This window comes from Quercus robur, chromosome 4 (genome assembly GCF_932294415.1).
Source record: "Quercus robur chromosome 4, dhQueRobu3.1, whole genome shotgun sequence".
Taxonomy (NCBI): domain Eukaryota; kingdom Viridiplantae; phylum Streptophyta; class Magnoliopsida; order Fagales; family Fagaceae; genus Quercus; species Quercus robur.
The window spans coordinates 39,837,193-39,909,281 of record NC_065537.1 but is presented as its reverse complement, the minus strand read 5'-3'; the positions used below and the strand labels follow the sequence as shown (position 1 = coordinate 39,909,281).

Below are 72,089 nucleotides of genomic sequence, written 5' to 3'. Positions count from 1 at the left end.
TCATCAGCTAGGGGGCGTCCTTAACCCTATGTCTAGTCCTTGGCTATTTGCTCAATGGGGCTTGGATATTGAAGGGCCTTTTCCTAATGCAGCAGGAAATAGGAGATAGCTTTTGGTCAGCACTGACTACTTCACCAAGTTGGTTGAAATGGAGCCACTAGCAAATATTAGGGACGTGGATGCTAGGAGGTTTGTGTGGAAGAATATTGTCACTCGATTTGAGATCCCTCATACCCTCAACTCAAACAATGAGCTTCAATTTGGTAGCAAAGCTTTCAGAAGGTACTGTTGTGATATGGGTATTAGAAATAGATACTCAACTCCGGCTTATCCATAAGGGAATGGACAGGCCAGGGCTATCAATAAAGTCATAGTGAATGGACTCAAGAAGAGGTTGGATGATGCCAAGGGTAAATGGGCGGAAGAGCTGTCACATGTTCTTTGGACATATCAGACTACTCCTCGTAGGTCCACAAGGGAAACCACCTTTTCAATGACTTATGGAGTCGAGGTTGTGATTCCTTTAGAGACTGGATTCCTAACGCTGGGGACAAGCTTATTCACTCCAGACAACAATGATAACTTACTAGAAAAGAGCCTGGATTTAACTGAGGAACGGAGAGAAAGTGTCATTGTTCAATCAACATATTATCAGCCATTGTTCAATCAGCATATTATCAGCAAAAACTCAAACAGGGGTATGACTCAAGCGCGAAGTCAAGACCGTTAGCCCCTAGGGACTTAGTATTAAGAAAGGTTGTGGGTTCTACAAAAAACCTAGTATAGGGAAAGTTAGGACCCAATTGGGAAGGGTCATACCGTATCACCTCGGTAGCTGGTATAGGTGCATACTTCCTAAAAGACCTGGAAAAAAATATTGTACCACGCCCCTGGAATGTAAATTACCTACAAAGGTATTATTATTAATGAAAGGCAATTCTGTCATGTTTTTGTTAAAGTTATGTGTCATGTTGGTCACTTATTTGAATATTAAATAGAACCTTAGTCATGCCTGGTTCCTCGGACCACATACCTTGGGTAAATTAATATTCTTGGTTACTTATTTGAATATTAAACAGAACCTTGGTTATGTTTGGTTCCTCGGATCACATACCTTGGGTAAATTAATGTTCTTGATTACTGGATTAAGTATTAAACAAAACCATGGCCATGCTTAGCCCTTTGGACCACAGGCCATGGGTAAATTAATATTTCTTGAGCAAATATCCATGTGTTAAATAGAGGCTCAGCTATACCTGGTCCCTCAGACCACATGCCTTGAGTAAAATAACACTTCGCAATTTCACCAGGGATGGGACCTCATCATATGCATCATCATGAGAAAATGAGGACTCATCCTGGGTTTTGGTTAAAGGATTTTGAAGGTACATTCATAAGGTACTCTTAAAATGAGAGACCTCAAACACCCCTTTTTTCTATTAAGTGTTTTTCTTGTCTCTGAGGACTTAGACATTCCTATTGATTATACAATTTTTAGTACCAACACATAGTTATTTTTCTCACTATTTACATGGGCTTAATTTATTTGAATTAACAACAATTCATTACTATTAGCTTTTGTTAAAGTATGGGTGTTCACCCTTAGAAGCATCATCAATTTAACCTTTTAGCAAAGGACAAAACAGTAACTATAGCTAATCAGAGATAAATATTGCAAGAAAAACAAAGGTTCAAAAAGTGAAAGTTAATGTCTTTTCATTGAACAAAAGAAAAGATACATCATAAATAATGGCAAACTGACACAACAAAAAAGAAGTACAAAAAAAAAAAAAAAAAAAAAAAAAAGAGAGAAAAATCCTAAGCTAAGCCTTGGCTGGTGGAGGGTCTTCTTTGCTGGCTAGTTGGGAGATAGGAGGATCAGCGGCCTTGCCTGAGCTGGCCTTCTTCTCTTGGGCCACGGCTTGAGGCTTGACCAGCTTAGACCCCTTTGTCTTGGGAGCAACTTCCTTGCCTTGGTTAACCTCTAGGCCCTTAGCCTCTGGCAGAGCTTTAACTTCCTTGCCCTTGGCCACTTCCACCCCCTAGCCTTGGTCACTAGCATTGCCAGACCCTTTGGAGGTCTCAAGAGGGGGAAGAAAGGCCTGGGTGCTTGGAAGCTGCTCAGGGGCAGTTATTGCAGGGGCCACATCTACTTCGAGGCCCAGAAGTGCTGCAGGAGCTTCTCGGAGGTCTGATGGGTAATAAATGTTTTTAGCCCTCCTCCACTCCGAGGCAACAGGAACTCCAGCTAGGTTCAGTGCCTTAGTCAACACCTTTTGGCAGTAGTCCCTACACACTTTAGCCAACTCTTCGGTTAGGCGAGCCTCAGTCTCTTGCACTTCAAGGTCATAGAACTTCTACTCCAAAGCGTCCGCAGTTGCCTTAATTGCTCGAGCAACTTCCTTGGCCTTCTCCAGCTCTGCCTTCAGATCCACGACCTCTTGTCTGGCCGTGGCCAGCTCTATCTCAGCATAGTGGAGCTTCTTACATTGCTCCTCAACTTGATCTTGAGTGTTCTTAAGGCCAACCTTGGCGCTCTTCCTCCCCCGCTCCTCAACAACCAACTTCATACCAAGCTCCTTATTCTTTTGCTCTGCTACGTCTAAAGCTTTGTTGGTCTTTGCGTGAAGATTGTCCACAAGCCTAGCCTCATTTTTGGCATCTTTCACCCACTCCTCAGCCATAAACACCTCTTGGATGGCCTACACAAAAACGATAAAGGAATGCTTTGTCAAATAAGAAAAGACAACCTAGCATGAAGTCATTAAGGTGCATCAAGAAACTTACCAAGGCTAAGTCTGTCTTCAGGGACAAGAAGAGATCCTGCTGCCTCACGTTCCTTAAAGCAACCATGTCCTTCAGCAGCAGGAGGGGCTGCTCCAAAGCGTTGGCAAGGTAGTGGGCGTTCCCTCTCTAGAACTCCCTGATGGTGGAGTTCCATGGTATGACTGCCCTGTCCAACTCTAGTTGAAGGTTGCACGTCGAATTCAAAGGGCACACCTCAGCCACGTGTCGATCCTCATTACTCTTGACCAAGGAAGCCCTCCTCTTTCCCTTGGCTGTCTTTGGGAGCTTTAGAGGAACCTCCTCATTGTAGTGGACCAACTCCCATTCCCCGACCACCTCAATGTCCTTTTTCCTCTTTTTCATATTGGCAGGCGCAAAGGGGTTAATTGAAGGAGGAGGAGCAGGAGAAAGTTGAGACCCCGAGGCATCTTTGGGCACCGACTCTTTGGCCCTGCCTACAAGGAGTTCACGGAGACCATTCTTCCTCTCCAACGACATTTCTTTTTCTTCTTCTTCCTCTGAGCCATTAGCTATACGAATAACGATGAATTTGGAAGTACAAATGCTTGAAGATCTGTCAAGCTCATCTTCCGAATTTGAGACCTGAATCATAGGCTCTCCCTACTCCTTTCTCCCTTCCTCGAGCTGAAATTGGTCTATCTCCACCTCGAGTGACAGGCGCGAGGAAGCTATCTCTTCTCTCGGAACTGCTTCTTCATGAGGAAAACGATGGGAGGGCAGCTCGACTTGCACAGTGCCTTTTTGGGCTAGGAATCTGGGAACTAAAACGTCAATCCAAGCTAATCAAGGATCACCCACTCTAATCGCGTTGCCCACGTCTTGAAACTTATCAGATAGGGTGCGAAGTCGAGGATAAGGTGGATAGCTCTCAGTTGTCTGTCCTCACTCACAAACATCTCGGATCTTAGCACCTTGTTAAGATTTGGAACGTTGACAAAGTTGAGATTGGGAGCCACGTATCTTTTATTTGCGGAAAACAGCTGAGAAGTAAAACCACAGTTAGAAAAACGAGTCATCAGTCAGAACCATAGTTAGAAAAATGAGTTATCAGTCAGAACAAAACAAAACACTAAAGGAATGAAGAAAGAAGCAAACTACAAAACTAATTCCCTTGTTAGAGGACCTAAACCTAGGGTACCTTACCTGGTGCTCCCTCCTGGGTTAGGCAGTGAAGATCGTCATGCCATTCACCCGAGACAATTAAAAAGTCATCTATCATGCCCTTGTTGGATTTAGGGAGACACGAGATGAGCTTGACGTTAGAAGACCTAAACTTAAGATAATAGGCAGAGTTTGCAAGCAGATGACACTCGTACATCCAGACAACATCGTGCCAGGTGAGGCCCAATCCCATTTTCTCGTTAAGAGCATCTACACTACCTAAGACTCTAAACAGGTTGGGCGCGCATTGGTGAGGGCAGATCCCATGGGCGATTAACTAGTCCCTGGTCACTTTACCCATGGGGAGCTTTATTCCCCCTTCTATGAAGGCAATCATGGGAATAACAACCTCCCCCTCCTTTCTGAGGGCATGCCACTCATCCTGAGGGCAATACCGCAAGGAGACACCTTAGGGAATGTGATATAGGGCCCTAAACCCCTCCATACTTGCGGAGGAATCTATTAAATAAGCAAACCTACCCATCTAAGTAGAGTAAGGAGAAAGGAAGGAAATTTTTGTGAAGAAAGAAACAGAAAACAGAAGGTCGAGGAGACTGGCCGAGGAGAAGAGAACTTAATAATAAAGGAACTTACAAAAATAATGGCAAGGGTCACTTCAAGAGCTTTTTGAAAGTTTGAAGATTTGGAAAGTGGGAGAAATGAATCCCTTAGGTGCCTTATATAGGAGGCGGAGTTAGGTGGGAGTTATCTCGCCCAAATTTCAAGGAAAAATACCAACCGTAGGATCTCCATCTCAACGTAGGACATGGGGGACAAGGCGCCGCATGGAGCATTTAATGAGATGTTACGGACTCTAAAGCGCTAAGAACGGTTATAGGGCATGCGAAGTGACGTTCTCATGTGGGAAAAACAAAGATGCATGTGGAGCCAATCACCCAAGATCAAAACCCCATTTTTCTCCTCGAATAAGAGGGAGAGAGGCTATTGTGGAATATTGAAATTTAATAAGGTAATAATGCACGTGTCAAACCCAAGGCCGAGAAGGCCAATACAGTTTTGAGGAGTCCATACGCTCGGATGGTAAAGCCAGAGAGGCGAACCATGGCCACGTTAATGGCACATTACCAGAGGGGGTTACACTGTAGAGGAAGAGCTTCAGGGAGGGGGTTAGCCCTGACGTGATTGGAGGGATGGTAGTTGCCACCAGATTTAATGCACCCCACCAAACCCCCTGGCCGCATTTGTGTGGAGAAGACCTTTGAACAGTGTTGTCTTGTTTGCTGCAACTCATAGAAGACTTAGGAGGGCATTTGATGGGACAAGCACTTGAGTAGTGACCTGCATAATAAAAAAATGGAGGGCCAAGATCAGCCAAAAGAAGATATATAATGTGAGAGATCCTCTAAGGAGACAGAGGAGGTTCATCTGAGAATCAGTAGAAAAAACACTATAGCACAAAGAATTGAAATTGTAATCTAGTCTAAGAAGAATATATTTAAGAACTACTCTCCTCGGACTTTGCCGAGGAAGGATTTCTTCACATAAAACCTATTTTTCTTTGTTTTATTTCAATCTTTAATCCATTGTGGGTGTTTTCCAACTCATTGAAACCTTGTTTTCAGGCCACTCTCTAAAAATTCTTTGTATTGGGCTCTTTGGGTTTTACTCCTGTTACCTTGTGGGCTTAGGATCCAAAACTTGCCCCTACACATAGGATAAAGATAAAATAAATTTTTAAAAAAGGAATTTTATTTGACTTTGGATAAGGTCATTGAGAGGGGAGGGGGGGGGGGGGGGGGTTAAAATTAGAAAGTGTGCATGGTGGGCTAATTTCGGCCAATCCTACTTTAAGCAATAAAAAACGTGGATTCAATCGGAAAATTCTTAGATATTTTCGAAGTACAATGAAATGATGCTCATTCCTTTCACATTTATAATGGACCACACCATGAATTTGAGAGAAGGGAATGTCATTCTCCTTGCTCTGGGAGTACCTAAAAATTACTCGAATCAATCATAGAGGTAGAGCTTTGTTGATTCTAAAAAAAAATTAAAAATAAAAATATCATAGAGCTTAATTTGTACTAGAAAATATTAAAAACTAGTCTCTAACCCGTGTGATGCACGGGAAAGCTGCTAAAAATAAGATCACAATTAGAATCATTTGCAAATTAGACTACAAAATAGGGTAAAAGAATCAATTGCATGTTACGAACTGTCCAGCTTTTTATTGTTATCAAAATCACTTTCATGTTTGAATTTGGTCTTAATGGATCAAGTGCAAATCCTTCATCTTGATATTCCAGTATCAGGATAGATGATATGTTTTTGATAGGTAAGAATTAAGATAAATAAAAATTACACATATCCACATAACTCCAAAAAATAAAAATAAATAATCATTTATTGAAGAACCTCAAAAATGTAAATTTTGCCAAACAAAACATCACATATAATGCATAAGCACATGTCTACGTAGCTTTTGAATCATCCAAGTGCAGCAACATTAGAAGCAACCTTTAGGCTTCTGCCCTTTTTCAAGTGGATCCTAAACAAAGTCCTTTTTTCCTTCTCAATTCTTTTCATCATTCTACAACATAAAAATCACAATTAACACGTCTACATCTCATAAAATCCATAAGCCTTTTTCCTTTTTTTTAGAAAAATTTTCCTTCACTCTCCTTAGTTTGACTACAAAAGTTAAAAATTATAATTTAAAACTAAAAAGTCAAAGTTTATTTCTTTATAGTGTTTCACATAGAGTAGATACAAAACCAAGCTTTTAATAAGAGTTCAAGTTAATTTCAAAACATAAACAGGTCGAGTTCAATATGATGAAGCAAGAACCTTTGAGAATGAAACTATACATACTTCAAATAATTGGAAACTTGTCAAAGCATAATCTTAGTCATAATTAGAAAGACTTTTATCATAAATGAACTCTAAAGTCTAAACTACCAAATAAATTGAGTGACATCATATTAGGCTGATAGACTATCATATGTTAATTTTGTTTTACTTAAAAAACATTCCATTGACAAACTGAAAGAACTCAAATAAAACTTTCATCAACAAATTCAGAACTATTGATTCAAAACCTAACGATAATCATTGATGTTGACTTCTAAAAGTTCTACAAAATGACAATGTTACAATAGCAAAAAAACAAACAATGTCACCAAGATACCTGAAAAAATGATATACAAAATGCTAAGCACACTACCAAAGTAATAAAATATAAAGGTAACAGTAATACCTTGCAAATAATCTGTTTGTTTCTTTAAAGCTCCTATAATTCTTGAATAGGAATGGATTTATAAAAAAAAAATTATATTACTCATTGAAATTTCTTAAAAAGACACAAATGGATTATCCACTATATAAAAAAATCATTAATGTGAGCATATATCATATACATTTAAAAAAAAAAAACTGAAAATCTTCAAGACAAATTAAGCTAGAGTCATATTTATTTCAATTTTTTTTGGGCCAGTGTTAGATTGCTAACCTTGCTATAAAAGATAGATGAAAAAAAAATTGAAGTCATATGGACTTACCCCTCCATGTGCAAGAGCAATGGCCGTGATAGTTGCAATTGACCACATATATGAGACAAATAACTTTTCATTAAGCAATACCCATCAAGGTTTGTAGCAAGAAAGAAGTACTCAACTTAGAGATAAATAGCAGTATAGAAACCCCACTCACTTTGCCTTGAAATAATATTTCATTAAGACCAAGCCATATGTAACTGATAGTAACACCAAAGGCCAGGTGAACATAAAATATACTAAACAAATGAGGGTTCCTTGTTCATGAAAATTGTTCCTTAAAGCTTCTAATTCAAACAAACATTTGGCACTAAAGAACAATACTTTTTACTAGCCAAATTACTTTTGACTACCTAATTAAAGTATGTGAATAAAATACACAAAAGAGAAAATAAATGAAACACGTTTATTTTGCTTTCTAATGACTTACAATCAGAAAATAAAATTGTTGGAAGCAAACCACACGTAAATAGGGAAAATATAAAGAACATAAGAAAAACTATACTTAACATAGAATTGCACATTTCCATCATAATGCAAATCACCTTAATGAATTGTTTATCAAATCCATTATTTCACTATGTTCAAAGTAAAGACATATATAGTCTCTAAAACATAAAATAGCTCAAATTGTGACAAATCCATTATTTTTTCTTTGTTTTTGTTTTTGTTTTTTTCTTTTTTGGTTCTAAATTGATGAATCAGAGAGAATATGGTATTATTTGAGTTCAATAGGTTCAATTATAGGCTTCTAAATATTTTCAAGTTATTTTGGATTTGAATTGTAACATGGAACCAATAAAGTAGGGAGTATTGGATTATGTAGTAGACTCTAGCTTCATTATTTTCCTCCAATTTTCATGATATTATGCAAATTCTAAAGTAATTTTAAGGTACAGGATTTAGAGAACTTTGCTTCATATTACATGAATGATATTATAGGTAGGTTATATGGAAATTTCAAAGTAAATTTAGCATTTGATGGATTAAACCTTCATTGAAACAAATCTGCTTGCAGTTAGTCTTAAATGAGAAATTTCAAGATGATATTTTTCTTCCTTATTTTTGGATTTTGGTAGCAAAATTTGACTTTATCTGGATTTTATTGGTTAATAAACATTCTTTCATTTAAAGAAGAGATTTAATATCAATTCATGTGTGTATGCATGTATTTTTCACAATACTATTCTACATACCCATAAAAATTAGATAAAGAAGTAATAAAAACAATGGTAAACTTGAGATGAAATAATAATTAAACTAAACATAAAACCAATCTTGATCATAACCCAGAAACTTAAATTAATTCCAAACACAAACAAATGACTCACAAAAACATCAAGGGCATGCCAAGGATGCTCGTTTAATAAAAGGACAGGAAATATCATTACTGTCCCAAAAGATGAGCATCAAGTATAGTATAAACCTTAACTTGCATTATTCATTCAAGCCATCACCTTTTTTTGGGTGCAAAACTCCTTACACAAAACACAACAAAGGGGGAAATAAAGAATTGCTAACTCTGACTTACTGCATCTTGCTCACTCAATTTAGCAACAGATTCTGGCATCATTCCTATAGCCAAAAGCTCAGCTGGAATTCACGGTTAAGTAAAACATCTAGTAACAGCCCAAATAAATCTTATCCATAAAACATAAAACTAAAATTGACCTTGGTATGTTATCAATCTAAAGAATCAAACCCATATAAGCCATTCAGACAATCAAATCCAACACAGTGGTTACTTTCATACTTTAAAAATAATCACTTTTCCACTATGTGACCTCTGAACTCACAAACTTGATGCAATTTTCAATCTACACATATAAAAATTCAATCTAAAATCCCAGATGGATTTTCTTGCAGCCAATAATTGAAATTGATAAAACCCACTATGAGCTCCAAACCTATCAATCTAAACTAATCATTCAAAAGAAACACTCCCAAACGAAACCCTAAATCATATTTAACAACAAAAAATGAAACCCTAAATCATATTTAACAACAAAAAACGAAGCCCTAAATTATAGAACAAAATAAAAAACTTATCAGTAATGTTTGCGGAGAGAATCTGGTCTGATGGTAAAGTCTCAAAATCAAAAACTTTTTGCCACTAAAGGAGTAGGAGGTTGGCGCCCGTGGACTATAGTTTAGGGGTTTGAGAATTGAGAGAGGCAGAGAGAATGGAAGAGGCAAAGAACCAAAAATGAAACCCTAAATCATATTTAACAGCCAAAATTATAGAACAAAATAAAAAACTTATAGGTAATGTTTGCGGAGAGAATCTGGTTTGATGGTAAAGTCTCAAGATCAAAAACTTTCAGCCACTAAAGGAGTGGGAGGCTGGCGCCCGTGGGCTAGGGTTTAGGGGTTTTAGAATTGAGAGAGGCAGAGAGAATTGAAGAGGCAAAGAGGAGAAGGTAGAGCATATATATCAGGTTTGGGTTTTAGAAAACCCCTTGCATTTATGTTTTTTTTTTTTTTGGGTTTATGTTTTTTTTTTTTTTTTAATATTGTGATAACGTGGAAAATTGTGGGAGTTTCAGAGGTTTTAATTATATATATATACTAGTATTATGCCCGTGCGATGCACGGTTTAATCAAGAGTCATTGTAAACTATTGAAAATAAAAAATAATGATTTTATATTAATTAAAATTAAATAGATAATAAAAATAAACTAATCTTTTACTCTATTTTTTTTTTTATAAATGAAGTAACCTTTAACATTTTTTTTTTTAGAATACTTTGTATTTTAATACACACACAAGAGGAGAGGGGAGAGGTGCATATCCAAATGAATGCATATTGTGTAAGATTAAGTTTTTATTAAAAAAATCATATATTAGTCCAAAATTAATTGAATGGAATATGGTAGATAACTATGCAACTAATAAAAAAGGAGATATTCTCAAAAAAGAAAAAAAGAAAAAAAAAAAAAAAAGGAGATGCTTGAAAAATATAAAAGAGAGTTTGCATAATTAAAACTCAATTGCATTTTTACATGAAAAACCTTGAATTCAATAATTAAAAAAAAATTAATTAAAGCATATTTAAGTGGCAACCTCAATGTAATAGTTAAGAAATGCAATCATAAATTTGTATGATCTCAAAAATATACTGAATATATATTTAACTAAATTTTTTTGTTTTATATTAAATTATATATGATATAAAAGTTGAGCAATCATAGCTCTTCCATGTGTCATACCTGTCAATAACATTTCTAGCTCCTTGATTGTCTGTGAAAGTGACGGTCTGTTCATCTAGTAGATGAAATGATAATTGTTCAACTGCTGGAGTTCGATAATGTATGTCAAATTGGTAAATTCTCCAACATGCTTCACACGTAGAAATATATCAACAATCTAAGTAACTCTTGATTTCATCAACATCAATGATTTATTTCTTTCCAGATATTTCATTTGTTGTTTCGTTTTCTTGTACCAACACTGTAGCTCTACTAGAGCCTTTGTTAATATACTTGATGAGATATTTTAATTGCTTTAGATTGATTGCACTACTTAGCATTTATATGAGCTTGATATTGTATCAATTAATTGATATTGTGAGGAACAACATAACTGTTGTCAAGCTTGACATCTTTTTGTATAAATCTTCCATCATCTCTTCTTCTATAAATTGGATATCCATTATCATCAATTGTCATCTCGTTGTAGTGAATGTGATGAATAGATCAGGATTACCTGCCCATCTACGTATCGCCATGGCATCTTGATAGTTTTGTATCATATATCTTGGTCCACCTGTAAAAGTTGCAGGGAGAACTATTCTTTTACCAAGTGATTTATGACTTGTGTCACCTCTAACAACAGCATCACGCACGTTCTTGTACAAATCTGTTCTTAATTGTGGCTGTTTTTTGCGTATAAGCCTAAGTCTTTCTTCTTCAATATCTGTATATGCATCAACTATGAATTGTTGGAAGAGTCGACCACCATAGAGAATTGTTTTGTCCAAATCCAAATCTTAAACGAATAGGAACAAAATCCAAATCTTGAAAAATCTGTCTCTTGCCATGCGAAAAACCTCTGTAAGCTTGTTGTGCTCATCAAACATTTTCCTTCGTCCTTCAATAATTCTTGGATCAATCTTCTCAAATTTTTTTACGCTTACTATATGATTTTTTTTTTTTTTTTTTGGTTTATAGAGATACACTTACTTTATGATAACAATTAATTGGAGATAAGAATGAATTATAAATTATAGGATTCTTTTCAAAAAAATTTACGCTTACTATATGATTTTCTTTTTTTTTAGAGATACACTTACTTTATGATAACAATAAATTAGAGATAAGAATGAATTAGAATCCTGATTAATCTAATATTCATTTGGTGAAATCACGTGGCATAACTACTGCGTCTAAATCCAACTTTTATTATATATAATACTAGTCGGAAACCCGTGCAACGCATGGGAACTTACCTATTTATAATAGACTAAAATAATTTTATAAAATTTTAAATTGATTATGAAACTATACTATTGCGTGAATTGCTCATATCTTTTTGAGTTACAATTTGATGAATAAGCCAAATTTAGATATTGAAAAAAAAATAACTAAAAAGTTCTGATGTTAAAACGTTCGAAAGGGGAAAAAAAAATCAGAAAATTTACTAACACTGCCTAGAAATTATTGAAACAAAACAAAATATATATGACTACCAAATAGAGAAATATAAGAGAAAGATAGGTTACCTTCAAGAGAATAATCCATAGTTATAACAGTTGAAATTTGCTAAACTGTTTCAAATATTGCAAAAAATTGAACCCAAAAATTTAGATGGTCAAACTTTCAAAAGACAATAAAATTAAAAATCAAAACATTTAGAACCTACAAATTATAAAAAAAAAAAAAAAAAAAGTCATTATTGCGAGACAATTTCAGTAAGGATGGAAAGCTTTTCTAAGTTTTTTTTTATCCAATTCTTCCTAATTGATGAAAAATTTGGTTCAAACATTGTCGAACACTTTGAAGGTGCAAATAATATAGGCTTCCAACATAATCTTTAATTAATAAACAAAGAAGCATGACACCATAAGAGAAAACATAAGATAACATATAGTGCATATACCCTACTCCACAGCTGTGAGAAAATATCCACACAAAAGGAATTGAAAACTTGTACATACGTCTCCATAAGGTAAAGCTTAAGGTTATAGAATCTAAAATAATATAGAATATAGCATCTTTGAACCACACAAAAAGTTAGCAAACTTACTACAATACTTGTCTATATATATATATTATATATTGTAAAGTACTACTCCATACAAAACAAAAGCAAAAAAAACTAATTCACAAAAAAGAGAAAAAGCAATAGCAAGCGTACCAAAGAAATTGAAGCTTAGGGTTTTCTCTCTTAGTGGAGACGGACAGAGGAGATTGCTTTAGGGTTTTCAAAGATTTTGTCTTATATATATATATATATATAAAAGAGACTCCTGTTAGGACTCTCTCACTATTTACTTTTAAAAATTAAAATTTTTTTAAATTAAAATGATGATGTGGAAAATTGTGAGAGTTTCAAAGGTTTCGGTTTTATATATATATATATATATATATAGATGATAAACGTGTACCTAAATGCCACCATGGTCATCATCATGTACCAGGCTTCCTCTCTCTATTTGGAAATCAAAACAAGAAAAAAAGAAAAAAGAATATACACTAATAATCCATTCATCCCTAAGCAAAAACTCCCATTATAAAGACAGTGCACGTACAACACCATTTATTGGAATCCAACCCTAATCTAATTGTGAGGGATTCCATTTAAGAGACTATCGAGTACCCTCAATTATCTCGATAGCTTCCCAATGCACAATACAAAACTACTTCTTTGCTCCTTACACCACAATTTCTGTGTCTCCCTCAACCAAAAAACTAGATTATATTTGACACAATAGGAGGGGGGAGGCTACTGGGACCTAATCCTTGTCTCCCTAACATTGGTTCCACCATCGTAATGCTATTAGAGATGCTATTGGAGTTTGGAGAAACAAAAAGAGGGATTGCTGAAATTTCTTAATCAATGCTTCTGGATCATTCTATCCCAATTTGATTTGTACCCCATTTCTTAATTTCCACAATGAGCCGGTTGTTATAGAAGCTAGTAGCAAACGCTATAACCCACATATATTGTCAGAAAAATGTTTATGAAATCTTTTCGTAAGATCACTATTTGTAAACTATCTTGTTTCTCGTAGGCAGAGCCCTGTTGCTTGTGTATTAAGAAATCCTTTCCAAGATTAATAATAGGGGTCAGTGGTATGGGGTTTCAAATTTCAACTAACTTTCAAAAATGAATTTGGCAATGTATGTTTCAAAATGATCAAAAAGCCACGCTTCCAACATTAGTGTCTACATCATGACCGGCAACATGCGCACATGTTTCCTCAATTTAATATAATATCTAATATGATATATAGTTACAAAAGTCTCTACTGATGCTCTGCTATTTGTCAAATTTGCAACACCTACTATTACTAGGACAAACTATGCCACATAATTAATTTGATAATTATTTAAAATACAAATAACATATAAAATTAGTATAAATAGAAAAATTGACTAAAATAGTCCAATTAAATGTATTTTTCATATAATAATTTTCACAAGGTAAATAAGAAGTATCAAATCCTAAGCAAACATAGATATTGAGTTTCTCAATTCCTGAAAGTATAAACTATGATTGCAAGTTACACATTATTTCTTACAACAAACACACACACACACACACACACACATATATATATATATATATATCATATATATTTTTATAACTTGACCAATCTATCAATCTTTATCCCAATATTCTAGCTCAAGCCCAATACAAATGATCCATACATCTATCCATAAATAAATTGCTAGAAATTGGATTGGATTTGATCCAACCCATAACCCATGGCCCATGGATTGTCCACATGGGTTATTAAATAAGTGAGTTTAAATTAAAACTAATTGATCTTGTTATGACTTGTCAAGATTATTAGTAGAGTAATTTATTTAGTGGTTGAGTATTTTTAGGGATCACTCATCTAATAGTGGGTGGATTTCTACTAGTATTTAAAATACTCTTATAACAGTCAAATAACTAATTATCTGAGAATACTGAGAACATACATACAGTTTTGTGAGTGCACTCTCAAATAAACTCTCTCTCTTTAGGGACACCATCTACAGTGCCCTAGAATTTGGAGCATGGAATATATAGGGAGACTCTAGTAGCCTTTCTAGTGACTTGAATGTGTTCCTAAAGGTGAAGAGATTGTGAGGGCAAGTTTGTAAAGCAAGCAAATAGCACAATCTTGCAAGTAGGTGATCCTTTCTCCAAAGGTATGTGCCCATAGGGCTCATCTAATTTATTCAACATTGGTATCAAAGTTGATTTTGCTTATTTTCACACTTGAATGATACCATGATCTCTGAAAAATTTTATATGCATGCTAAAATTAAAAAATTTTAAGTATTTTAAACTTTCAAATATGTATTTTTTTTAAGACATGTTATGGCATGTAGAGAGAGGAATAAAAAACTCTAATTTTTGGAAGTTCGTATGGAGTCTAAAAATTGCAAGCCAATTTTGACTAAAGAAAACTCATCTTTTGTCAAATTTTTTTAGGGATAATTACCCTTTACTTCCTTGAAGTTTGGGAAAATAACACCTTGCCCCAAACTTGAAGTGAAAAAACACCTCACCTCCCCCCCCCCCCCCCCCAAAACATCCAATTGACAACACTTTGTTAAATTAATATTAAAAATGTTGTGTACTAACCCTCTATTTGCATAAGTGCAGGCTTCCAAAATGATCTTATTTCATAATTAAAAAGAATTGTTTTAAAATTTTTAATTAAAGCCTATTTTAAAATATTTAGTGTGAATTTTTTCTTTTCTTTTTTCAATGGGCTATGGAGATATTTACCGTTGCAAGTTTAATTCTTTATTTATTTATTGGTTGTGTTCCCAAACTTTCTCCTTACATACATTGTAAATTATGTTTGTTTAGAAGACATCATAAATTATGTTAAAGACATGTTTTAAGTATAAATTATATATGTGAATGTAGTGGTGGAGCTAGAAAATTTTTTTAGGGTGCGCCAAGATAAATATATATTAAATTCAAAGAATAATACACACACACATACACACACATATGTGTGTGCGTGTGTGTGCGCGCGCGTGCGCATTTATACTTGATGTAAAATACTTTGTAAAATGTAAGAAAATAACATTTTTTTTTATTATAAAGAAAATAACATATGTTAAACCATGTTACAAACATATAACATTAATCAAGTTTAATGTACCAAATAATGTGTTAAATTAAATGAACCTATAATATGATAATAATTAAATAATTAAATAAAACCCAAAAATATAATGTATTACTAGAAAATAATAACCTATAACATGTTTTTTTTAAAAGACAATGCTAGTAACATTTTTTTTTCTCTCTTTTTAATTTCATTTATAAGTTTTCAAGATACATTTTATTTCTATAATCACAAGCATATCAAGCAAACACATTGATTTATGTATTTGTTGTTTTGTTAGGAATGAGATGTAAGAATGGTAGATAGAGTTCTTGGATACATTAAGCTCAATATATTACATCAATTCTGCACATCTAGCTTTGATTTCATCATTTCTTGAAATTTTGGGTATTCTGCTTTGCTCCTCAGTAAGAGATAACATAAGTAAAAAGTGGACAATTCAAGTTGGTAAAATAATTTATATAACATGATAGCTCATCATCCTAGTTGAGACCTAGGAATCATTATTTATGGGAAGGTTCTTAAATGGCATTGGCATTGGGGTAAAAACAAAATATCCCAAAACCTTAAAATGACAAAAGGAACCATGAAATCTCTAAAATAACCAAAATATACATAAATCTCTAAAATGACCAAAATACCCTTAAATACTTCAAAATGACCAAAAATACCCATAAAACCTCTAAAATGATTATAAAAAAAAAATACCCATGAAACCTCTAAAATGACCAAAATACCTTGAGTGTAATTTTTTCATTTTAGATATTTGGTCGTTTTAGAGGTTTTGGGGTATTTTGGTCGTTTTAGAGGTTTTGGGACATTTTGGACATTTTAGAGGTTTTAGGGGTATTTTGTCAATTTTAGATATTTTGAGTGTATTTTGGTTGTTTTTATGGGTTTCGAGGTATTTTTGGTCATATGGAGTGTATTTTAATTATAAGAAAAATTCAAAACACTTTAATTAAAAAAATTAAAAGCAATAAATTTTAATTATGAAATAAGATAATTTTGGAAACCTGCCCTTAAGCAAATGGTAGGTTAGTACACAACATTTTGAATATTAATTTAACAAAGTTTGATCAATTAGATGTCAGGGGGAAAATTGTTTTTTCCCATCAAGTTTTGGGTAGAGTGTCATTTCCACAAACTTTAAGTGTCACACCTTGATCTAGGATGGATCGACATGCTAATATCAAGTCTGATATTAATACGAACCAACTACAAAAAGTATAATTTAATTTAATTTAATTTCATTATTATTATTAATTTATGAATTTATTTATTTTTATAATCTTAGTCGAACTAATAGGTCAACAAATTATACTTCGCTGCTGTGTTGATTTCTGCTTGGAAATTTCTTAACATTATAAAACATACTCCTTATCAACTCAAAATATACAGATAAGCTTGTTTGCCTATAGGAAGTGATTATAATCAAAGCATCTTTAACTTGTTTATACAAAACCATAATATCATATGGATAAAATCATCCTAATATAGCGGAATACTATTTATACATATACATCACTTTTGCTATACACACACACACAAAATAGTAGGGAGACTATATAAAACTAGTTATATGTACAAAAATACTGCTTCTCCATGTTGAGGCTCTTAGGGTTGCACTAAAGAACTTCCTGCAAAACCAAGCAATCAATTTGCTTAGGTAAGGGAGGTATGACATGAAGATTTAATAGTATGCATGGATGTATGATAAACAAAATATTTCCATGTGGATATGACTTGCTTATAAATAGTTAATGCTAAAAGGATTTCATGAGCTTTTTGAATATATAAATATTATATTGATGAACATAGTATCTGATAAACTGCAAGGCACAATTTACTGCTTAAATCTGAACATATAGCATGATTCCATTATATATAAACATAACATGTTCCCTAATCTGTTCTGAAGAAAAACATACTCATTATGTTGCATAATATAGCAAAAGTATATGGAACATGTAACTGTACTTTATCTTTGAAATTTGGCTTCTCGTGACCTAATGGTTGCCACTCTTCAAAGATCCGAAGATCCTCTTGTGGCATTACTACTTACCAGTCTTTCGAGACCCTTTGATCCCCTCATGGCCTAGGTTACCATGTCTTTAGGGAATACAGCCCCTAGTGGCCTAAAATGTTGCCAGTCTTTAGGGAAAAGAACCCCTCGAGGCTTAAGGTTGCCAGTTTACAAGGACCACTATCCCCTCATGGCACTATGGTGTCAATCTTCAAGGCCATTGCACTCAAAACATTTTCTTTATTTTTAAAATAAATCATGCATTTATCTTTAAATCTCCCTCTTGCCTTACTAGGCTTAGAGTTCATAGCATATCCACAGCTAGTTTCTAAAAAACTGTCATAATTAAAATCTTGCTAAGTCTATTTCTGAGCATAATATTCTTTTGTAAAAGAGTATCAATTCTAATTTTAGTAAAAGCATTGATAAAACATACATACATATACTATACTGAAAACATGAACTATTGATTTTCATGGCATATCCCTTACCTCGATCAGCAGTTGTGTACCAAGAGTCTCAAGCAATGAATGGACCTTCCCTATGCTTTCCTGCTCCTAGAAATAAATAATAAGAGCTAATTAACACTTAACTTAAAAGTCTTAGCTTTTCATTTAACTCCGAGTTAACTAGCTGTTCTTAGCCCTTACTAAACCCCACACAATATGTTCCAAGCATCCCAAATGCATATAGAACATCCAAAGTGCAATACAATCAATTATACATCTACTTCCTAACAATTACATTTGCACATGACTATTAAGAAAACTAGAATTTTAAAACTTTACCCACTTAATTTAGAAACTTTAAACATACTCATATATTCACTTATGTATACAAAGCACATTGGCCACTTTCATGTTCAACATAGTAATTTAAACTATCGATTTCATATATCCTAAAGGAGAATTCCCTCAAATTAGAAGGTGAATACAAGTGAATTTGGTAACTAAGGGAATATAGCCATAATAGTTCCTATTCTCATGTACAAATGCAATATAAATTATTCATATGGACCAACTTCTTAAGGAACTAAGGTATATAGGAAGAAAGTACTAAATTTTGTTTCTTTCTTTTAGAGCCTACCAAAACTATTTGACATTCCTTAATATTCATATACCATGCTACAGCCTTATGTGCAATCCTAACATTATCAACTCAAGCAATATGTGCCATGCAATACCAAGGAAATAAACCAATCATTGTTATGATTAGTATGAAATCCACACAAGGTCCATCCTTACAAAGCAAATTAATCTTCGCACATATAACTTAAACAAAGCTCATCAACTCAACCCTAATTTAAAAAAAATACATAACTGAAAATCTATTGTGAACCCTAAGAATTTTAAGGTTGGAAGCAAATAATCCTACTATTTTCTTACCGAAACTTAAATTCTTGGAAGGGCTTGAGCTAAATCACCTTACCTTGAAGATTTTTTGGTGAGTAATCAAGGAAAATAGAGGAATTTCTCCTTTGATATTGCTGGAACCGAAGTCTGAGAGCTTGTGTTTCTAGTTCTTCCTTAATAGGAATGAGAGCAAAATGATGTGAAAATTTTGCTAGGAGATTAGTGGGGTGGGGTTAGGTGGTTATTAATGGCATTGCTATATGTCTCACATGCATGGCAAGCAAGGTAAGTGTCCTAACAAGATTGGTCCAAGTATTGGTCTTTGGGTTTTAGAGGATAACATGTGTCGAATTTCAATTGGTTGCATGTATAGGTCAAATTACCACTATATCCTCCTCTTGACTACCTATTTACAACCTTAACCATGTTATAATATATCAAGCATCACACCTAATTACTATATACCTATATTAATGTATTTTACTATGTTACCACATACATATAAATATATATAACATAGGTATTACATTATTGTAACTTATATACCATACCATTAATTAAGCATCTTGTCTTCTAACTTGACTTTTAAACTAACTTACTTAGGATTAAATAGTTACTAAGCATATATCACTCATGCTAAATTAATTTAATATCCTAATTGGTGCAGGACACCACATTAAGGAAGGGGAGTGCAATTACCCCAAGATTCAATGATGCATAATATAAACAAAAAACATAAACAATATTACGAACACAAACATAACAATAAACATAAAAATAAACATTTGAAATTCTAAAAGTATAAAGTGAAAGGGCAGACTATTCCAAGATAGAGAGATGGAGTCGTCACTTGGTTTTGTGTAAGTTGAGAACCATTTGACCATCATATGCAAAGGAACTAGTTTAAACTATGTCTGGAGTTATGGTATGTTCCCATGAAGGTGTTAGGTACCCAAGATTGTCTCGCCACATGGTTAACCTTTACCTGTATTGTTAGATTCTGTATTAGTAAATTCATTATTAAACCAACTACCATATTAACTAAAAAAATAAAATAAAAAGAGAGTAAGGAATGTGATCATCAATTACTTGAATGCTTGCTTGATACCATGTGATGTTACTACCTTGATATACTACCTGCCCTTAGATAAATGATTGAGAATGCCATGATAAATGAATGCTAGGCTTTTGGGATAATATGTCATGTTGTGTGTTTAGATGAATGTTTGTGTGTGTGTGTGTGAGAGAGAGAGAGAGAGAGAGAGAGAGGGAGTTTAAAATAACCTATTATAAGATCCTTTGATGGGATTAAGATTTGGAACACAATGAGAGGAGACCGACCTACGGGTTAGGTGGGGTTGGGTGCCTAATACCTTTCCATCCCTATACCTAAATTCTGGACACATGCTCTGTTAAATATCAGTCCTTCTACAATGGTGCTATATATATGGTTCCTAAACCTAATTTAGGTGGTGACTCCATTTTTACCCTCCACCTAGTCCATCCTAGGCTAAGGCGTACTTCCCATGAGGAATACACTCGTCGTAGGCACTTGTGCTGATATCATGGAAGCCTGAAGAAAGCACACAATACTCTCTTTGATGGAATAGAAACCAAACTAAAGTTCAAATTCATAAGAGGTTCCTTGAATCCACAAGATGATAGGGTTCTGGAATCCATAAGAGAAATAAATAGACAAAGTCTATATTTTTATTAATTTCAAAAAATGAATTACCTTTGGAGTCTACAATGTGTTTAAATAGTTGAAAAAAAAACCTAGGATGGCTAGAAAACCTAAGGCGGTTAGGAAACCCTAAGATGGCTACGAAAGCATATAAAATCCTAATTTGACTAAACAACATTAAAAATACATAAAACAAGGAAATAAATACGCTAAACCTAAAATAATAAAAATTATATAAAAATACCAAAAATAATAAATTATAATAATTAAATAGTAAATTGTGTCCCACATCAAACCCCTACACTTGAAACAAAATCGTCCTCGAGTTGATAGTCGAAATTTGAAATCTTCTACTGCAAATAAACAAATACTTTGAATGCTTTAATAACTTGATCTGATTTTGAAACTTGAATTGTTCATAAAGTGTAGAATAAAATCTCTTTTCATCTACCTTTAATTTATTTGCAACATCAATCAACAAAGGGTTGATAATAAAATTATAATTTTCTACTCCAAGAAAATCAACATATTGTATGGTCATCTTCAAAAAATCATCTGAAACCTGGGGATTGTGAGTTGTGGACTCGTCCTCATATTTGACCTCAATTGGATCTTTTGCAATATTCTCGATAATTACCTTATCTTGATTTCTGTCATTATCCACAATCAACTCAACCTTCTTTATTTATATCTCTTCATCAAATTTTTTGACAAGTGATATCTTCAAGCTTCAATTTAACAACTTGTTGCAATTCTTGATCTTTTTTAACCACTTCAAAATTTTCTTTAGAAACTGGCTGCTTCTTGTCAACTTTCAAACTCGTCTTTTCTTGATACATAGACTTCGCTATGATAAATTTGGTTTTGTGGTTGACCTTTCATGTTTTGGACATATTGCTTTTCATATGAATATATAAATTTATAATCAATACTTGTGTAATCTAGTATATCATAATAGTCATTAGGAAACCATAAATCAATTAATACCCTTTTCATTCTTTTCCAAGAGTCAATTAGATGCTTACCTCGATGCTTTCAGTCAATTTGAATGTCTTCCGACCATTCCTCTACTTCATTGTCCAATTTACTAGATTCAAGCTATACTTTTTTTTCATCACAAATTTTCCAAAAATTAAAATACTCTTCCAAATTAATAAAATCCATCAAAATGGATTTTTCTTGTAGTTAGTGTGTCTATGAATATATTGATCATTGTTGTTGTGAGATAATTTCCTAGCAATAAGAGTAACAATTCCTTGTAGGATTTCGCCCACAATTTGCTGTCTCTCTTCACGAAATTGGTGGAACTCAGCTTTAGTGTGAACTACGTCTTCAACTTTGCTGTTGTGGTTGTGGTGGTTACTGTCATATCAATTAACTATCAGATCAGGGTAAGTCAAGACTCACACTACGTCTTCAACTTTGCTGTTGTGGTTGTGGTGGTTACTGTCATATCAATTGAGGAGTTGGAATTTTGTCCCTTAAGCAAGTCACAAATTGCGTATAAGAAGTTTGCTCTTCTTTTGCCACATGTCCATATCCATGCAAATATCTTGCGGGAGCAAAGCTCTTCAATTAGCCACAATAACCGAGGAGTGCTTTACCCAATTATAATGTAATTCCAAAAATACGTGAAAATTAAAGTAGATTTAATATGGAATTAAGCCAACAAAAATATGAAAATAAAATCATTATTGAATCATATCATGTGATAATGAATTCAATTACAATATGGTTTCAGACTGATTTTTGGTCATTTTTAGGTTTCTAGACTATTTTGGTCAATTTTTAGGCTTCGGGGTTATTTTGGTCATTTTTTAGGTTTCGAGGTTATTTTTGTCATTTTTAAGGTTTTGGGGGTATTTTGGTCATTTTTTAGGTTTTGGGGTTATTTTGGTCATTTTTTAGGCTTTGGGGTTATTTTGGCTAATTTTTTAGGTTTTAGAGGAATTTTGGTAATTTTTAGGTTTCCGGGGTATTTTGGTAATTTTTTGGATTTCAGGGGTATTTTGGTAATTTTTAGGTTTCAGGGATATTTTGGTAATTTTTTGGGTTTCGAGGGTATTTTGGTAATTTTTGGGTTTCAGGGGATATTTTGGTCATTTTTTGGGGTTTCGGGGGGTATTTTGGTCATTTTTAGGTTTTGGGGGTATTTGGGTCATTTTTTTTGGGTTTCGAGGGTATTTTGGTCATTTTGTAGATTTTGGGGTTATTTTTGTAATTTATAGGTTTTGTGGGTATTTTGGCAATTTTTAGGATTTGGGGGATATTTTGGTCATTTTTTGGGTTTTGGGGGTATTTTGGTCATTTTGTAGGTTTTGGGGTTATTTTGGTAATTTTTAGGTTTTGAGAGTATTTTGGTCTTTTTTTAGGTTTAAGGGGGTATTTTGGTCTTTTTCTTTATAGGTTTTAGGGGTATTTTGGTCATTTTTAAGTTTAGGTGTTATTTTGGTCATTTTTTAAGTTGAAGGGGTATTTTGGTAATTTTAGTGGTTTTGGGGCATTTTAGAGTTGGGTGATTTGTAGAAATAATAGTTGGATCATAATTGGGTCGAATTGGATACACAATTAAAACTCAATAAACATTAATGTTAATTGGGTTTAATTGAGTTAATACCCATTTAACCTAATTAATAATTGAGTGGGTTTGGGTCTCATTTAAGTGGGCGGGTTTGGGTGGTCAAATAGGTTTAGATTGATTTTGCCACTCCTAGTTCCAGTTAATTCAATTGATAAAATTTCTTATACTTGAATAAAAAATCAGATAAAAAAAAAATGAAAATAATAGTGATACCGATAGTGATATTTGAAATTTGAATATTTCATAGCTAAAAATCCAAAGCCTAGTGCTACCTGTCGTCTTCGCAAACGGAAGAGGCTAGAGAAGTAGGCGACACGGAATGAGCACTGTTTGGGTCGGTGGCGGGTAATCAAAATTACTTTATCTCAACCAAAAGAAAAAAGAAAAAAGAAAGAAGAAAAAACAAATTGCAAGAAGAAGAAGAAATAATGGAGGATCTGTATGCCTTAGACTTCGATGGAGTTCTCTGCGATAGCTGCGGAGAGAGCTCTCTCTCTGCTGTCAAGGTCCAGAGCTCTCTCTCTCTCATAAATTCTTTGTTTATTTTCTGAGAAATCAGATAATTTTGACCATGTACTTTTTTTTAGTTACTTATGTTTTTTTTTTTTTTTTTTGAATGCTTGTAGGCTGCTAGAGTTAGATGGCCTGCTTTATTTGACGGCGTGGATTCAACCACGGAGGATTGGATTGTTGATCAAATGTATAAAGTGAGTGAGCTCCTTTGCTTTTATTGTTTTTTTTTTGTACTTTTAATTTATATCCATGCATTATTTAGCTGGAAAAATAAAAATAAAAGAAACTTTAAATTATCTAATTCTACTAGAATTTGAGTTTTTATTTATTTATTTATTTTTATTATTTTTTTAAGTGGGTGTTTCGGTTTTAAAGAATAAATAAAGTTAATTCTTTGATTCCACAATTGGGTCAGTCCCAAACTTATGAACTGCTTCAATTGAAACTCTTCTTTGTCTTTTTAGTTTTATTCATTTATGTTATTTTGGACAGTAACAAAGTAGTTAAAAAAAAAAAAATCAAGAAAATCATTGATAAAACTTTGTATTTCACCCAGGTAATTAGCTTTGATGTCTGGCAATCATTTTCTTACTTTAAACAAAGATTTCTATCTCTATCCTCTTTGTTCAGTGATTGCCAAATTGATTTCCTGAACAATTCCTAGGTGAGACCCAGAGTTTAATCAATGGTTTTCTGTTTTTCTCTGCTACACTATCACTTTGAATAAAGAAAATGAATACTTCCTCACACATGTTTTGACAGTTAACTATGTGTTGTGGAAGTTTTTATCATCAATTTTAAGAAGCTTTTTATCAGTGCTTCACATCATGGTCTTGTATATAAGTGCTCAATTGGCATACTTTGAAGAATAGGACATACTCATCAATTTGTGTTTGTAATTATGGAAACTTCTTTAATAACAAGAGGCTAGTACTATTAATTTTTATTTTTTATTTTTTGAAATGGAAAAGATGAAAAATCCAATAATTGTGATGTCCAAATTGAGTCATGTCTTATACCATGGCAGGTGCGACCTGTAGTGGAAACTGGATATGAAAACCTCTTACTTGTGAGGTTATTATTGGAGATGAGAATACCTTCCATCCAGAAGTCCACGGTGAGTATATATCCACTCAATTCTGACATGAATTATTCATTGCATATGGAAACTCATGTTATCATTTCCGATTTATTATTGATTACATTAGCGCCAGTCTGCAAATATCTTAGACTGGGTATGATGATCATGCTTCTATCTGCTAGGTTGCAGAGGGACTCACAGTTGAGGGTATATTGGAGAACTGGTCAAAGTTAAAACCTGTTATTATGGAAGAATGGGCTGAGAATAGAGATGATCTAGTAGATCTTTTCGGAAAGGTCAGGGATGAATGGATGGAGAAGGACTTGGCAACTTGGGTTAGTGCAAATAGGTAAGAGATGCGATCAATCATGTAACACATGATGCACAAAAAGTAAAGCAATAGAGATATGGTACCTTTTATATGATATTAAGTAAACATAAATTCAATTTATAGCGCCGCCCCCCCCCCCCCCCCCCCCCCCCCGCCCCAATTTTTTTGAAGACTTTATAGGAGCTGTTTAAACTTTTTGAAAAAAGTTGTGGAGATATTGTACAAGGAGGCAATTCTTTTTAGAAATGAGGCATACTGACTATACTTGAATATACGCATCTGTTGGATCATAGGCATTTTTTGACAGAGCTTTCCAAGTTTGTGTTTTGAACCATTTTGGCTTTTATGCTAGTGGTGTTGGCATGCTTTATGAGGTTATTGGAAGTTGCATTCAGGGGATAATCTACAACTTTAGCAATGTCTTTTAAAGAAATGAAGCATACTGATTATGGTTGGAAATGTATGCAAGTTGGATAATTGGCATCTCTTCTATGAGTTTATTGAGATAAGTTTTCCTTTTTGTAGTTTATTTATTTTATTTTTAATAATGCAGAAAATGAATACTAATGAAATATCATTATATGCATGCAAGTTTATGCTGGCTTTTGTTATATCAAATTAGATCATTTCATGTAACTATGTTTGGCTACTAGTATATGATAGTGATGCCAAGTGCAGTTAAGTGTGTTGGGGGTGTGAGTAGTACTAGGATGGGTGACCTACTGGGAAGTCCTCATGTCGCACCCCTTTCTTTCTTTCTTCATTCTGCAGCTAAGGGGAAGATTTTTACATTGGATAATTTGAAAAGGAGGAATATTTGTGTTGTGAGGAATCTGTGAATCACATTTCACCTATGCGACTAGCTTATGTTCTTTTGTATTATGCTTGTTTGGTGTTTCTTGGGTGATGCCAAAACTAGTGGGGGAGTTGCTGGAATGTTGGAAAGGGTTTCAGGTGTCGTTGAGCTGTGGTTATATGGGGGGCTATCCCACTATGTCTCATGTGGACTGTTTGGAGAGAGCAAAATCATCGCATTTTTCAGGGTTAGGAACATTCCATTCTGGACATGAAACGATTTTTCTTGCAATCTTTGTATGATTGGATGTTCATGATGAGTGGTCTTTCCTTTTCCTTGTTGGTTGAATTTTTGGATTTGTGCTTGTTTTGCTGATTTTACTAGACTGTCGTAATATACTTCCTGTGTACTCAGAGGCTAGCATGTAAAACTGTTTCTGTTTTAGTAAATTTCATCCTTACATAGAAGTGAAGCCATGACAAGCTGAGCCTAGCATACGCTTGCTAAATTTTAGAAAGTGGATTAGAACTGTAAAGCCTAATGGAGTTCTAGTAGTCTGCACCAAATTTTCATATTATAAACCATGTCACATAAATATTTACTACTCTTGGCAAAAGAGATCCCCAAAATTGATCTTTTGATGCGTTTCTCCAGATTATATCCAGGTGTTCCTGATGCATTGAAATTTGCAAGCTCAAGGTTGTATATAGTGACCACAAAACAGGTATGGTATATTTCTTTTTCTTCCTTTCTTTATTTATTTTTTGATAAGGGAGACACTACTTTTGGCATTAGAGCCATTCCAATGCCTCATATTTCTGTTTGGATTGACCTTCCTATTTGTCAAGACATAAACTTGCAAGTTTCATTCTTAGAAAATGCAAAAATTTTTTTCATGTGTCATCTACCACTCTCTCTTTCCTATTTCAGAGCCGATTTGCAGATGCTTTACTGCAAGAGCTTGCAGGAGTGACAATACCGCCTGAAAGAATATATGGCCTTGGAACTGGGTTAGTAAGAGTTTTCTTTCTATGGCTTAGGAAATTGTTTGTATTTCTTTGACGCTTGGACAGGTTTTTATGTCCTTTTTTGATTTCATCTTTTTCCCTTCCCTGGTATACTAAATACTCTTTCCAGTCCCAAGGTAGAAGTGCTGAAGCAGCTTCAAAAGAAACCAGAGCACCAAGGACTGAGACTGCAGTAAGATATTTTGCTGCTTAAATGGTCTGTTAAATAAAACACATGAAATGCAGTTTTCGATTGTAATAATTATATTGCTTATATACTTGAGCACCTCATTGCTATTTGTCTGCAAATGTTCAACTGATCTGAAATCAATCCCACTCTATTTTAACCAGCTTTGTGGAAGATCGACTTGCAACCTTAAAGAATGTCATTAAGGAGCCTGAACTAGATGGGTGGAATTTATATCTAGGTACTCTCTCTCTCCTGTGATCAGTATCCCATGAATGGTTTCTATATTGTGAATTATTTTGGTAAAATTGTTGGGGGGGTTAAAATGCTAAGCTGGATTACCTGGAGCAGGGGATTGGGGGTACAACACTCAGAAAGAGAGAGAGGAAGCGGCTACCATTCCAAGGATTCATCTTCTTGAGCTCTCTGACTTCAGCAAGAAGCTGAAATAGCTGTCTCTCACTATATTGTGTCCTATTGAATTATTGATTATCAATTTCACATAGATGAATGAAAATCTTACTGTATCACTCAAGGTATGCAACAAATAAATTCAGAAATTCTCTCCTTTCTATCTTGAGGAACTGTTGGTTAGAGCTATTTGAATCCACAATAAAGGAACTTTGATTAGAGAGGTTAGCAGGATTTATGTACTAAAGGTTAGTGGATTTTATTCAGCCAAAAAAAGGGGGGCGGGGGGGTGGGGGAATGTTAGTGGATTTTGGTTCTGGTCATTCAACTGATTCATGGTCCTATGAGGGAATTGTAATATGAAGTCACCAATGTCATGTAGCATGCATGCCATGTAATAAGCTAATATATATATATATATATATATATATATAGGTATAGGCAAAGTTGAGAGAAAATCCAATTATGTTCTAAATTGGATTCCAATTGTTGTCTAATTTTGTGCCATGTATCCTATGTAAGTTTTTAAAATTTTTGTTCTAGAAGAGTTAATGAGGTGCAAAAGACGAAGATTCTAATATAAATAAATCATAAAAAGCCCAATAAAAAAAAAAAATTTGAAAGAGTAAACTCGTGTACATATACAAAAGAAATTAAAAAATAAAAAATAAAAGAGAGTATAATTTGGATCCATATATATGTATAATTGTACCGTGCATATGTACGGGTTATTTTCTTTTATTTTATTTTTTTGGTGTAGGCAAGTTTCAAATCCAAAAATTTTATTTGATGATAAAAAACTTTACTGGTTAAACTAAATTTAATTTACCCAATACCACATAATTCATATACGCATTTAGTTATTTAGTAAAAAAAGAAAAGAAAATATACCCATTTTGTTTTTATCACACGAAGCGTTTGGACATTCTTTTTTTTTTTTTTTGATAAATAATGTAAGAGTATTATTAATAATAAAAAATTGCCAAACCGAGTATATTGGGGATGTACCATGGGGGCACAAATCAAGAAACAAAAGAACAACGGTCAAGAAAAATAGAAAAGGAAGAACAAAAAAAATGAGGAAAAATCACACTCCATTCAAAGAGAGTACGTAAGAAAAAGGATTTAATCTCCAGCAAAGAGCGTTTACAACCCTCAAAGCTTCTAGCATTCCTTTCACGCCAAATGCACCAAATCAAGCAGTGAGGCACTAATTTCCAAACATCAATGTGACTATGTCGTGCAAACTTTCCTTGCTAAGCCTTAAACAACTCAAGAACAGTATGAGGCATAACCCATTGAATACCAAACAAGCAGAAAACCAAAGACCACAACTCCCAAGCTATGGAACAATGAAGTAGAAGATGATCCACCGACTCCCCACACCTCGTACACATATAGCACCAGTCAAGCACTATCACTTGCCTTTTACGAAAGTTATCTGTTGTTAAGATCTTACCTAAGGAAGCAGACCAAGAAAAGAAAGCTACCCTTGGTGGAACCTTCGATTGCCATATCATTTTCCATGGAAAGGAAACAAGATTAGGAGGATAGAAGGAACTATAATAACTTCTAACCTCAAAACCTCTATTCCTTGTAGGCTTCCAACAAACTTTATCTAGGCCAAACCCCCGCACTGACGAAGAATATACGAACTCCATAAACCGATCAAAGGCTTCTTCTTCCCAATCTTGTGGTGGACGACGAAATTGCACATTCCAGTGAAATCTCCCAGCTGACCAACCCATAACTTCAGCCACTGAGGAATCCTCTGACCTACTAAGAAAGTAAAGCTCCAGAAAGGCCTCTTGGAGGGTACAATCCCCACACCACACATGCTTCCAAAATTTCACTCTAGTACCGTCCCCTACATCATAAACAAGAAGTTTAAAGAAGTTCAACCAGCCACTTCTAATGTATCTCCACAAGTTGATCCCATAAGGACTTGTCACTTGCTTCGTACACCAACCACCCCAAATGTTCCCATATTTAGCCTCTATAACCCTCCTCCATAAAGCATTAGTCTCCGAGCCATACCTCCACAACCATTTACCTAGTAAAGCAGAATTAAAGGTACCCAACTGTCTAATACCCAACCCCCCAACCTGCAAAGGCCTACAAACCTTGGCCCAATTAAGTAAATGAATTTTAGGTTCACCTCCAATCCCATTCCACAAAAAATATCTCTGTAATTTCTCCATACGTTTAGCCACCTTACTTGGTAAAGGAAGAAGGGAAAAAAAGTATGTAGGTAAAGAAGATAGTGAGTTTTTAATGAGTGTCACCTTACCCCCTTTAGATAAATACATTCTCTTCCAACCTGCTAATTTCCTCTCCATTCTCTCTAGGATAGGATTCCAAACAGATAAGTCCTTAAATTTTGCACCTAATGGAAGGCCCAAATATTTCAAGGGTAGAGAAGATTGCCCACACCCCAACAGACCCACCAAAAAGTACCAACTTGGATTTCCCCAAATTAATATGAAGCCTTGACACCTCCTCCAATCTAGCAAGAATCACCCTCAAATTAGCAATCTGAGAAGGTTTAGCATCACAAAAAATCAGAGTGTCATCTGCAAATAAAAGGTGAGACACCATCACTGATTGACCAGCCGTACTACCCATAGAAAAGCCTGAGAATTCCCTAGCGGAGGCAGCCATATCCAACATACGACTTAATGCCTCCATCACAATATCAAACAACAATGGAGATAAAGGATCCCCTTGCCGAAGCCCCCTAGAACTTTCAAAGAAATCAGTTGGGCTACCGTTGATCAGGATGGAAAACTTTATAGTTGAAATGCAATACCTTATCCATTTTCTCCATTTCTCTGAGAAACCACAGCACTACAACATATACATCAAAAAATCCCAACTCACATGATCATACGCCTTCTCCACATCCAATTTACATAGCACACTCGGAACTCCTGACTTCAATCTACTATCAATACATTCAGAAGCAATCAAGATGGAATCCAAAATCTGTCTACCCTTCACAAAAGCATTTTGTAAATCCGAAATAAGCACATGGGCCACCCTACGAAGCCGATTAGCCAACACCTTAGAAATAATCTTATAAATCCCACCAACTAAGCTGATAGGCTGAAAATCCTTGACCTCCATAGCATCCACTTTCTTAAGAATAAGGGCAAGGAACGAAGCATTAAGACTTTTCTCCAACACCGCCTGAGTATGGAAATTGTGGAATACAACCATCATTTCAGATTTCAAAACACCCCAACAAGATTGGAAAAATGCCATGGAAAAGCCATTCGGACCAGGTGCCTTATCACCATTACACTCATGGATCACCTCAAACACCTCTTCTTCCTCAAAAGGCCTATCTAGCCAACTTGCATCTTCCACCGAGATGCTAGAAAAATCCACATCATCTAAGACAAGTTTGTGAGCCACCTCCTCAAAGTAAAGTTGCCTATAAAACTGAGAGATACAGTCTGCTATAGCAGCTGGGTCCGAAGACAGCACCCACCCACCATAAGCCTATCAATAGAATTAACCCTCTTGTGAGAGTTAGCTATATGGTGGAAAAATTTAGTATTCCAGTCTCCTTCCCTAACACAAAGAACTCTAGATTTCTGCCTCCAACATATTTCTTCCAACAAAGTTTCTTTTCCTAACTCATCATGAATTCTTCCCATTTCCCCCCTTTCCTCTGCTGATAATCCCCGACTCTTCTCCATGTTCTCTAGAACACTAAGATCCTTCCACAATTTTTTAATCCGAGCTTCAACATGACCAAACACCTCCACATTTCATTTTTTCAAATCATTTTTAAGGAGCTTTAATTTATTGGCCAGAATAAAACTCGGTGCACCATGAACCTGGTAGGAATCCTACCAAGACCGAACCCTATCCACAAAACCTTCATCCTTAAGCCACATATTCTCAAATCTAAATGGCATACACCCTCTCTGAGAAGAGCCACCCTCAAGGACAATTGGGAAATGATCTGAGCACAACCTAGACATCCGTCTTTGTGAAACTATTGGAAACTTATCCTCCCAATCTGCAGAGAACAAAAACCTATCCAGCCTAGTCTTTGAGGCAACTTCTCTATCATTTGACCAAGTAAAAGTACCCCCTTGCAATGGCAAATCAATTAGACCCTGCTTCGAAATAAAATTGGAAAACTCCCGCATAGCAGTAGTGAAAGAATTAGACCCCAATCGTTTGGAAGGGAACCAAACCACGTTAAAGTCACCACCCACATGGAACGCTCCACCATCTATTCAAGCCACAAAGTTCTTCCCATAAAAACCTCCTGTCTCGGAGTAGATTAGGACCATAAACACCAGTAAACGCCCAAACAAACTGATCTGACACACTTGTAAACTTACAAGAAACCGAAAATCTCCCTACTGCTTCCTCCATTTTATTCACTACCCGAGTATCCCACATCACTAACACCCCACCAGAAGCTCCACAACTACCTAAATAAGACCAATCAACATGTTGGCCACCCCACAAACTACGAATCACCGCTCTATTAATTAGCCCCATTTTGGTTTCTTGAAGACAATTCACATCTGGCCCTCATTTCCTAATCAGATTTCTCACCCTGTGCCTGTTATCCTGCTCATTCAACCCCCTAACATTGCAAGAAATAATCTTCACATTCATTGATAAGGCACAACAGCCCACTCAGAACTTGCACTCCTTGCTTTATTTGGATTATACTCAACATTCAAAGAAGACAACAAATTTTTCAACTCCCACTGACCTTTCTGACTTGACTTGACCAACTTCGTCTGTTCACCCACCACAAGTTTCTGTTTATCTTTCTTTCTAGCCTTTATGGCTAATAACAATCCCGTAATCTGCTCCTCAAAACCTTCCAACGAAGTGCCCACAGATTTCTTAAAAGCCTTTATCCTATTAGTTACCCATTGTGATAGTTGACAATTATCCACACTGTCCTTACACCCAATCTCCTTCACTTGACTGGACACCAACTCCAACGGACCTTCAGTGACCAAAGGTACCACAACTAATAGCTCATCACCTCTCTCACAACACCTCAACCTTTCATCAAATTCCCACATCTCATTCTCTGTCCCGGGAACCACAGACAAAGACTCTACGAGCCCAACATCCTCATCTGTCCAACTAAACCTCTGCCCTGCATTAGTAATAGACACATTACTTGGTACACACTCACCTCCAAACTAGAGCAGACTGACATACAATCTGGAGATCAATACAAAGACAATGGGATCACTAATTGCCTACCATCACGCAATTGTAGCATCCATTCTTTGGAATTTCCCCAAGACTTATCCAAGTCTCCAACCAACTCCCTAATAGTTGGGCTCGGTAGATTAACTCCCTCAAACTCAAAATCATCCCTAATAGCATCCATTTCAAATTGTTGTTTTACTATGCTGATTAACATGTCTTGTGTGATATGAAGCCAATCTTGAGTAAATTACCATCGATTTTTGTCATCAAATATATTTAATTCATAATTCTATTTCATAACATTGGATCAAATAAAAATAATTATCTTCAAACGGAAACTGAGTATGAAATTATAATCTTTAAAATTATTTTAAAATCTCTTCGGCCTTTAAAGCTTCAAAAATTCAGACAAGAAAGTCCAAATCTGCAATGACACTTGTATTTGGATTATGAAAACACTTTTTTGATATCTTTACCGTCTAAAAAGCTCCATATTTTTCCCCTACACAATCTACTATTGTATATAACAGTAAGATATCAATTTCAATAGCCGAGGATTCTGGCCTTTTGCCCCTTTTGGGCAAAATATTTGGCATTATGCCCCTGTTTCGAAACTATATAGGGGCTTGCCCCTGTTTCGATACTCGATTACCGTATAATCGAGTTACTTAAATAACTCACCTATTATGAAGCCGAATTCTGGGCAGGTTCCTGCCACACTGGTAGTCTAGCCTAGCTTTTGAGCAATAAAATATTTCCACATTACTGTTTGTAACTCAGCAATGGGGAAACCGAGTTACAGTGAACCCGATCAATTGAAAATCGAGTTATTAATGTTACTATGCTCTGGTATAATCGAGTTATTCTGCTATTCTGACGCCATTTCACATTAGTTATTTGCACTTGAAGTTGAACCCGAAGAGTGGGAAATCGAGTTATTAATGCTATATCTGCTTCTCATGCAATTCTCCTCATCATTTTCAAATATTCTCCTCATTTTAAGAATTTTCTGTCAGAAGTTGGTGTTATCTCTCTATCATCTCAGGTGAGAAACTTATTTTCTTCTTTGAAATACATAGAGAATTTTATTGTGTAGGTAAACGTAGTTGTAGATATTATAAAAGTTTATCAACCATAATGTATGTTTTTGTTAGAGAAAAATTTTCATTTAATAGGTTCTATTACTTGTGCTTTGGTATTTTCTTGAATGAGTGTTATGTGAGTAGATTAGGGTTATATTAGTTGTTTGGTGTTGTTTGATGTTACAAAAAATGTACAATAAGCTATAGAAACGGTGATGAGTGTTATGTGTGTACATTGGGTTATATTAGGTCTTTGCTGGTGTAAATTTCATTGACAAAAAATGAAAATCTTTAGATTTGCTAAAACTAATAAATAGTTAATCTTTAGATTTGCAAAAGTTGAATGTACATACTCATCATTGGTCAGACATTAAGAACAACATTTTGTATTGCACACAACGTGTAGACATTAACAATAACGTCTAATGTTTATGTTCAAATTTGAGTGTTAGTATTTCATTTTTAGCATGTAATAGTACACAAATTTATGAATGTCTTTGTCGTGTACCATCTTATGCAGCATTACATTATTTACCAACAGTTGATGCACACTGTTAACTTGATTATTTGATGTTATTGTATTCAGTGTCAATGTCTGGTTCTGACAACCCACAACTCTATAGGCCTCACGATGTGTTCATTGCTATGGGTTGTTGCTGGGTATTGGAAGATGAGTTTAGCTATCCAATTAATCCAAATCTGTGAAATAGTGCTTACGTTCACAATGCCATGAGACAAGAGTGGGCTTGGTTATTTCGTGAACAGCAAATGTTTTATGATGAGTTGGTTGGTTTTAAGTTACCAGTGCCTCGGCAACTCGCATCGCAGATGCCCAGAGACACGATCGACGAACTTCGTAAAGTATTGAACCACATAAGAGAAGAAAATAATCGAATAAGATACGTCTTAATCGATATCGGACCCAAGTCGAGATTCGAGAGTCAGTGGAGGGAGGGTGGTACGAGCATGCACAATTCATGCAATCAGTTCTTGTTGATCCTATTTATCAGTCAGACGTGGAGATGTCAGATGAAGAGTAATCGTATCGTGGTGTAATTAGACTTTGTTGTTTAACTATTTTGCTTAACTATGTTTTAAATGTATGTGTGTCACTGTTGTTGCATTTGTACTATGTAAATCTTATTATTGATTGTGAGGAGCATGCACGTTATTCGTAATCTAGTTTATTCCCACAGAAAGCATAAAAGTTAAATATTCCCACACATGATGTTTTTCAATAAGCATCTACAACATAACACAGAAAACTTAAAATAACTTACATGATGTCACCAATATGCATGCATTGCATATTGAACACTAACGCTACTAACATTATTAACTTAACCCTAGACATAACACACATACCATATAGGCATTCACTCTGACAGGTAGTCCTTGTAGTTGAGGACATTGTTACGTTCCATCGGAGTGAGTTGCCTGTTCATTGCGGTGGCCAACTCTTTTGCTAGCTGTAGCATGTGATACCTAGACCTACAGAGTATCATCAGATTATTCTCTTTTATTTTTCATTTTTTATTTTTATTTTTGTCACTGCACGCTCATATTGGTGCATGTTTTGCTGTGACAGTGTGAGCGAGACACGGTCGACAAGAGGCGCTCCGAGTTGCACGAGATCATCGTGCAGAGCGTTGGACTCGTTCACGCGAAAGTCCCACTCCCGCCATTGTCCAGCATAGTATTCCCTCTTGTCGGAATCTCTCTCCCTCCTATAGTTATCTGGAAAACAAGGTAGCATCCAATTGCGCATTGACATTGGAAAATGTGACTTCTAATCGGTATGTGTAGATGTTTTGCAAGGGTAGATGTATATGAGACTTCGGTATGTGTAGATGTTTTGCAAGGGTAGATGTAAATGGGACTGAGACATTATATAGGAGTTTTGCAAGGGCAAGTATTCACGTGGATGTGACTATATGTAAGGGTAAGTATTCATGTGAATAAAGATGATATGACTCGACATTGTATTGTTCAGTGAGGTGTTGAGGAGCACAAGCAAAACTACGAACATGACTTGGCTATACAGTGACACCTGTTGGTGCATGTGGTTCGCTGAGGCAACTATTTGATATTGCTATAGCTTGTGCTACAGTAGAAGGCTGGTGATGTGTACTGCAAAGGAGGTTGTGTGTTTATTCACGTGTAGAGTATTCAACATTCCTATGCTTCATCTGACATGACTTGACGAGACAGTGCTGAGCTGTGTTAAATGTTTCATAAACTTTTCAGGGATGCTCTACATCTTTGAAAACGGTGCATTGCAAAAGGATGCATATTTGTGTATTGATGTGCGTGTAGGTGATATGACTGGATAGGGTTCACGTGAATATTATTCAGCATTCTTGTGCCTCATCTGACATGACTTGACGAGACAGTGCCGAGCTATGTTAAATGTATCATAAACTTTTCAGGAATGCTCTGCATCCTTGAAAATGGTGCATTGCAAAAAGGATGCATATATGTGTATTGATGTGTGTGTAGGTGATATGACTGGATAGGGTCCACATGAAGACTATTTAGCATTCCTATGCTTCATCTGACATGACTTAACGAGATAGTGCCGAGCTGTGTTAAATGTATTATAAACTTTTTAGGGATGCTTTGCATCCTTGAAAATGGTGCATTGCAAAAGGATACATATCTGTGTATTGACGTGCGTGTAGGTGATATGACTGGACAGGGTTCGACAGTGCGAAGCACTATTGAGCAGCACATGCAGCATTGCAAAGTGTATAAGTAGAAATGGTGGACAGCTCACCCCCAAAATTAATGCATAAACTTTGAAGGGATGCTCTATATTTTCACGTGAGTGTGGATGGGTAGTTGTGGTCAGGGTTCAACAGTACTGAGCTATTCATCATAGCTACACTCACTACTCCCTATGGTGGTATTTGGCAAGTGGGATTGAAGAAAGCTGATAATAACATTTGGTTTTGTAATGGTTGGTAGGATTTCGTTGAATACCATTCTATCTGTTATGGTTATTTTTTAGTCTTCAGATATGAAGGAAATTCAAGCTTCCATGTTCTTATATTTGATAAGACTACCACTAAGATTCAATATCCACCCAACAAGAACTGTAAATTGGAAGATCATCAGATAGAAATAATAGACTTAGATGAAGATGATACAAACATATCCCTTAGCTGATTTGCCTACAAAACATGAAGTCAGACAAAAGTTTGTTACGAAAAAACTTTCTTGTACATATAGAGGAAGAGCGAATGAGTGGTTAGCCTAGTTTGGATGAGTCTGTATGTAATGTATCTATATAAAGTAGTACACTAGCAAAACTAAGATACACGGATACGGGTATATGATACAACGACTCATGGTGTCATATATATGAATTATTCGTATTATTGAATCATATGTGTGGTTGGTATGTGTGGTTTGGATGAGTTTGTATGTATTGAATCTATTAAATTTTCCTACAAGTAATGTGCAATAAATCTAAGTTGGGTGATGAGTGTTATGTGGGTAACATTTCAAATTACACAGAGAGAATATTGAAAACATCAACATATCTAAGCAGAGGACATTGTCCAACCAAGCACAAGAATCATATGTAGCAACAAAAAACAACAGGGAAAGAATGAGCAAGTGATTCATATACACTTAGCCAATCCATTGACAACATTGCAACATACTGATATAGCAATGTAATACATTACTAGTTTCATGTCACGCATGGTGGAAGGGAGTATTATCTTAAACAAATGTGAGTGTTTACACCTCGACGGTGATGGTCCCAGTTGGGCCCCACTCTACTCCGGCAAGTCCTTGCTTTAGGAGCCATATGGTTTTTCTGTGAAAGAGTGGTTGGTGTGTGGGGTTTGGATGAGTCTGTATTTTCAGAATGTATGAAATTTTCAGTTTAAATTTTCATATGTAGTAACAAAGAACAGCAGGTAAAAAATGAGAAACTGATTTCATTTAAATTTAGCCAAAACTAATGAACAGTTAATCTTTAGATTTGCAAAAGTTGAACGTACATAATCATCATTTGTTAGACATTAAGAACAACATTTTGTATTGCATAGAATGTGTAGTCATTAACAACAACGTCTAATGTTCGTAGGTAGAAATTTCTGGAAGTCATCATTGCTTGAATTTGAGAAGTCTGAAATATCTCTTTCATCATCTAACGCAGTAATTTCATTAATAGACTTCATGGCTCACTCTTGCGCCTTCCCCTTTAGATGCTTCCTAGCTTTTTGGATTGCGTGAAAATGGTCTAGTCGCCTTTGCATTTGATTGTTCTCTTGTTCAAGAAGAGCAAGTATGTTGGCAAGTTCATCTCTAGGTAACTTGACTGAGCGTGCCTTAGGAACTCGTAACCTGTGCCATCGACAATACACCTCCAACTCACATCTCTTCTCATATAGGGTTGACCATGGTGGTTTTGCTACGGTGAACTCTATTGCGGTGGCATCTATACTTAGTTTTGTGGGTTTGCCGACCATGATGTGCTCGACGCTTCCAAGACTCTCGTACGTGTATATTGGCATATTAACGAAATCTCTCTTCTTTTCGACCCATTTCCCTCCATAGTGGTCTGTGTATGTCTGTAGTTGTTGATTTGCTGGAACTTCTTATGATCCACATGTTGAAGTAGATCCAAACTTGTTTCGCATTTTACGATTTGACATTGAGTCGTTGCGACTCATAGCTTACTCAATCTATGAAGTTAGTGGGGGTAGAAAGAAGATCATTATTGTGGTGCATTTATAACCTCATTTCATGGTCCAAGCATTACAATAGAAACTTATTAGGGCTTGTCATGTCAATGCTGGCTAGAAAAACACTATATGAACAGGGTCATAAATGTTACCAATGTCATGTGTCTAGATTCATGTGGGGACCACACCAATTTAAATATGAAATTAGTGTCTAATTTTCTCCATCTGTCTAAATTTAACTGGGATCAGTTGTAATTACGATCACTTTCATATAGAAGTTAGGTGAAAGTTAGCTGTGCTCCTTTTTATTTTTATTTTTTTCCCCACACCCGCGTATTTTCAGGTTCACCTCCCCTTCTACAATAATCAAAACCCAAGATCATTCCTCTCCTACTCAGCTAACGGTGCATGGTCCCAGTTACCACACCAATTCAGCCACCTTAACATGCAGCTCCCCTCTTCTTCAATGAATGCTATTTATCTATCTTATATAGGAAGAGGTTCTCCATCTATTCTGATTTTACTTTTCTTTACAAGTTTAATGGTCCTGGTTTATGCTCTGCAAAACAAATTCCAACCATTCCTAAGGTTTGATTACTCCTTTCTTTCATCTGCCTATACTTTCTTTCCTTTTTGTCAAAAAAATTTTATTGTCTAATTATATAATTTTATTGTTTTCCTATGATTGATGTTGCATGTTTATTTTCCGTTTCATAACAAGTTGCAAGGAAACTGACAATTTTAATGGTCATGGTTTATGCTTCCTAAGGTTTAATTACTTCTTTCTTTCATCTGCCTATACTTTTGTTCATTTTTGTGAAAAAATTATATTGTTCAATTGTATAATTTTTTTTGTTTTCCTATCACTGACGTTGCATGTTTATTTTCTGTTTCATAGGAAGTTGCAAGGAAACTCCGAATTTTACTGCTCCTGGTTTATGCTATGCAAAACGAATTCCAACCATTCCTAAGGTTTGATTACTCATTTCTTTCATCTGCCTATGCTTTCCTTCCTTTTGGTGAAGAATGTTTATTCTTTAATTATATGATTTTTTTCTTTCCTATGACTTATGTTGTATGTTTATTTTCTGTTTCAGAACAAGTTGTGAGGAAACTAGGGAATTGTTTGAATTGAAATTGAGAGTTCTGATAATGCATTAATATTTCCATGATATATTTCAAAAAACTTGTTTATATTGCACACACAGGGCTGTCTCCCCATGCTTTAGAAATTGAATTTTGAAACAGATTTGGTTCTACTTCTTCTTCTTCCCTTGATTGCGTAATAGTATATTCTGTTTTATGTGTGTACATTTTTGGTAACTTATATGATAAAGGGTCTTTAAACAGCTTATTGTCTTAACAAAGGTCATCATCTATGTTTTTACAGTTTATGTCCTTATTTGATGTGCTTTTTTCCCCCACAGGAGATTGTCATAAAATTGGAAAACTCTGTTGCCAATGAACTAGGCTTTTTAACTACTTATTTCCTTACCAAAGGTCAATTATTTTTTATTGTTTATGTTGTTATTATTATTGGTCAATTATTCCTATGCCTCATCTGACAAGTAGTTAGCTGTGATTTTCCATAGTACCTGCTTATTTTGTTAACAAATGTCAATTTTTTCCCCTGTTTATATTGTGATTGCAGTATGGTTAGTATTTAACCCTGATAATGTATAAATAATTGCTTATTTTCTTGGAAAAGGTTAGCTACTTTTTTACTGATAGTATTGTTATTATTACTGGTAAATTATATGACTTCTTGTTAATATGCTTTTCGTTAGAGCTTTTAACATTTTTGTTTTTTATGGTATTCACAAACTACCAGAACTTTGTATTTTCCCAGCTAATAAATTTTCAAGTAATTAACAAATATGGTGAGTGGTTAGCGGTAATGTTGTGTTAGTGGTTCGATAATTATGGAACAAGTATATTATTTGAGATAGTTATGGATGAAGCACGAGCTAGAAGGTCAAAAAGGCGTTTGATTTAAAAAAAAAAAAAAAAGAGGCATCCAAACTCAAGTAGAGATGTGTTGTAGAAGTGAAGTGGATCCTGGCAATCTATTTGATGTTTGTATTTCGTATGGTCCTGGTACCTTTGCCCTTCAATGTAAAACCATCAATGGAAATCTATTTGAGGTACCTAGAGAAGTATGGTTTTGGTATTTATACCTTTGAATGTCATGATAAAAATGGTGCTACTAAGAGATTGAAGTCGGGAAAAACTGTGGGAATTATCAACAAACAATTAGTGAAGGCTCCTATTATTATTTTGGTAATGTGGAAAATACGCTGGTGCTGTCTCAATTGAATGATGAAATCCTCCAAAGATGTGACAAAGAAGTTATAGTTGACAGCTTATTAGATGTTCCTGTGGATGTGATGGTAGAAGAGGTGACAACTTATTTTATTCCAAATAGTGTGAATACTATCTTTGGGAGCACTTCACATGAATCCAATACTATATCAGGTTAGCCTTTTGTTATACTAATAATGTGCAATGGCAGTTTGGAATCTATCTTTGCACTACTAATCATGGTAAATTCTGCAGATGATCTTCGCAATGAGCACTTAATCCATGTGATAAACCCTATCGAAGTTGTTGGTGATCTTCGCAATGAGCACTTTATCTATTTAATTGTAGAGCTAAACAAGTTGGTTCCAATAGCTACCAATTATATATTTGACATTCTAACTAAAACATGATTTTGTTCTAGATTCTTTACATTTAAATAAAGCTTGCTAAAGAAGTTATTTATGCTCTTTTTCAAAATTACTTCCTCTCATTAGTTGGTAATTAGTTTAGTTGTGCTCACTGTTGGTTCTGTACCCTTTTCTTTTAACTGGCCTCCTTCTTATGCCACATCTCTTGATTGATAGATTTATTGATAGATTTAGTTGTGCTCACTGTTTTCTGAATTACTGTTTTCTCGAGTATCTCATATAGGTTTTCAATGCATGATGTGTAAATCATTGTAGGCAAATATTTCAGGTTGCAACTGTTGTTGGGGGAAATATCACCTCACAAGTAAGACCAAAAAACCCTTTCAAAGTGACACAATTTAGAAAACTGCTCGTGGGGAAACTTCTTTCTATTTTGTTATTCTCCAATTATTTGCAAAAACAATTATCTGTCCCGTAAAAGAAAAAGATTTTGATTTTCATATTTCCATGGACCAAAACTTTTTCAGTTTAACTCCATCTATTTTAATATCAAATTGCTCAAGAAGAGTTAATATTAGTATATATTCTAAAATGTTCACCATAAAAGAGTTTCTAGAAAATTTTTCATTATAGATAATTTATTTGAAAATTGATTTCATTTAAACAAAAAAAAAAAAAAAAAAAAGAAAAAAAGAAAAAAGAAAAAAGAAAAAAGAAGAAGAAAAAAAAAACACTCTATGACCGGATCTAAAGGAATTTACGGAGGCATTGTAGGCTGAAGCGAATGTGTGCATCATTGGCCAATTTGGTGTTGGATTTTAAGGGAATTAGGCTGCTTGAAGTGGTAATTTATGCTACTTTTTTCCTAATGTAATTTACACTACTCTTATTTAGAGGGTATTATGTAAACAAGTTTTTACATGTAATTTACAGTATTTTTTTTAAATGTAATTTATGCCACTTTATTTTAGAGGGTATTATTATATTATATATTTGAGCTATTGGATAATGTTACCCAATTTAACCCTCACATGAAGTGGTTGTTATCTAAGAAATTGTTGTAAACATATTTCTTTTGTAACATAAATTATATTTATCATTTGTATAATTCTATGTGACATTTCCTCTTTTATCGACTATTACTTTACTGATCCATAAACAATGTTACGTACATTTTCTCAGTTTTAAGGGTAATTGATATCTTTGAAATTTAATTTCTTTTTAACTTTTGTTATCGGTGTGTAGTAAGTGGCTAAACATTATTGATTCCTTCACCGTGAAATAAGTATATTTGAAATTTCAACTCTTTTTCACTTTTGTTATGGATGTGTAATAAGTGGGATTTTTTTAAACGTGTAGTTTTTCTTATTTTGATAAATTTTTAAATGAGGATAGGGTCACACGAATTCCCCACCTTAATCTTTTAAATTTCCCTAAATATAAGGATATGGATGGAGAAGTGGAAACACAAAACAAATCAGTGACAGGAAACAGGAAACATAGGTATTAATTATTAAAATAAATCTATATAATGTTCATCCAAAAGTATAAATGTGTATGAGTACGGCAAATTTAATCTAATTTTAACCATAAACTAGTCTTTGAGCACGCGCGTGCTCAGAGTCTCTTCAATTTTTTGGGCAAGGGTTAATTTAGAGCATTTATTGTAATTTGGGATTACTACATTTTCCAATAAAAAAAAAAAAAAAAAAAAAAAAAACCTAGGGGTGTGATGAGTATTATGTGCGGTGAAAAAATTTTCCATGACAATGCCGTACTTTTTTTTTGGGAAAATATAGTAATCCCAAATAATAATCAATGCTTTAAATTAATCCTTACCCACAAAAATAGAACAGTCTCTGTGCACGCGCGTGCTCAGAAGCTAGTATCTGTTTAATCTACTTTTATGATCTCTTTTTATTTTTTTGGTATAGCCATTGCATAACTAATTGATAATGCATCTGATGAGGTAGGTTCCTTTCTGTTATCATTTCAATGATTGTAGTTTTTCTTCAAATATGCATATGTTATCAATGAGGTTACTTTATCCACATTCCAGTTGAAGGAAAAAAAGAAAGAAAAGGATCATTCAATATAAAAGTCATCACACATTAAGAGCATTGGATACATCATTCTTAGTTATGACAAAACTTTGACCTCGAATCCAAGTACCCAATTTATCATCAGAACGAATATGGAGATTGGAATAGAACTCTCTAATCAGGGCAACTGGAGGGGGTTGTAAATCTTTACATAGAGACAACTAGTTCCTACATTGTAGATTCCTATGGACAGCAAGAGGTAATTCTTCTAGATTGATTTGTCGTTCCAACCAAATATTCCTATACTGAATTACGTTTTCAAACCTTTGCTCGTTTGTAATTGTTTGACACGTTATTTAATTAAACACAATTGCAGGCTTAGATGAGGAGGCAGACACTCTTTTGTCTTTGGTTTTAATGGTTTTAGACTTCTTAGGAGCCATAACTAGGATCTATAGGTGGGAATGAAAGCACAATAGAAAACCAATATTTAGAACTGCGTTAGAGACACATAAACACAATGTACATATGCATGACAAAAAGACTATATGAGAGTGACGCACAATTGGGGCATGAATAAATGCATTGAAATGATCAATTTTTTGTATGTACATGAAAATTGACCCATACAGTCAAGTTATTTGAAAAACTTGCGAACCCACAGTGTACATTGTGCAGTGGGTGTAAAACCAGTCACTACCATCCATCAAACTTACCACGGTGGTCAATTTTAGGCAATTATACCAAATTCAACAAAACCCCAAATTCCACAAAGAACAAGATTGGCGAATGAACCAACATGCATACCCAGATGTGAAAATTTTGAATATAAACAATAGAGAACATGTTGCCAACATGCATACATAACAACCTATGAACCAGTTTAGATCAAATGAAGCAATTAATCAAAATCCCCAAATTCCCAATATGAAGACATGAACCCTAATTTCTCATTTTTCACAAATCATGCATTCTTCGCAATTAAAGGGTAGAAAACATGTGTACAACATCCATACAAAAAAACCCATTACATATTTCACGTTAAAACACCCACACCCATGAAAATCCCCAAATTCCATATTAACATGAACCCTAAATTGAATGGGCCTGTACAAATCAGCTATGTTTATGTAATTAAAGGCTACAAATCATATGAACAACATGCATATGTAAAAACCCATGAGCCATTTCAGACCATAACACCCAAAATCATGAAAATCCGCACACTTGCATAGTTCGAAATTTCAGCTTTTACAGGGAGATTAATGCAGGATTTTCAATTAATTTGAATAGGAAGCAAGGGTAAAAGAGTCTTACTACAATTGAGGATCGATGTTTGGAACCTGGGAAGTCGCTTTCGAGCTTGAGGAATCGAGAGCAATCAACTGCTGCTTTCATGGGGAGTCCAGTGCAGCAATCCAACAACAGCTATGTTAACTCTGACCTATCCAAATAAGGAGAATCCACATAACTCGATCTTCCCATTATCGAGTATCATAATACTCGCAAAATATAAAGTCGAGTTTTATAAATGTGACCGATCCAACACCAATCGAATAACAATCGCTTTATACAGACAAGTTTGGCTGGACTTATGCATTTTCGATGGGTCGCACCCCAGTTTCGACTTATCAAAAATTCTTCAGAAATACTTGACTTTACTAACGTCAAGTTATTCTTTAAAACTCGCTTTCTCGGAGACCGAGTACTATCTGGTTGTGGTGATTTAATCCCGACATATTACTCGATATCTACAGTATCGAGTTACTTAATAAAACTCACTAACTCTAAAGCCAAGTTCTATACATGTGACCGATCCAATACCAATCGATAATAATCGGTTTTTACAGACAATCATGGCTGGACTCATGAATTTTTTCGATGGGTCACATATCAATCGAATAACAATCGCTTTATACAGACAAGTTTGGCTGGACTTATGCATTTTCGATGGGTCGCACCCCAGTTTCGACTGATCAAAAATTCTTCAGAAATACTTGACTTTACTGACATCGAGTTATTCTTCAAATCTCGCTTTCTTGGAGACCGAGTACTGTCTGGTTGTGGTGATTTAGAAATGACTACATATTACTTGACATTGATAGTATCGAGTTATTAATATTACTCGTTTCTGCTGTCAGCTACAGCTCAGTTTTAGCTATGTTATGTTTATTACAATGTTCATGAAGCAACAAGTGCATTGCATGCAACACACTTGTTGCTTTTGAGATTGCCCCTCCTATAAATATGAATGCAACCAAGTTGTAGAAGTTGGAAATCATACTAAACAGCTTAGTGAAACCCCATCTAGTGAAACCCCACTACTTGCAATAACGGAAATTTACATGTAACTGAATTGTTCGCTTGACTGGCTTAGTGAAACCCCATCTAGTACATAACATTAATGCCACTAACAAAGTGCATGACCACATAAGTATAGAACTTAGTATCAACTTCTAAGAAAAAAATGACCAATCTAACATCGTCTTCTTGTCATGTGCCTGTTCAACTGGTGTCGTTCGGGTGCTTCCAATTAAAGAGGTAGGGATCATCTTGGCTGCGCTATGTATGTCCGTTATCACCCATCCACCTTGGCTGCTGTACCTACGATAAACAGTTTAAATATGTTATGTACACTGGACCTATATAAGTTATTAACATGCAACATAGCCACAACAATGCGAAGATTCATGACTTACGACGAATAGTGTGACAAAACAATTGAACAACCTCATTTGCCTATCCATGCATGAACACCAATGTTTGTTTCATGGCTAGTCCAAATACTTACTATGGTAATAGAGAACAAAGAAACTACTACTAAGTTGTTAACAGTCATGTAACGATTTATATGACAAAAGTTGTAGGAGATATACGACCTTTACCTATGATGCAGCTCCACCGCTTGTTGACTTCGCATTTCGAGTAGGACATCTTCTACGGTTGTGCCCCTCTTGGCGACACAACCCACATCTTGACTTGGGTCCATTCTCGATCCATAGGGAGGTCAGCAACTCCCTATCATTCTCGTCCATCTCATTGCGGATTCTTGTGGACTTTGGCCAACCTTTGTTCCGGATCAGTTGCAGATTGGGCATCACTACTCTAGTTTCTTCCGGATCTGGCCATGCTAATCTGTCTTTCAACGGTTGGAATACCAGTTCGTAGCTATGTTACCTATGAGTCATGCTATAGCAAGGATCAATAAACTGCTGCGCATCGTTCTTAAACTTAGCATAAATTGCTGTTACGTGTGAACACGGGATCTTGTACGCTTCCCATTTCCCACATATGCATGTCATACCCTGAAGATCAACCTTGTGCGTGTGTTGTCCGCCCCCATTACTTAGAGGATTACCCGGTGTGTCAACTTGATATAACCGCGCTTGTGTGCACATCCGTGTCACCATATGGTCCTTTGCCTTCGCTTGATTTTTTTTGAACTTGTCCATGGCATACTTGCACCATTCTTGACCCACTTCCAACTGATCTAGAGTGAGATTACAACGAGCGACAAAGTACGAGTTCACTTTGAGAAAGGTGAACCTCACCATTGCCGTTATTGGCAAGCTGCGTGCACCTTTCATTACTCCATTAAAGCACTCTGATAGGTTGGTTGTCATTGCTCCATATCGACGCCCTCCGTCATGTGCAAGTGTCCACTTTTCTTTGTTTTCAGCTTCGAGGTACCTGTGTGTAGCCGGTTTGACATTTCGAATTAATTCTAGTGTGGCTTCAAACTTTCTAACTTGATTCGCACTTGCTGCCTTCCATACCAAGTTCTTTAAGTCCGGAGTTTTCCATTTTGTGTTAACATTGATAGCTACATGGCGGAGGCAGTACCGGTGATAGGCCTGGGGAGGCTGCAACCAAGTCATCCTTGTGTCATCAAAGTAGGTTTTTATCCCCGAATGTTGGTCAGAGATGATGCAAAGATTGGTCTGGTTCGTAACAAATCGTTTCAGGCAAGCCAAGATCCATCCCCATGTCTCCTTGCTCTCACTTTCAAAAATGGCAAACGCGAGTGGATAAACCTCGTTGTTAGCATCCGTTGCCATTGCTATCAATAACTTCCCCTTGTGCTTGCCATAGGGGTGCGTTGCATCGAGGCTTATCACCAGCCTGTAATACTTGAACCCTTTAATACATGGACCAAAAGCCCAAAAGGCACAGTTAAATGTGCAAGTTCCTGGCACACCATGGTGGTCGCACTTCAACTGTGTCATTATGGTTGGATCTGCATCTTTTAACGCCTTCAGGAATCGAGGCAATTCTGCGTATGACTCATCGAAATCCCCGTAGATGGCTGCAATTGCCTTCTATTTTGCATCCCAAACCTTATAGTGAGACGCCTAATGGCTGTGCTTCGCATGCAGAAGACTACGCAGGGTTGCTTTTGTTCTTGAAATGTCTTCTCATACGTATGACTCAAGTGTGAGGGCAATGAACTTTGAATCCATCATCCTTCCATCATGATCCACCTAGAGTGACGAGTAAGTGTGGGGACCCTTCCATGTTGTGATCATCCACAGCTTGTGCCTTTTGCTGTAGATAGCTCGAACTGACCACAGACATGCATCGTGTACACACATTACAACCAGTCTCTCGAGGTCTGACTTCATGTACTTAAATTTCTTATTGAGCCCAACAGAGAACATGGTTAGCGTGTGCTGAACCGCAACTTTATTCTTGAATAGCATCCCCTTGCTCAGTTTGTCCCTTGGTCGCCAACTCATCAGACCTGTTTCTAGGGAAGGTGATGGCCCATGAATGTCATCCCATGTGTTTGACGTGAACCATTCGAGGTTAGGGTTCAGATTGGGGCAAGCATCCACATTGTTTTCTGGTTGTAGTTCATCTAAAAATTCTGGATTATCTACCGGTCCATCATTATCAATGAACTCCTAATACACATCTCGAGTGTCATCCATTTCGATTGCCTCGTCCAAGTAGGCTTGGATATCTTCATTTCTGTGAGTATACCCTTGACCCTCACGGGTATGGATAGGCCCTAACACTTCGGCGTCTTCAATATTGTCCATAGCAACCGCATTCCATGGTTGAGAGTTGTAGGGCAAAGACGTCCCGGCTGTAATTGAAGGATACACAATGGTTATAGGAACTGATTCTTGCTCTCCAACTCTACTGGCATACTGCGAACCCTCGTCGACATTAAACCCAATAGTGTGGACAGTTACATACAAGTCAGAACCTATGAATTGCCTTGCCTGCTTTACCACTCCCCACATTATGTTTGCATCATCGTCGCATTGTAACGGAATTGAATTGTAGAAAAGTTGGGTACCTACTAGTTGCTGCGGAGCCTGAAATACAATGGAGATGTCGTGGGTATCCTTGTCTAACCCCAGAGTTGACATTATCTTCCGTTTAAGTTTTCTCATGTGTATCCCACGTTTCACTTTAATAAGAGTTTGCTTTTGGTTCGGACCTCAGTATGATAGACCGTGCAAATCATTAATATATGCCTCCCCGTCGTAGTAAATGTAGAAGTAATGTGGACTCATAATGGACCTGAACCACAAATAGTAATAATTGTATCATGTTGCGTAATATTGTGAAACCATAGGCTAACTATACATGCCCTATGTTTGGGTGTTCATGTAGCTAAACAAACCTAAGCAAATTGTGCTAAAGATGCTAAAAAATACTATTGAATAATTGTATCATCTAGTCCATCAGACTTCATTTCAAAAACAAAAATGTTCGCACAATGTGGTCGGGTTTCATGTCGGATATTGTTCAACAAATGAGAACTCAAAAGCATTGCAAATAAGGGAGACAATTCCTAGCATGCAACATGTACCACATTATTATGTTCAGATACCCCCCATTGAAGACCCACAACATTCAAATAATTTGTGTTCTCATAAATTGTACTACATTATTATGTTTAGATACCCCCCATTAAAGACCCACAACATTCAAAAAATTTGTGTTCTCAAAAATTGTACCACATTATTATGTTCAGATACCCCCATTGAAGACCCACAACATTGAAAAAAATTGTGTTGCTCTAAATTGTTATCAAGTATTATTTACCTATCAGGTGAGATGTTGACAGAATGGAGAAGAAAAATGTTCGCACAATGTTGTGGGGTTTCATGTAGGATATTGTTCAACAAATGAGAATTTAAAAGCAGTGCAAATAAGGGAGATAATTCCTAGCATGCAACATGTACCACATTATTATGTTTAGATACCCCCCATTGAAGACCCACAACATTCAAATAATTTGTGTTCTCATAAATTGTACCACATTATTATGTTCAGATACCCCCCATTGAAGACCCACAACATTCAAATAATTTGTGTTCTTGTAAATTGTACCATATTATTATGCTCAGATACCCCCATTGAAGACCCAGAACATTGAAAAAATTCGTGTTGCTCTAAATTGTTATCAAGTATTATTTACCTATCAGGTGAGATGTTGATAGAACAAAGAAGACATGAACTTGAGACAATTAGTGCACTTGGTGAAGCTGGTTAATTCAACTTGAAACTGGTAGTAGTTGTGACACAACAATAGAACTCTCAGACCGGTCCACGTTTAGAATTCAGAATGACAGTGTTATTGGAAAATGGTCAGTGGTCCCAGAAAGTTGGGGGGGGGGGGTGCGGGGGGTATGTCATACTTGCACAGTACTCGGCCCTGAAGAGATTGAGTTCTATATAACTCGATTCTACAGACACCGAGTACCATTAAAACCTCGTACAATTGTCAGTAGAACGCACAGTGATACCGAAATAGAGTTTAATATAACTCGGCCCTGAGGAAATCGAGTACTATTTACTTCACCTAACTAGTTGGGTAGGATAGTTATTCATACTCATCATTGTGACAGGCGAGTTGTATTGTGTTACTCGATTTGTTGATAATCGAGTACTGTACATTTTACACTTTATATTAAATGACAGCTTCCTTTCTTTCTGGTTAGGGGTATTGGTAGAAGAAAACATTTAGACATGGAGAAGAGAAGCCTCCTTTGCTTCTAGAGGTAACATGCCCACTTGTTTTATAGTTGTCATTAAAGAATTTACTACTGTATAGTAATATAGATTATGCAACTATTTGTCAAATCTTGGAACAAGCAACGTCAACGTTGTTGCAGTCCACTAGCACTTGTTGGTAAAGCAACATGGTACATGTTTATCTAATACCTTAGATTTGAAACTTGGTAAGTTCTAACCCCAGCACAACTCATGCGGTTTTAACATACAATGTTGTTGTACGTTCCTCTTTTAGAGTGGCAAATACTATGTTGTTTTCAATGGTCGTGCTCCAGGCATATACGACAATTGGGCAGAAGCAAGTAGACAAGTTCATAAATTCGCGAACGTCGAACACAGGTCATACAAAGATCGACGGGAAGCAGAATCTGCATACATAGAATTCATGCAACATAATGGTAGGAATGTGCGGTATGGTGCTTCCTCATCGTGGACATCTCCTACCATGTCGACATCAAGCCTGGGGGGGCATCTCAAAGTGAAGGAACCAGCTATTGTGATGGAGACGTTAGGAACGGATTGTTGAGATATCAGTTAAATGTTGCCTTTGAGGAGCGTGACCACGCAAGGAGGATTACAACCTTGAGTACTAACATGCTCAATGAAGTGGTAGCCCATGTTATGGGGGATGATGAAGTTCATGATTTGACACGACAAGGAAGCGCAAAATGAAGGCGAAACTATGGCTCTTGCTTGTGGCATTTATGAATCTAGTAATACTAATGACATGTGTTTTTATGCCCCCTGTGCCTCAAGTTTGCACTACAGATGGGCTAAAATGTTGTTGAATAGCTTTTTCGTTTCCCTTTTGAACTTTAATTTGGAATCTGTCTTGGCCTGTTGGCCTGTAATTGCTTGTATTGTTGTTAAGATTGGCTAGGTTGTTTTGGTAATTGTACTTGGCTTTGGATAGCCAATAAGTACTTTCTTTATATCTTTTTTGCGTAGGTCAAAAATACACTTGTTATGAAGAAGTTGCAAATATAATGGGCAATAGGTTGGTTGTCATAATGCTAATGTAATATACCCCCTGTTTGTTATGATTTTGTAGCATGACATGGAGCCATCTTGGAACATAAAATCTAGAAATGCACACCACCTAGCAATGAAACATTTATGGGCATTTGCCAAACTGTTTCATTACGTAATATGCAGTTATACGACCTTAACATATAGAAATGTACATTTTCAAATAAATTTAAAGATATTTGTCCTTTTACATATATCATTTTACATATAGAAATCTATATTTCCATTGCATTTAAAGACTAATATAATTTATAATTTAGATAGCACACTTTGAATATGTCTAGGCCCATATATTGAGCAATTTGTAGACTTAAAAAGACTATTGAGAATGAACTGTTTGAATCAAGTCTAAAAAAATATGAACTACTATATATCATTTAGATGAAAACTTTTATCATAGATTCATTAATGTTTTTTTGCCACAAGTATAAATCATGCAAACTTAATAATTTTATAGTATATGCTAGCATCGTCTTTGCTAATCTGTCTTCTGGAGACGCCCAAAAATGTTATGTATCATCTTTAAAGGATACCAACAATATTGATATTATGGGAAAAGTTACATAAAATATTGATGAAAAAATGTTTTATATTACAATCTAATTGACAAGGTTTTTTAAATGTTTAAATCTTTCTATTTTTCATATCACTGACATGTTTTACAATTACCACACTTGTTCACTTAAGTCTTAATATTCTTAAGTTGTATTGGAAAAAAAAAAGTGCTTAAAAAAAGGGTTGTCACAAAAGAGGAGTTCATGTAAAGTTTTGGTTGCCAAATGAAATATCTGTTTTCCATGGCAGTCGCACAAAACTTGATAATTTGCAAATGATGGAACCACTTGCAACAATATTTGCATAGTTCTATAGTTCCAGCTAAAGCAATTGTGTAGTTTTAACTTTTCATATACTTTTCATTTTAAATATAAACTACTATTTTAATTTTGATTTTTTTTCAAATTAAAAAACAAAAAGAACTTTATATATGGACATTTATAAGTAAACAATGAAATTATGATTCATGAATAAAAACAAAAATAAAAAAAAGGGTTATCTACGCATATCTATACTATTATTGATTTGTTGTTCCCCTATTTGGATTCCTTAATTTTGATGCCCAAAATATCCTCAAATTTACCAATTTGTAAAGCTTAAATAGTAGGGTTAGACATGTAAAATCATCAAATTCAAAAGTCCTAAATTTTAGATAAATTTGAAAAAACATTACCTACAAAATAGGAACACTCATACTAACCCACTTATTCTAACACACGTTTCTAATATTACTAGCCTTTGAGCACGCGCGTGAGCGCGTGCTCAAAGGCTCTTCTATTTTTTGGGTAAGAGTTAATTTAGGACATTTATTATAATTTGGGATTATTACATTTTTCAATCACAAAAAAAAAAAAAAAACCTAGGGGTGTGATGAAAAATTATTTCATCACACATAATACTCATCACACCCCTAGGTTTTTATTTATTTTTTATTTATTTTTTTTTTATTTATTGGAAAATGTAATAATCCCAAATTCTAATAAATGTTCTAAATTAACCCTTACCCAAAAAATAGAAGAGCCTCTGAGCACGCGCTCATGCGCGTGCTTAGAGGCTAGTCTATATTACTAATAACGTGATTCCTTATTTTGGTTCCATCATTTTGCGTAAAAAAATACCCTCAAATTCATATGTTTAAAAAGATTAAATAATAAGGTTAGATATGTAAAAGTACTAATTTAAACACTCCTAAATTTTAGATACTTATCCATATCCCTTAAAATTAGGCACTTCCATCTCTCCTTATTCCTTTTTACTTAAGATTTGACAGAATAAGTATTTCATTTTGCAATGACATATTTTCAAGTTTGACAAAATAGGTATCATAAGAGTTTCTCATGCTATTAATGTAGCAACATAGTCATTTATATCACCTAAATATGCAATTTGTAATTCTCCAAAAAAAAAAAAAAAAAAAAAAAAATTCAATCTGTAAAAATGCAGCTTTATTCAGGATAAATAGGTGAGAATTATCACCTAAAGCTGTAGAATTATATTAAGGACAAAAAAAGAAAAAATTACATAATTATTTGCGGATACATAATCTATATCACCTAAAGCTCCAAAATTATCACCACCAAATGTACAAAGATTACATAAAACAGATTATTGTTAATGCCTAGTTATATGTTCTCAAATCGTCCAAGGTTAGTTCTTTTTCTTGGCCTGGCAGGCCTGCATACTTTGAACTTGAATCTCCAGCACTTGTAGTAGCAACCCTTGCTTCTCCAGCCCTTGTAGTAGTTTTAGTTACAAAAACAGCACTTGTAGTAGCAGTAATCCTCCTCCAACACTTCTTGTACTTGTTGTAGCCTTGCAGGTGTCTTATGACCATTGGTAGATAATGTATCCTACGTTATAACACACAAAACAATATATACATAAGCATCAAAATATTAATCCCCCCTAAAAAATAAAAATAACTTAAAGCACATAGCTAACCTTGCCTCATTAAGTTTCCTGAACATGAATTAACCCATTAAGATTCTTGAACCTTCCCCCATGATGAATCTCAAATTTTAAATCATCTTCCTCCCTATTGTTGTTGTCTTTGTTCTGCACTAAATATTAGCTTTAGTAGAAAAAAAAAAAAAAGTAGAGGCTTTCTCATAGGCTTTAGATAGTGGTTTCAAATTTGGGAAGAAATAGACCATTTCATTCCTTGGACAGAATTGATCATTTGACTCAGCGTCTACTCCAAGTATGTTGTATTTAGTAGCTTTAATCCCTCTTTAAGGGCCTAATCAAGGAACTCAATTAAGTTTCTTTCTTGTTGAAAATAGTATAACAAAGTAACGAAAAAGGAATGTACTATTTGCTAATTTGCTAATTAAATTATATAAGAAATTCTAAAATCTAAAAGGAAAAGGAAAAAGGGGCAAAAAAAAAAAAAAAAAAAAACTCAAAAAATAAGGTATATATTAGCCATGAATATCAATCCACTTGAATTGTGATTCTCACTTATTTGAATGCAAAAACATTGTTCCAATATCAGAAGACCTTATCTGTGCAAATCTTCTACAAAATACACAAAACCAATAGACAAAATCAACATGCCACAATTTGCTGATAGAATTATATAAGAAATTGTAAAATCTAAAAAAAAAAAGAAGGAAGTAAACCAAAAAACTAAAAATTTAAAAAGAACATGAGAGGGAGAGAGGGATGCGTAGCATATAAATGGGATAGACCAACAATTGTATGAAATCCTTGCCAATAAATTTCCACCTACACACCACCAAATTGAAACAAATAAATAAATCACAACCTATGAAAACCACAACACATAAAACTAAAATCTCAATAACAGAATACATAAGGACAGATTAGAGTACCCACCTTTTATTTTTTATTTTGAGAGATGGCCTTCTTTGCAGGTTTCTCTGCCAATTTTTTTTTGGTTTGATACCAGACCTCTCAGGTCTTAACGTAGCGAAGATTTATTTATTTATTTTTTAATTTGAATTTGCAGATGGGACGTGAGGATAAGGATAGATAGAGTCAAATAATATTGTAATTGCTAGACTCTAACTGTTTGATGATAATGGGGAGTTAAATTTTCTTTTTTCTATTTTATATGAGGAGAGTTTAAACTTGTACGTTGGTAAAAGAGCGGATGAATTTTTAAAAGTTTTTTTTTTTAATTATTCAAAAGATAATTGTTGTGATAATTGGATTGAGATAAGAATTGTGGTAACATTTACTCTTTTTTTTTTTTTTTTAATAAAGGTAATTGATTTTATTATTATTATTATTATTATTATTTTTGCAATAACGGTAGATGTGTGTGTGTGTGTGTTTTTTTAATCAATTATCATGGCAGATGTATTCACAAACAAACGTGTTAGTTTTAATTTAATTTAATTTTTTATAAATAAATAAAGTAATTTGAAAACCATTAGGAAAGTAGTCCTATTTTGTAGGCAATGTTTTAGTGCAAGTTAGACATGTATTTTTACCTAACTATCCTTTACTTTTGTCTCTACTTAAATATAGAGGTGTAAGGACATTTTTGAACTAAAAAATGAGGAATCCAAATAGGGGAAACCCCTTAAATAATAGTGTAGATAATCTTAAAAACCTCACGTTGAGTAAAAAAAAAGAAAAAAACACAACTAAATAGTAAATTTTATAATATTTTATTTTTTTAGATTGCCCCTGACGTTCAGGAAAAGAGCTAAACAACTAATGAAATACCCTTAATTTAATAAACTTATCTTTATCTCTAATTCATAGGAAATGGTTTAAAATCTTAAATTGATAAAAATTGAATACGAAAAACCTAATGAAAAAAGTCACATTGTATCAAAAAAATTATCTACCACGTTTCTATTTTGAAAAAAAAAAAAAAAAAAAAAAAAAAAAAAAAAAGAAAACTACCCCAGCCGTTTCTCTATTTTTTCAAATTCAAAACATAATAATAAAAAAAAAACCCTTAAGATGTTTGAATTCCACTCCCACATTGTCATATATTATTCTTTTATTTTTTTTATTATTATTTTTTTGTCATTTGATAGTGCAATATAGATAAAAATAACCTATTAACAACCTATTTGATTATGATCTGAACAACCTGTTTAATTAATTCCAGTGTACTTAACTCGAATAACCTGTTATCAACTCCCATATATCTAAATTCATAATTCAACCATAAATCAAGTAAAAAAAATTAAAAAATTAACTTCTAAGCAAATAATTCAGCAATTCCTCCAAAACAAAACTACTAGTCCAAAAGGTTCCACACTCCATACTATCAAATTCAATAATATTTCAAAGTTCCATAATAAATAACCAAGATTATTACATGCCATCCAAGTTCCATATCAAAAACTAAAAGACATAACAGATTAAGATAATAAAAAACCAAAATGATTACATGGCATATCAAAATATCCTTCATGGCAAAATCCAAGTCCAACCATCCAAGTGCCATATCAAAAAGTAAAAGACATCACTGATTCAGAGATTGAATTAGAAGAGGGTTCCATTGAAGAGGTGTCTTCCTTGTGCTCATCATTATACAAGGTGAAATGTGAGCCTAAGGTGTGGCTGCTAGTTTACCCACCATAGAATGTGAGCCTAGGGCGAGGCGCAGGACGCAGCCGCTATAAAACCCCGAGATGGAATGTGAGCTTAGGGTGCAGCTGCCAGTTTGCCCACTGTAGATCAGGAACTTGAACTTTTAGGAGACTTGGTTGCAGTATGATGGCAAGGCGTATGACGCGACCACTATTTAACGTCAAGATGGAATGTGAGCCTTTGGTGCGGTCGCTAGTTTACCCATTGTAGATCAGGAACTTGTACATTTATGTGACTTGGTAGCAGTGTGATGGCAAGGCATATGGCGCGACTGCTATTTAACCTCAAGATGGAATGTGAGCCTAGCGCGCGGCCGCCAATTTACCCATTTTAGTTTTGGAACTTGAACTTTTGAATGACTTAGTTGTTGTGTGACGGTGAGGAGTACGGCCCTGCCGCAATTTAACCCCGAAATAGAATATGAGGTTAAGGCATGGCCGCTAGTTTACCCACTATAGATTAGGAAATTGAACTTTTGAGTGACTTGGTTGTTGTGTGACAGCGAGACGTATGATGTAGGCCCTATTTAACCACAAGGTGAAATGTAAGCCTAAGGTGTGGCTGCTAGTTTACCCACCATAGAATGTGAGCCTAGGGCGAGGCGCAGGACACGACCGCTATAAAACCCCGAGATGGAATGTGAGCTTAGGGTGCAGCTGCCAATTTGCCCACTGTAGATCAGGAACTTGAACTTTTGGGAGACTTGGTTGCAGTGTGATGGCAAGGCATATGACACGACCATTATTTAACATCAAGATGGAATGTGAGCCTTTGGCGCGGCTACTAGTTTACCCACTGTAGATCAGAAACTTGTACATTTATGCGACTTGGTAGCAGTGTGATGTCAAGGCATATGACGCGACTGGTATTTAACCTCAAGATGGAATGTGAGCCTAAGGCGCGGCCGCTAGTTTACCTGTTGTAGATCAAGAGCTTGAAATTTGAGTAATTCAGTAGTTGTGTGATGGCGAGGCGTACGGCGCAACTGCTATTTAATCTCAAGATGGATTATGAGTCTAGGGGACGGCCGCTAGTTTACCCACTGTAGATTAGGAACTTGAACTTTTGAGCGACTTGGTAGCTGTGTGACAGAGAGGCGTACAACGCGGTTGCTTTTTAACCCCAAGATGGAATATGGGCTTAAGGAGCGTTAGCTAGTTTACCACCTATATATCAGGATCTTGAACATTTGAGTGACTTGGTAGCATTGTGATAGTGAGGACTACATCGTGGCCATTATTTAACCTTAAGATGGAAGATTAGCCTAGGGCACAACTGCTAGTTAAGCCACTGTAGATCAAGAATTTCAACATTTGAGTGACTTGGTAGCTGTGTGATGGTGAGGCGTACGACACGACCGCTATTTAAAGTCAAGATGAAATGTGAGCCTAGGGCGCAACCACTAGTTTACCCACAGTTGATCAGGAAATTGAACTTTTGACTGACTTGGTAGCGGTGTGTTGGCGAGGCGTAGGACGCGGCCACTATTTAACCTCAAGATGCTATTTGAGCTAAGGGGGCAGCCGCAAGTTTACCTACTATAGAATAGGAGCTTGAACTTTGAGTGATTTGGTAGCTACGTGATGGTGAGGGCAATGGCGCGACTGCTATTTCACCTCAAGATGGAATGTGAGCCTAGGGCATTGCAGCTAGTTTACGCACAGTAGATCAGGAACTTGAACTTTTGAGCTACTTCGTAGCCATTTGCTAGTGAGGCATACGGCACTTTAACTACTTAACCTTGAGATGAAAAGTGAGCCTAGGGCGCGATCGCTTGTTTACCCATTGTAGATTAGGAACTCGAAATTTTGAGTGACATGGTAGTTGTGTGATGGCGAGGCGTATGGCGCGGCTGCTAGTTTAACCATTATAGATCAGGAACTTGAACTTTTGAGTGGCTTGGTAGGTGTGTGATGGCGAGGCGTATGGCGCGGCCGCTATTCAAACTCAAGTTGAAATGTGAGCCTAGGATGCAGTCGGTTATTTACCCACTGTAGATCAAGAACTAGAACTTTTTGGTGAATTGGTAGCTATGTGATTGCGAGTCATACGGCGTGGTCACTATTTGACCTTAAGATGGAATTTGAGCCAAGGGCGCGGACACTAGTTTACCTACTATAGAATAGGAGCTTGAACTTTGAGTGACATGGTAGCCGTGTGATGGCGAGGTCTACTAGGGTGTGTCCGCTAGTTTACCCATAGTAGATCAGGAACTTGGACTTTGAGCTACTTCGTAGTTGTGTGCTAGGGAGGCGTATGGTGCGACAGCTACATAACCTTGAGATGGAAAGTGAGGCTAGGGCACGGCCGCTAGTTTACCCACTTCAGATTAGGAACTTGAACATTTGAGTGACTTGTTAGTTGTGTGATGGCGAGGCATATGGCGCGTCCACTAGTTTAACCACTATAGATCAGGAACTTGAACTTTTGAGTGGCTTGGTAGCTGTGTGCTGGCGTGGGATATGGCGTGGCCGCTATTTAAACTCAAGATGAAATGTAAGCCAAGGACGCAGTCGGTAGTTTACCCACTGTAGATCAGGAACTTGAACTTTTTGGTGACTTGGTAGCTGTGTGATCGAAAGTCGTACGTCGCGGCCGCTATTTAAACACAAGATGGAATGTGAGCCTAGGGTGCGGCCGCTAGTTTACCCACTGTAGATCAGGAACTTGAAGTTTTAGGTAACTTGGCAACTATGTGATGGCAAGGCATATGGTGTGGCCGCTATTTAACTTCAAGATGGAATGTGAGCATAAGGTGTGACCACTAGTTTACCCACTGCAGATCAGGAACTTGAACATTTGAGTGACTTGGTAGCTATGTGATAGCGAGGAGTACAATGTGGTTGTTATTTAGCCTCGAGATGGAAGATGAGCCAATGGCACGGTTGCTAGATTAGCCATTGTATATCAAGAATTTCAACATTTGAGTGACTTGGTAGCTATTTAATGGCGAGGAGTATAGCGTGACCGCTATTTAAAGTCAAGAAGGAATGTGAGCCTATGGTGCAGACACTAGTTTACCCACTATAGATCAGGAACGTGAACATTTAGGTAGATTGGTAGCGGTGTGATGGCGAGGCACACGGCGTGGCCACTATTTAACTTTAAGCTGGAAAGGGAGCCTAGGGCACAGCTGCTAGTTTACCAACTGTAGATTAGGAACTTGAACTTTTAGGTGACTTGGTAGCTGTGTGATTGCGAGTCGAACGACGCGGCCGCTATTTAACGTCAAGATGCTATTTGAGCTGAGAGGGCGGCCGCTAGTTTACCTATTATAGAATAGGAGCTTGAACTTTGAGTGACTTGGTGGCTGTGTGATGGCGAGGCATATGGCGTGACCGCTATTTAACCTCAAGATGGAATGTGAACCTAGGTCGTGGTAGCTAGTTTACCCATAGTAGATCAGGAACTAGAACTTTTGACCTACTTGGTAGCTGTGTGCTAGTGAGGCGTATGACACGACAACTACTTAACCTCGAGATGGAAAGTGAGCCTAGAGCGCGGCCGCTTTTTTACCCACTATAGGTTAGGAACTTGAACTTTTTATTTACTTGGTAGTTGTGTGACGATGAGGCATATGGTACGGCCGCTAGTTTAACCGCTATAGATCAGGAACTTAAACTTTTGGGAGGATTGGTAGCTGTGAGATGGCGAGGTGTATGGTGCGGCCGTTATATAAACTTAAGATGAAATGTGAGCCTAGGACGCAGTCGGTAGTTTACCCACTGTAGATCAGGAACTTCAACTTTTTGGTGACTTGGTAGCTGTGGGATGGTGAGTCATACGACGCGGTCACTATTTAACCTTAATACGGAAATCGAGCCGAGGGCGCGTTTACCTAGTATAGAATAGGATCTTGAACTTTGACTGATTTGGTAGCTGTGTGATGGCTAGGCGTACGGGGCGACCACTATTTAACGTAGAGATGGAATGTGATCCTAGAGTGTGGCCGCTAGTTTACCATAGTAGATCAGGAACTTGAACTTTTAAGCTACTAGGTAGCTGTGTGCTAGTGAGGCGTACTATGCGGCAGCTATTTAACCTTGAGATGGAAAGTGACCCTAGGGTGTGGCCGCTAGTTTACCTACTTTAGATTAGGAACTTATACATTTGATTGACTTGGAAGCTGTGTGATGGCGAGGCATACGGTGCGACCGCTATTTAAAGTCAAGATGGAAGGTGAGTCTAGGGTGCGGCCACTAGTTTCCCCACTGTGGATCAGGAACTTGGACATTTAGGTAACTTGATAGCTGTGTGATGGCGAGGCATATGACATGGCCGCTATTTAACTTCAAGCTGGAAAGTGAGCCTAGGGCGCAACTGCTAGTTTACCAACTGTAGATTAGGAACTTGAACTTTTAGGTGACTTGGTAGCCTAGTGGCCGCGCTATAGGCTCACATTCCAACTTGAGGTTAAATAGTGATTGCGTCGTACGCATCGCCATCACACAGCAACCAATTCACTCAAAACTTCAAGTTCGTGATCTATTGTTGGTAAACTCTCGACCACGCCCTAGGCTCACATTCCATCTTTAGGTTAAATAGCGGCTGCGTCCTATGCCTCGCCAACACACTGCTACCAAGTCAGTCAAAAGTTCAATTTCCTGATCAACTGTGGGTAAACTAGTGGTTGTGCCCTAGGCTCTCATTTCATCTCTGGATTAAATAGTGGCCGCGTCGTACGCGTCGCCAACACACCGCAACCAAGTCAGTCAAAAGTTCAAGTTCCTGATCTACAATGGGTAAACTAGTGGCCGCACCCTATGCCCACATTCCATCTTGAGGTTAAATAGCAGCCGTGTTGTACGCCTCGCCATCACACAGCTACCAAGTCACTTAAAAGTTCAAGTTCCTAATGTACCGTGGGTAAACTAGCAGTCGTGCCCTAGGATCACATTCCATCTTTAAGTTAAAAAGCGGCTGCGTCGTATGCATCGCCAACACGCTGCTACCAAGTCACTCAAAAGTTTAAGTTCCTGATCTACAGTCTGTAAACTAGCGGCTACGCCCAAGGCTCACATTCCATTTTGAGGTTAACTAGTAGCCGTGCCGTATGCCTTGCCATCACACAGCTACCAGGTAACCTAAAAGTTCTAGTTCAAATCTACCATGGGTAAACTAGTGGTCACACAGTATGCCCACATTCCATTTTGAGGTTAAATAGCAGTCGCGCCATACGCCTCGCCATCACATAGTGACCAAGTCACTTAAAAGTTCAAGTTCCTGATGTACCGTGGGTAAACCAGCGGCCGCACCCTAGGATCACATTCCGTCTTTAAGTTAAAAAGCGGTCGTGCCGTACGCATCGCCAACACGCTGCTACCAAGTCACTTAAAAGTTTAAGTTCCTGAATTACACTTAGTAAACTAGAGGTTGTGCCCAAAGCTTACATTCCATCTTGAGGTTATAAAGCGGTCGTGTTGTACGCCTCGCCATCACACAACTACCAAGTAACCTAAAAGTCCCAATTCCTAATCTATCATGGGTAAACTAGCGGCCGCACACTAGGCTCACATTCCATCTTTAGGTTAAATAGACGCCTCGCCATACGCCTCGCCATCACACATCTCTCAAGGCACTAAAATTTCAAGCTTCTATTCTACAGTGGCTAAACTCTCGGCCATGCCCTAGACTCACATTCCATCTTTAGGTTAAATAGTGGTCGTGTCTTACGCCTCGCCAACACTCCGTTACCAAGTCAGTCAAAAGTTCAACTTCCTGATCAACTGTGCGTAAACTAGAGGTTGCGCCTGAGGCTCACATTCCATCTTTGGATTAAATAGTGGCCATGTCGTACACGTTGCCAACACACCGCTACCAAGTCAGTCAAAAGTTCAAGTTCCTGATCTACAGTGGGTAAGCTAACGGCCGCACCCTATGCCCACATTCCATCTTAAGGTTAAATAGCAGTCGCGCCGTATGACTCGCCATCATACGGCTACAAAGTCACTCAAAAGTTCAAGTTCGTAATGTATCGTGGGTAAACCTGCGGCTGCGCCCTTGGATCACATTCCATCTTTAAGTTAAAAAGCGGTCGCGCCGTACTTATCACTAACATGCTGCTACCAAGTCACTCAAAAGTTTAAGTTCCTAATCTACAATCAATAAACTAGAGGCCGCGCCCAAGGCTAACATTCCATCTTGAGGTTATATAGCGGCCGCGCTGTACACCTCGCCATCACACAGCTACCAAGTAACCTAAAAGTCCCAATTCCTAATTTACCGTGGGTAAAGTAGAGGCCGCACACTAGGCTCACATTTGATCTTTAGGTTAAATAGTGGCTCCGCCATATGCCTCACTATCACACAACTACCGAGGCGCTCAAAGTTCAAGCACCTAATCTACTGCATGGCCGCGCTGTACGCCTATCCATCACACTGCTACCAAGTCACCTAAAAGTTCAAATTCCTGATCTATAATGGGCAAACTTGCAGCTGCGCCCTAGGCTCACATCCCATCTTGAGGTTAAATAGCGGTTGCGCCGTACTCCTCGCCATCACACAGCTCTCAAAGCACTAAAATTTCAAGCTCCTATTCTACAGTGGCTAAACTAGCGGCCGCGCCTTAGGCTCATATTCTACAGGGGGTAAACTAGTAGCCACACCTTAGCCTCACCATTACATAGCTACCATGTCTCTTAAAAGTTCAAGTTCATTATCTACAGTGGGTAAACTAGCTGCTGTGCCTAAAGCTCACATTCCATCTCAAGGTTTTATAGTGGCCGCGCCCTGCGCCTCGCCATCACACTGCTTCCAAGTCACTCAAAATTTCAAGTTCTTGATCTACGTTGGGTAAAGTAGCGGCTGCGCCCAAAGCCCACATTCCATCTCTAGGTTTTATAGCGGCCATGCCCTGCACCTCACTATCACACAGCTAACAAGGAACTACAATTTCAAGCCCCTAATCTATAGTGGGTAAACTAGCAGTCGCGCCCTAGGCTCACATTCCATCTTGAGGTTAAATAGCGGCCGCACCGTATGCCTAGCCATCACACAGCAACCAATTCAATCATAACTTCAAGTTCCTAATCTATAGCGGGTAAACTCGCGGCCACGCCTTAAGCTCATATTCCATCTCGGGGTTAAATAGGGCCTTGCCATACACCTCACCGTCACATAGCTTCCCAATCACTCAAAACTTTAAGTTCCTGATCTATAGTGGGTAAACTGGCGGCTACGCCCTAGGCTCACATTCCATATTGAAGTTTAATAGCAGTCGCATCGTACGCATCGCCATCATACAGCTACCAAGTCACTCAAAAGTTCAAGTTCCTAATGTACCATGGGTAAACTAGCGGCTGCCCTAGGTTCACATTCTGTCTTTAGGTTAAATAGCGGCTGTGTCTTATGCCTCGCCAACACACCGCTACCAAGTCAGTCAAAAGTTTAAGTTCCTAATCTATAGTGGGTAAACTAGCGACTGTGCCTAAGGCTTACATTCCATCTTGCGGTTAAATAACAACTGCGCCATACACCTCGCCATCAGATAGCAACCAAGTCACTCATAACTTTAAGTTCCTGATCTACAGTGGGTAAACTTGCGGTAGTGCCTTAAGCTCATATTCCATCTCGGGGTTAAATAACGGCCGCGTCATATGCCTAGCCTTGACACAGCTACCAAGTCACTCAAAAGTTAAAGTTCCTGATCTACTGTGGGTAAAATGGCGGCCGCGCCCTAGGCTCGCATTCCATCTTATGGTTAATAGCGGTCGTGCCGTATGCCTCGCCATCACAAAGCAACCTAGTCATTCAAAAGTTCTAGTTCCTGATCAATAGTGGATAAACTAGTGGACCTGCCTTAAGCTCATATTCCATTTGTGGTAAAATAGTGGCTGTGCCGTACGCCTCGCCATCACACAACTACCAAGTCACTCAAAAGATCAAGCTCCTGATCTACAGTGGGTAAACTTGCGACCGCACCCTAGGCTCACGTATCATCTTGAGCTCAAATAGCGGTCACGCTGTACGCCTCACCATCACACAGCAACCAAGTCACTCAAAAGTTTAAGTGCCTGATGTGCCCTAGGAAAATTAGCGGTCGTGCCCTACGCTCACATTCCATCTAAAGGTTAAATAGCGGCTGCGTAAAAGGCCTCGCCATCACAAAGCTACCGAGGCAATCAAAGTTCAAGCTCTTGATCTATAGTGGGTAAGCTAGCGGCCGCGCCATTGGCTCACATTCCATCTTGAGGTTAAATAGTGGCCGTGCCATACACCTCACCATCACATAGCTACCAATTCACTCAAAAGTAAAAGTTCCTGACCTACAATGGGTAAACTAGCAGCCGTGCCCTAGGCTCACATTCCATCTTGAGGTTAAATAGCAGTCGCACCGTACGCCTCACCATCACACAGCAACCATGTCACTCAAAAGTTCAAGTTCCAAATGTGACGTGGGAAAACTAGCGGTCATGTCCTAGGGTCACATCCCATCTTAAGGTTAAATAGCGGCCGTGCCGTACGCCTTGCCATCACACAACAACCAAGTCACCAAAAAGTTCAAGTTCCTGAAGTATAGTGGGTGAACTAGCTGACGTGCCTTAAGCTCATATTCAATCTTGAGGTTAAATAGCGGCCACGCCATACGCCTCGCCATCATATAGTTACTGAATTACTCAAAGATCAAGCTCCTGATCTACAACGGGTAAACTAGCGACTGCGCCTTAGGCTCACATTCCACCTTGAGGTTAAATAGCCGCCGTGCCATACGCCTTGCAATCACACTGCCACGAAGTTGCTCAAAAGTTCAAGTTCCTAATCTATAGTGGGTAAACTAGCGGCCGTGCCTTTTGCTCACATTCCATCTTGACATTAAATAGTGGTCGCATCATACGCCACACCATCCCATAGCTACCAAGTCTCTCAAAAGTTCAAGTTCATGATTTGCAGTGGGTAAACTAGCGGCTGCGCCCAAAGCTCACATTCCATCTTAGGGTTTTATAACGGCCGCGCCCTGCACCTCGCCATCGCGTAGCTACCAAGGAACAAAAATTTCAAGCTCCTAATCTACAGTGGGTAAACTAGCGGCCGTGCACTAGGCTCACATTATATAGTGGATAAACTTGCAGCCACACCTTAAGCTCACATTCCATCTCGAGGTTAAATAGCTGCCGCGCTGTACGCCTCGTCGTCACACAGCAACCAAGTCACCTAATAGTTCAAGTTCCTGATGTATAGTGGGTAAACTAGCTGACGCGCCTTAAGCTCATATTCCATCTTGGGGTTAAATAACGGTTGCGCCATACGCCTCTCTATCACACAGCTACCAAGTCACTCAAAAGTTCAAATTCCTGATCTATAGTGGGTAAACTAGCAGCCATCCCCTAGGCTCACATTCCTTCTTGAGGTTAAATAGCAGTCGCGCTGTACGCGTTGCCATCACAGAGCAACAAGGTCACTTAAAAGTTCAGCTTCCTGATGTGTCTTGGCTAAACTAATGGCCGTGCCCTTGGCTTACATTCCATCTTGAGGTTAAATTGCGGCTGTGTCGTATGCCTCACCATCACACAGCTACTGAGGCACTCAAAGTTCAAGCTCTAGATAAACAGCAGGTAAACCAGTGGCAGAGCCTTTGGCTCACATTCCATTCTGATGTTAAATAGCAGCCACGCCATACACCTCACCATCACATAGCTACCAAGTCACTCAAAAGTTCAAGTTCCTGATCTATGGTTGGTAAACTGGTGGCCGCGCCCAAGGCTTACATTCCATCTTAAGTTTCAATAGTGGTCGCACCACATGCCTCACCATCATACAGCTACCAAGTCACTCAACAGTTTGAGTTCCTGATCCATATTGGGTAAACTAGCAGCTATGCCATTGGCTCACATTCCATCTCGACGTTAAATAGTGGTCACGTCGTACTCCTCACCATCACATAGCTACCAAGTCTCTCAAAAGTTCAAGTTCATGATCTACAGTGGGTAAACTAGTAGCTGCGCCCAAAGCTCACATTCCTTCTCAGGGTTTTATAGTGGCTGCGTCCAAAGCTCACATGTTATACAATTTGAAATTGAAGACCTTTTTGATACCATTTGATGGAAAAATGAATGTACAGCGGAAAATTAACGGATCTACTTCATTCGAAATTGATAACATGCACTATATAAATTTCAAAATACAAGAACAAGAGAGTGTACCTTGGTGTGGTGAATTTCAAAACAAAGATTGTAAACTCTTGGGAATACTTTTAATCTTCACTCGAATTCCACTAACGCCCAAGATGTGTGGTCTCTCAATCAGTTATATTAAATGTTCAAGGGAGAATTAGAGAGTGTCCAACACTTACATACACCATTTCATGTAAGTTGTTCATACTAAAATTCTGTATGTTTCTCTCCTTATAACTAATTATCTAATTGGGCTAGCCTTTTGGGCTTTTCTAATTCGGCTCTAGTATGTGGCTTGGAGTGGGACCAAAAAGGGACCAATAAGACACTAGCTCCAATGGGCCTTGGGCTTTTCTGTCAACTCTTGACAAGTCTAAAGTTACCATTAACTATATTTAATACCACTATTTACCCACTGTAGATCAGGAATTTGAACATTGAGGTGACTTGGTAGCTATGTGATTGTGAGGCGTACGACACGACCACTATTTAACCTCAAGTTGGAATGTTGCCTAAGGTATGGCTGCTAATTTACAGGAAGTAGATCAGGAGCTTGAACTTTGAGTGCCTCGGTCGCTGTGTGATGATGAGGTGTATGGCGCGACCGTTATTTAACCTAAAGATGGAATGTGAGCCTATGGCGCGGCTGCTAGTTTATCCACGATACATTAGGAACTTGAACTTTTGAGTGACTTGGTAGCTGTGTGATGGCGAGGCGTACGACGCGGATGCTATTTAACCTTAAGAAGGAATGTGGGCTTATGGCGCGGCTGCTAGTTTACCCACTGTAGTTCAGGAATTTGAACTTTGAGGTGACTTGGTAGCTATGTGATGGCGAGGCATACGGCACGACCATTATTTAACATCAAGTTGGAACGTCAAGTTGGAATGTTGCGTAGGGTGCGGCCGCTAGTTTACAGGCTGTAGATTAGGAGCTTGAACTTTGAGCACCTTGGTAGCTGTGTGATGACGACGCGTATGGCGTGACCACTATTTAACCTAAAGATGGAATGTGAGCCTATGGCGCGGCCGCTAGTTTAGCCACGGTACATCAGGAACTTGAAGTTTTGAGTGACTTGGTCGCTGTGTTATGGCGAGGCATATGGCGCTGCTATTTAACCTCAAGATGGAATTTGGGTCTAGGGCGCGGTCGCTAGTTTACCCACTGTAAATTAGGAACTGGAACTTTTAGGTAAATTGGTAGCAGTGTGATGGGGAGGCGTACGATGCGTTCGCTATTTAACCTTAAGATGGAATGTGACCCTAGGGCATCGCCGCCAATTTACCCACTGTAGTTCAGGAACTTAAACTTTTGAGTGACATGTAGCTATATGATGGCAAGGTGTACGACACAGCCGCTTTTTAACCCTAAGGTGGAATATGAGCTTCAGGCACGACCGTTAGTTTACTCTCTGTAGATCAGGAACTTGAGCTTTTAGAGTGACATGGTTGCTATTCGACGACGAGACGTGCGGCCCAGACACTATTTAACCACAAGATGAAATGTGTGCCTAATGTGCAGATGTTAGTTTACCCACTGTAGAATATGACCCAAGGCCGCAGCCGCTAGAGTACCCACTATAGATTAGGAGCTTGAAATTTTTGTTCAGGGTAGCTGTGTGATGGAGAGACGTACGACGTGGCTACTATTTAACCCCAAGATGGAATATGAGTTTCGAGCGTGGCCGCTAGATTACCCATTGTAGATCAGGAACTTGAACTTTTTAGTAACTTGGAAGATGTGTGATGGCAAGGCATACGACGCGGCCGCTATTTAACCTTAAGATAGAAAGTGAGCTTAGGGTGCGGCCTTTATTTTACCCATTGTAGATCAGGAACTTGAACTTATGACTGACTTTGTAGCAGTGTGTTGGTGAGGCATACGGCGTGACCGCTATTTAACCTAAAGATGGAATGTGAGCCGAGGGTGCGGCCGTTAGTTTACCCACGGTAAATCATGAACTTGAACTTTTGAGTGACTTGGTTGCAATGTGATGGAAAGGCGTACTGCGCGGCCGCTATTTAACCTAAAGATGGAATGTGAACCTAGGGCGCGACCGCTAGTTTACTGACGGTACATCAGGAACTTGAACTTTTGAGTGACTTGGTCACTGTGTGATGGCGAGGCGTACGGTGCGGCGGCTATTTAACCTCACAATGGAATTTCAGCCTAAGGCGCGGTCACTAGATTACCCACTGTAAATTAGGAACCAGAACTTTTAGGTGACTTGGTAGCTGTGTGATGGCGAGGTGTACGGCGCGTTCGCTATTTAACCTTAAGATGGAATGTGACCCTAGGGCGTAGCCACTAGTTTACCCACTATAGTTCAGGAACTTAAACTTTTGAGTGACATGTAGCTGTGTGAGGGCGAGGTGTACGACGCGGCCGCTTTTTAACTCAAAGTTGGAATATGAGCTTTGGGCGCAACCACTAGTTTACCCTTTGTAGATCAGGAACTTGAACTTTTAAGTGACATGGTTGCTGTGTGATGGCGAGGAGTACGGCGTAGACACTATTTAACCGCAAGATGAAATGTGAGCCTAAGGTGCAGATTCTAGTTTAGCCACTGTAGAATATGAGAAAGGGGCGCGGCCGCTAGTGTACCCCCTATAGATTAGGAGCTTGAAATTTTAGTTCCGTGGTAGCTGTGTGATGGCTAGGCGCAAGGCACGGCTACTATGAAACCTCTTGATGGAATGTGAGCTTAGGGCGCAGTCGCTAGTTTACCCACTGTAAGTCAGGTTCTTGAACTTTTGAGTGATTTGGTGGCTGTGTGAAGGCGAGGCGTACGGTGCAGCCATTATTTAATGTCAAGATGGAATGTAAGCCTATGGCGTGACTGTTAGATTACCCACTATAGATCAAAAACTTGAACTTTTTAGTAACTTGGTAGCTATGTGATGGTGAGGCATACAACACGGCAACTATTTAAACTCGAGATAAAATGTGAGCTTCAGGCGTGGCCTCCATTTTACCCATTATAGATCAGGAACTTGAACTTTTGACTGACTTGGTAGCTGTGTGTTGGTGAGGAGTACAGTGTGCCCGTTATTTAATTAAAGATGGAATGTGAGCCTAGGGCGCGGCGGCTAGTTTACCCATGGTACATAAGGAACTTGAACTTTTAAGTGACTTGGTAGCTATTTGATGGTGAGGCACACGATGTGGCTGGTAGTTTACAGGCTGTAGATCAGGAGTTTAAGCTATGATAGCGAGGCATCTGGTGCGGCCACTATTTAACCTAAAGATGGAATGTGAGCCTACGGCGTGGCCGCTAGTTCACCCGCGGTACATCAGTAACTTGAACTTTTGAATGACTTGGTAGTTGTGTGATGGCGAGGCGTATGACATGGCCGCTATTTAACCTCAAGATAGAATGTGAGCCTAGGGTGCGGTCGTTAGTTTACCCACTGTAGATTAGGAATTGGGACTTTTAGGTGACTTGGTAACTGTGTGATGGCGAGGCATACAACGCGGCCACTATTGAACCTTGAGATGGAATATGAGCTTCAGGCGTGGCTGCTAGTTTACCCTCTGTAGATTAGGAACTTGAACTTTTGAGTGACTGGGTTATTGTGCGATGGCAAGGCGTATGACGCTAGTACTATTTAACCGCAAGATGAAATGTGAGCCTAAGGTGTGGTTGCTAGTGTACCCATTGTAGACTATGAGCTAAGGGTGTGACCGCTAGTTTACCCACTGTATATTAGGAGCTTGAAATTTTAGTTTCGTGGTAGCTGTGTGATGGCGAGGCGTAGGGCGCGGCCGCTATGAAACCTCGTGATGGAATGTGAGCTTAGGGCGTAACCGCTAGTTTACCCATTGTAGATCAGGAACTTGAACTTTTGGGTGACTTGGTGGTTGTGTGGTGGCGAGGCTTACGGTGCGGCCACTATTTAACGACAAGATGGAATATGAGCCAATGGCATGGCCGCTAGATTACCCACTGTAGATCAGGAACTCGAACTTTTTAGTAACTTGGTAGCTGTGTGATGGCGAGGCATACGATGCGGCCGCTATTTCACCTCAAGATAGAATGTGAGCTTAGGGCACGACCTACATTTTGATAGGCCAAAAAGTATTGACCCCTTGTGATAAATTAATTGATTAATTGGCCAAGTATATTAATTAATCATGTTAACATGCAAGATGCATGGTAGCACAAACAAATAACCAACTAAGTTAAATGTAGCTGAAAATAAATTGGACACGAGTGATTTGTTTTCGAATGGGGAAAATCACCGAGGCAAAACCCCACCAGGTGAATTTAAGGTCACCACTTCTGAGAATCCATTATTATCAAAACAAGCAGTTACAAGTAAAGGAATCCCAGTACCTTATACCAACCTACAATTGAACCTTTACCCCAATACCCAATTGGACTTGTTCTATAGTAACAATCTCTCCTAGTAATGCACGGCTCCCAGTACATGATTAACCAATCTGATGCGCGAATCCCAGTATGCGGCTTACTCCATTGCATGAATCCAAGTACGTGACTAACTCCACAGCAACCCTTTGATTGTTGTAGTTGATTTGTAGTAGCTTCACATAGAAACACCAATAAGATCTTCAATGTTGGTGCAAAAGACTTTGCTTGGTTACAGAACCCAAAGGCGTAAAAGAAACGCAGCAAGAATTCTTTCTTCTATAGAAGGAGGCTAGGGTTTCAAAAAGAAAATCTTATGAAGCTCTCTAGGGTTAGGTTTTTCTTTTTCCACCTCCTTTAAATAGGTGCTTAATGGCCTGCCTATTCCAAATAGGTTTACACAAACCTTGGGCTTTCCTAGTCCAATAAGGATTATACAAACCTACAAACCTTGGGTTTTCCTAGTCCTATAAGGATGATATAAACCCATAAACAAATAGCCTTTTTAGAATAAAAACGTTGCTCGCTATTGACTAAATCCCGTAAGCTCGATAGATCGAGACATCTGTCGAGCTTTAATGAATCTGGACAGATCGAGCTTCTGTTGAGGAGGTATCAAGACCTGCAGATTGCACTTTTCTTGAGTAATCTTCATGTCTTCAATTTAATCACTTGTAATGATCATCTTGAACCTACTTAGATTTATCCAAATATAAGTAAAGTGCGTTTTGTCAAAGGATATGCCAATTACATAAAAATGTGTCCTTAACAATCTCCCCCTTTGGCAATCCGTGACAAAACCACAAGAGTACATTGAATGTCCTAGAATACATTCTTCTCAAGATTACAGAATAAATAAGCCTAGTCTAAAAGATCTGAACCTTGGAAGTTGCTGCAAGAAGAAGGTTTGGAATCTTGACTTGGCTTTAACTTGTCTTTCCTGAAAGGCACTAAACAAAACACATCAAGAT

General features: G+C 37.1%; 2 protein-coding genes across 3 annotated transcripts; one reads left to right on the top strand and one right to left on the bottom strand.

The window, feature by feature from the left end:
- Positions 1-23,711: 23,711 nt before the first annotated feature.
- Positions 23,712-27,978, top strand: LOC126721666 (uncharacterized). 2 transcript variants are annotated; one of them, XM_050424716.1, is made up of 9 exons: positions 23,714-23,930; positions 24,051-24,131; positions 24,965-25,054; positions 25,201-25,367; positions 26,800-26,869; positions 27,076-27,155; positions 27,283-27,345; positions 27,504-27,580; positions 27,691-27,978. In XM_050424716.1, exons 1-9 carry the CDS (start codon positions 23,853-23,855, stop codon positions 27,789-27,791), a joined length of 807 nt encoding a protein of 268 aa, XP_050280673.1. In that variant the 5' UTR covers positions 23,714-23,852; the 3' UTR covers positions 27,792-27,978. The 2 variants fall into 2 exon arrangements, with proteins under 2 accessions (XP_050280674.1, XP_050280673.1); XM_050424717.1 differs by lacking the exon at positions 27,691-27,978 and having other exon boundaries at positions 23,712-23,930; positions 27,283-27,369.
- Positions 27,979-46,618: 18,640 nt separating this feature from the next.
- Positions 46,619-47,671, bottom strand: LOC126721853 (uncharacterized). The gene has a single exon (XM_050424929.1). It carries the CDS (start codon positions 47,669-47,671, stop codon positions 46,619-46,621), a length of 1,053 nt encoding a protein of 350 aa, XP_050280886.1.
- Positions 47,672-72,089: the final 24,418 nt, after the last annotated feature.

Coding starts and splice junctions, on each gene's coding strand:
- LOC126721666 (XM_050424716.1), top strand. CDS start 23,853: ATGGAGGATCTGTATGCCTTAGACTTCGATGGAGTTCTCTGCGATAGC. Junction 24,132..24,964: donor TTGTTGATCAAATGTATAAA/GTGAGTGAGCTC, acceptor ATACCATGGCAG/GTGCGACCTGTAGTGGAAAC. Junction 25,368..26,799: donor ACTTGGGTTAGTGCAAATAG/GTAAGAGATGCG, acceptor GCGTTTCTCCAG/ATTATATCCAGGTGTTCCTG.
- LOC126721853 (XM_050424929.1), bottom strand. CDS start 47,671: ATGACACAGTTGAAGTGCGACCACCATGGTGTGCCAGGAACTTGCACA.